The 62,088-nt window shown below is 39.6% G+C and overlaps 9 protein-coding genes across 18 annotated transcripts in view; 6 read left to right on the plus strand and 3 right to left on the minus strand.

Annotated features, from left to right (window-relative positions):
* The window catches only part of LOC111976857 (1-phosphatidylinositol 3-phosphate 5-kinase), a 28,553-nt gene extending 27,501 nt beyond the window's left edge, over window positions 1-1,052 (minus strand). For 3 of the 6 annotated variants that reach the window (XM_024006022.2, XM_024006008.2, XM_024006014.2), the window contains exon 1: window positions 683-1,052. The gene's annotated coding sequence lies outside the window, so the exon portion shown is untranslated. The remainder of the gene's footprint in view (window positions 1-682) is intronic. The other 3 variants (XM_024006040.2, XM_024006033.2, XM_024006027.2) reach the window with 1 other exon arrangement.
* Window positions 1,053-10,350: 9,298 nt separating this feature from the next.
* sgo2 (shugoshin 2) lies at window positions 10,351-16,404 on the plus strand. The gene is made up of 9 exons (XM_024006085.2): window positions 10,351-10,541; window positions 10,876-11,009; window positions 11,158-11,333; window positions 12,055-12,132; window positions 13,014-13,087; window positions 13,197-13,363; window positions 13,483-15,813; window positions 15,891-16,005; window positions 16,159-16,404. Exons 2-9 carry the CDS (start codon window positions 10,883-10,885, stop codon window positions 16,295-16,297), a joined length of 3,207 nt encoding a protein of 1,068 aa, XP_023861853.1. The 5' UTR covers window positions 10,351-10,541; window positions 10,876-10,882; the 3' UTR covers window positions 16,298-16,404.
* Window positions 16,405-16,500: 96 nt separating this feature from the next.
* LOC111976928 (uncharacterized protein C2orf80) lies at window positions 16,501-21,992 on the plus strand. Of its 2 annotated transcripts, XM_070447900.1 has the most exons (8): window positions 16,501-17,820; window positions 17,945-18,026; window positions 18,179-18,261; window positions 18,478-18,568; window positions 19,151-19,228; window positions 19,573-19,660; window positions 19,852-19,961; window positions 21,569-21,992. In XM_070447900.1, exons 1-8 carry the CDS (start codon window positions 17,780-17,782, stop codon window positions 21,620-21,622), a joined length of 627 nt encoding a protein of 208 aa, XP_070304001.1. In that variant the 5' UTR covers window positions 16,501-17,779; the 3' UTR covers window positions 21,623-21,992. The 2 variants fall into 2 exon arrangements, with proteins under 2 accessions (XP_070304001.1, XP_023861866.1); XM_024006098.2 differs by having other exon boundaries at window positions 16,501-18,026.
* Window positions 21,993-24,348: 2,356 nt separating this feature from the next.
* LOC111976938 (uncharacterized) lies at window positions 24,349-29,357 on the plus strand. Its single transcript, XM_024006120.2, has 6 exons — window positions 24,349-24,430; window positions 25,807-26,049; window positions 26,454-26,727; window positions 28,193-28,245; window positions 28,431-28,673; window positions 29,010-29,357. Exons 1-6 carry the CDS (start codon window positions 24,422-24,424, stop codon window positions 29,280-29,282), a joined length of 1,095 nt encoding a protein of 364 aa, XP_023861888.2. The 5' UTR covers window positions 24,349-24,421; the 3' UTR covers window positions 29,283-29,357.
* Window positions 29,358-31,864: 2,507 nt separating this feature from the next.
* Window positions 31,865-33,788, plus strand: LOC111976959 (gamma-crystallin M2). Its single transcript, XM_024006157.2, has 3 exons — window positions 31,865-31,946; window positions 32,166-32,408; window positions 32,948-33,788. The coding sequence occupies exons 1-3, from the start codon at window positions 31,938-31,940 to the stop codon at window positions 33,218-33,220; spliced, it is 525 nt and encodes a 174-aa protein (XP_023861925.1). The 5' UTR covers window positions 31,865-31,937; the 3' UTR covers window positions 33,221-33,788.
* A 352-nt stretch (window positions 33,789-34,140) lies between these two features.
* LOC111976952 (gamma-crystallin M2-like) lies at window positions 34,141-35,842 on the plus strand. Its single transcript, XM_024006146.2, has 3 exons — window positions 34,141-34,671; window positions 34,894-35,136; window positions 35,477-35,842. The coding sequence occupies exons 1-3, from the start codon at window positions 34,657-34,659 to the stop codon at window positions 35,750-35,752; spliced, it is 534 nt and encodes a 177-aa protein (XP_023861914.1). The 5' UTR covers window positions 34,141-34,656; the 3' UTR covers window positions 35,753-35,842.
* Window positions 35,843-38,061: 2,219 nt separating this feature from the next.
* LOC111972236 (gamma-crystallin M1) lies at window positions 38,062-47,629 on the plus strand. 3 transcript variants are annotated; one of them, XM_023999178.2, is made up of 6 exons: window positions 38,792-38,815; window positions 38,957-39,199; window positions 39,470-39,738; window positions 43,469-43,501; window positions 46,933-47,164; window positions 47,282-47,629. In XM_023999178.2, exons 1-6 carry the CDS (start codon window positions 38,807-38,809, stop codon window positions 47,579-47,581), a joined length of 1,086 nt encoding a protein of 361 aa, XP_023854946.2. In that variant the 5' UTR covers window positions 38,792-38,806; the 3' UTR covers window positions 47,582-47,629. The 3 variants fall into 3 exon arrangements, with proteins under 3 accessions (XP_023854955.1, XP_023854946.2, XP_023861939.1); XM_023999187.2 differs by lacking the exons at window positions 38,792-38,815; window positions 43,469-43,501; window positions 46,933-47,164; window positions 47,282-47,629 and adding an exon at window positions 38,062-38,156 and having other exon boundaries at window positions 39,470-39,804; XM_024006171.2 differs by lacking the exons at window positions 38,792-38,815; window positions 38,957-39,199; window positions 39,470-39,738; window positions 43,469-43,501 and adding an exon at window positions 46,559-46,665 and having other exon boundaries at window positions 46,913-47,164.
* A 3,391-nt stretch (window positions 47,630-51,020) lies between these two features.
* Window positions 51,021-52,661, minus strand: crygmxl1 (crystallin, gamma MX, like 1). 2 transcript variants are annotated; one of them, XM_023999204.2, is made up of 4 exons: window positions 52,554-52,661; window positions 51,945-52,015; window positions 51,514-51,756; window positions 51,021-51,368 (listed from the first exon to the last, which is right to left on the minus strand). In XM_023999204.2, exons 2-4 carry the CDS (start codon window positions 51,951-51,953, stop codon window positions 51,090-51,092), a joined length of 531 nt encoding a protein of 176 aa, XP_023854972.1. In that variant the 5' UTR covers window positions 51,954-52,015; window positions 52,554-52,661; the 3' UTR covers window positions 51,021-51,089. The 2 variants fall into 2 exon arrangements, with proteins under 2 accessions (XP_023854972.1, XP_070304147.1); XM_070448046.1 differs by having other exon boundaries at window positions 51,945-52,014; window positions 52,548-52,660.
* A 2,004-nt stretch (window positions 52,662-54,665) lies between these two features.
* LOC111972262 (gamma-crystallin M3-like) lies at window positions 54,666-55,564 on the minus strand. The gene is made up of 3 exons (XM_023999218.1): window positions 55,494-55,564; window positions 55,129-55,368; window positions 54,666-55,007 (listed from the first exon to the last, which is right to left on the minus strand). The coding sequence occupies exons 1-3, from the start codon at window positions 55,506-55,508 to the stop codon at window positions 54,717-54,719; spliced, it is 546 nt and encodes a 181-aa protein (XP_023854986.1). The 5' UTR covers window positions 55,509-55,564; the 3' UTR covers window positions 54,666-54,716.
* Between the last annotated feature and the right edge of the window lie 6,524 nt (window positions 55,565-62,088).

Raw genomic sequence — 62,088 nt, forward strand, 5'->3', positions numbered from 1 at the left:
AAGTTTATAAAATGTAAATAAGGCTAAACTTAAGCTACTGTTTGATAAAAACAAATGGGACTGACTCGTGCTGTTTTTCTTCAAACGAAGATAAAACGTTGCTCTTGACAGCAGTAGTTACCACCGGTGGAGGGATGGATCAGAGGAAAATGACAACCTCACCAGCAATAATTTCCACCCCGTCATGTGACCATAGGCCTGATGGTGGCAGCTGAGTTAACCAGCATCAACAGCCTTGAATGCCCACGGCCTCACCTTCAGCTAAAGAGGCAACTAGGTGAATGTGTGTAAACTACATAGCCATACTGTTGGTGTATAATACTACAAACGGACTAATGTTAGCTTGCATCAAAGCAGCAGTAACAACACATAGGGTTAATTATAACAAATATTTGGTAACACAGCTAGCTTGCTATCACCGCCAAGCCGTGCAAGAATACAAACATAAATTAACCCAACTAATCACTGCAAAGCAGTATCGTGCAGATAAAAATCATTGATCTCAATAGCTGTCACATACTAACTACAGTTGCAGACTCTGTGTCCGCTACTGTGTCCGGCGAGTCAGTGAGCTAACGTTAGCTAGCAGTTAACGTTAGCAGGCCCACTGTAGTTAGCTAAATGAAGGAAGAGTGAAGTGAACACTCATATAATCGAATTTCCACTAAATAACACAAATTACCTGTGTGCTGGTCTCCTTGGACATCCCTGTATGAATAAATTACATTAGGTAAATTCCTGTGAAGTCGAGTAGCCGCCCTATCTTGAGATATGTATTTCCAGCAGTCAGACTGCTCCTGAGCAAGACAGAACAAGTCGTGATCACAACAGTTCGATCAACTGTTGTGATCGCATTAGTGGAAACCAAGAGTGTTCTCAGGGCAGACCTGGTTGTAGCTAGATACAGTATGTTGTGTGTTTTTGCATTTTATCTAACCGTACCCATTTTCCTAAACTTGATCGAATTATCATAGCCTGCCACTAAAAGTAACTTCTGCTAGTCAAAACCGGCAGACCCGCCCTGAGAACAGTMTTGGTTTCCACTACAGCGTTGTGATTACGAAACAAGGCAGCGCCCATCTATTACCTATTTAATCGATTGACATGACACGTTCCCTGCACATCCAACATCCATTACACACACACCATAGCATGTTTTACTTAGTTTCTTGTGAACAGACACTTTCAGAGAACAACAATTGCCATGTAATTTAGCTATAAGTGAAAACTTTAGTATACCTGAGTTGTGTTACTTGTGGACGTTTTTGTCCCCATTTATTGTAAAGATAAAAATATCATGAATATATCTGTCCTTAGTGCCCTGTGCACTAATATGTATCAATAAATGACTGCTTAACTCCACAATTACTTTATTCAGAGTATTGCTTGAGGTATGCCAAATATAACCTACCTGAGCCTGGTTATTCTGCTGTTTTGGGCCAGTAGCTATGAGCGCACAGAGTCCATCCCTGCTTTACTTTGAAGAGATCATGAACTGTGAACAACCTATTTTCTGGTCAACCCATCTACTATTCCATCAATCATTGCAGTTTTGCTTATGCGACTGTCATGTGATATCAGTTTATAGTAATCCATGAATGCCTCTAAAGGAAATTAATAATTTAACCGTTAATGGTTCAAACTGCTTTCAGCTACTGACTGTTGCGTGGTTTGAACTTGTTTATATTAAATCAAATTTCACTTGTCACATGCTTCGTAAACAACAGGTGTAGACTGACAGTGAAATGCTTATTTACGGGTCCTTTTCCAACAACGCAGAGTTAAAGATAAAAAATAAAATAAAACAGAAATAGTGACATGAGGAATAAATACACAGTGAAAAAACAAACAACAATAAAAGTAAAAATAACATGGCTATATACAGGGAGTAGCCATGGCCATAACTACATATGAGGACACCTGTAATGTTTTATAATTTGGTGAAGAAAAAAAAAATATATATACACTATATATACAAAAGTATGTGGACACCCCTTCAAATTAGTTGATTCGGCTATTTCAGCCACATCCGTTGCTGACAGGTGTATAAGATCGAACACAGCAATGCAATCTCCATAGACAAACATTGGCAGTAGAATGGCCTTACTGAAGAGCTCAGTGACCTTCAACGTAGCACCATCATAGGATGCCACCATTCCAACAAGTCAGTTTGCAAATTTCTGCCCTGCTACAGCTGACCTAGTCAACTCTAAGCTCTGTCATTGTGAAGTGGAAACTTCTAGGATCAACAACGGCTCAGCCACACAAGCTCACAGAATGGGACAGCCGAGTGCTGAAGCGCATAGCACTTAAAAACCGTCTGTCCTCAGTTGCAACACTCACTACCAAGTTTCAAACTGCCTCTGGAAGCAACGTCAGCACAAKAACTGTTTGTCGGGAGCTTAATGAAATGGGTTTCCATGGCCGAGCAGCTGCACACAAGCCTAAGATCACCATGCGCAATGCCAAGCTTTGGTTGGACTSGTGGGAAGCTCGTCACCATTGGACTCTGGAGCAGTGGAAATGCGTTCTCTGGAGTGACGAGTCATGCTTCACCATCTGGCAGTCCGACGGACGAATCTGGGTTTGGCAGATGCCAGGAGAACTCTACCTCCCGCAATGCATAGTACCAACTGTAAAGTCTGGTGGAGGAGGAATAATGGTCTGGGGCTGTTTTTCCATGGTTCAGGCTAGACCCCTTAGTTCCATTGAAGGGAAATATTAACGCTACAGCATACAATGACATTCGAGACAATTCTGTGCTTCCAACTTTGTGGCAACTATACTACATGACCAAAAGTATGTGGACAACTGCTTGTCGAACATCTCATTCCAAAATCATCATCAACATTAATATGGAGTTGGTCCACCATTTGCTGCTATAACAGCCTCCACTCTTCTGGCAAGGCTGTCCATTGGAATATTGCTGCGGGGACTTGCTTCCATTCAGCCACAAAGACATTAGTGATGTTGGGTGATTAGGCCTGGCTCGCAGTCGGTGTTCCAATTCATCCCAAAGGTGTTCGATGGGGTTGAGGCTCTGTGCAGGCCAGTCAAGTTCTTCCACACCGATCTCGCCAAACCATTTCTGTATGGACCTCGCTTTGTGCACGGGAGCATTGTCATACTGAAACAGGAAAGGGCCTTCCCCAAACTGTTGCCACAAAGTTGGAAGCACAGAATCGTCTAGAATGKCATCGCGCCTGCAATAGCATTAAGAACCATGAAAAACAGCCCAAGACTATTATACCTCCTCCACCAAACTTTACAGTTGGCACTATGCATTCGGGCAGGTAGCATTCTCCTGGCATCCGCCAAACCCTGATTTGTCCATTGGACTGCCAGATGGTGAAGCGTGATTCATCACTCCAGAGAATGCGTTTCCACTGCTCCAGAGTCCAATTGTGGGGTGCTTTACACCACTCCAGCCGACACTTGGCATTGTACATGGTGATCTTAGGCTTGTGTGCAGCTGCTCGGCCATGGAAACCCATTTCATGGAGTTCCCGACAAACAGTTCTTGTACTGCCGTTGCTTCCAGAGGCCGTTTGGAACTTGGTTGTGAGTGTTGCAACCGAAGACAGACAACTTTTACGTGCTGTGTGCTTCATCACTAGGCAGTCCTGTTCTGTGAGCTTGTGTGGCCTACCTCTTCACAGCTGAGCTGTTGTTTCTCTTAAATGTTTCCACTTCACAATAACAGCACTTACAGTTGACCATGCAGCTCTAGCAGGGAAGAAATTTGACGAACTGACTTGTTGGAAATGTGGCATCCTATCAAGGTGCCACATTGAAAGTCACTGGGCACTTCAGTCAGGCCATTCTACTGCCAATGTTTGTCTATGGAGATAGCATGGCGGTTTGCTCGATTTTATAGACCTATCAGCAAAAGGGTGTGGCTGAAATAGCCGAATCCACTAATTTGAAGGGGTGTCCATATACTTTTGTATACACTTTTGTATTTCTACATATAGTGTATATGTAGTACACAATAAAGACAATCAATTACGTGTCAATATCTAAATATTGCTCCCAGCATTGATCAAAGCTCAGAACGTTTATATTATTGATCTGACTGAGTTCTAATCGCGCCTGCCTCTTCGCGAACGAGTGGAATTATGAACAGTGGCTTGTTCACAGTGTTGCCAACTCATTTTCAGGGTAAATTGCTAGAGGCAGGTTGATTTGTTTCTAAAAGTTGCTAAATGACGTTGTCATGTCATTGCGTGATAACATAAAACTGCGTCATTACGTAGAATACACAATAACGTTACTCAAATTGACTGGCCAACTCGGCAAAAAATATGATTTGACATTTGTTCAGGTACATACTCCCACTATTTTCTGTAAATTTTGATTGAGACATGTTGATTGTGTAAACGCTGCGTGTAACACATCCGGTGTCAGGATAAATAAAATGCAAGGTCTGCTAACTTTCTTTAATTATGTTTAATTACCGCAAACAATGAATGGCAAATGCAATTTTCGTATATACGGGTTCGCTGTTTCACCGCGCAGGATGAACAGAGAACTGTGGAATGTACTCAAATAGTAGTTTTTATACTATGACAATTTTATTCTCAACGTGTCCAGTTGGCCTATCACAGTAGAGGCTGGACGTGGTTTAGACTTTGCCCCCCTTTGCTGGCCCTTTGTCCCCATCTGGTTGCTGGGTAGATTAGCTCCGTCTTGGGTCTGTCGATTCTACACTAAAACAGTTCCTAATATGGTATTGTCCAGTATTCTAAACTCTTGGTTGGTCTAGAGAGCTGCACCCCTCCCCTCTCCAGACTGTCCACAGCTTTTATGGCCTGTGTTGGTCATTCCTTACACCTACACACACTATACAGAGGGGGTTGTGCGTGCATGTGTGTAACAAAACAATATTCCTCTTCTATCAATATGCTAACAGGCTATTATGCATAAACATAAATCCTAACAATTGATGTTGTAATTTCTGTTCAAGATCAAACATTCGTCTGAAAAGTTGCTAAATCTAGCAACAAAATTGCTAAATTGGCATCACTGCTTGTTCACTCTCAAACTCTCGCCACACTGGCGTAGGCAGCGATGCCAATTTAGCAATTTAGTTGCTAGATTTAGCAACTTTTCAGACTACCCTGGCAACTTTTTTTTTCAAACAGCACATAGCAACAAATTTAGCTACTTTAAAACATTTATTTTGAACTTTTAGCAACTTTTGAAAAGTGACTCAAACGCTAAAATGCACGCATTTTCCCTCTAAATGACACAAAAACGATTTTTTTGTACTCAGTCACAACACACGTGCCTGGCTGCAAAAGTGCATTGTGACGTCACCAGCAGGCACTCAACTTGTGCACAGCCAGCATAAATCATTGTTGGCTGACTGCAGCAGCAGTAGTAAGCGTTCGACGAGCCAAACCCAATGAATATAGTTGGTCACGAATGTTTGATCTTGAACAAAACTTACAACATCAATCAACATGTCTCAATCAAAAATTTACAGAAGAGTGGGAGTCTGTACCTGAACAAATGTCAAATCATATTTTTTGCCAAGATGGCCAGTCAATTTGAGTAACGTTATTRWGTATTCTACGTAATGACATGTCAACGTCATTTAGCAACAAATCAACTTGCCTCTATAAAACATTTTTTATTCAAGTATTTTATGATCAGTTTTCATATGCACTTAAAATAGTAGGTACCCTTTTATTTAAATTATTATTTTATATTTATTTCTCAGAATAGTTCCTGATTACGCTAAAGAGGGTTTTTAGTCTCTCTTACTACAAGAACCCTTGGTTTGGTCTTGAACATAATTTTCAGTTGAGTTGAATTTCAAAGCCGGATAACGTCTAGCTCAAAGTTTATGGAATAAGATATTTTCACTTTAAATTGACTTAAATGGTGCAGATCTCGGTACCTTATCGTTTACGTTCACTGCTCCTATGTCTTCGACTCATCCTACTACAGTTTATACTTGTATATAATCTTTATTGTTTTGTCTTTGTCTTTAGTTTCTCTTAATGCTAGGGGGTTACGAAACAATGTGAAGCGCAAGGCCTTATTTTTATTTGCTAAACAATTACGAACAGATTTTTGCTTTCTTCAAGAGTCTCACTCAATTTCGACTGATGCCAACTTCTGGAGGTCACAGTGKGGCAACGATATTTGGCTTTCCCATGGATCTGAACGCTCCGCTGGCGTCACTACAATGAAAAATACCTTTGGTGGTAATATTCTACACTTGGAATGGGACCCCTCGGGTCACTTTATTTGTCTTGTGCTCAGTTACAATGACATTACGCTCATTACTGTAAACTTCTACGGGTACAACACCAAACATGAGAATGATGAATTGCTTGAATCTATAGAGAAACATATACTTCATTGGTTAAATTGGCTAAATTTCCCAATTCGTTATTATTGATAGGAGGGGACATTAACATTACAATAGATAATTCAACTGATAGATGGCCCCCAGGTAGACCAACCAATCAGAATTTGGGTTTAATACTTTTTATGGAAAAGTTTGATCTTATTGATATATGGAGAGAGAGGTATCCGGCCGACAGATCATTCACTTGGAGTAACAAAACAGGTTCCAGACAATCCAGAATAGATTTTTGGCTTATATCCAAATGTATTGAAAGTGAGTGTGTTACTACAAATATCTGTACTACTCCCCTCACAGACCATAGGGCCATTTACATTGATATCAAAATATTTACCTCTGATACTAACCTTGGYAGAGCATCTTACTGGAAGCTAAATAGCTCATTATTAAATAATGATATAGTTACATTTGAGGTTAAAGATCTGCTCTCACACTTTTGGGAAAGGGCTTGTGAAGAAAAATCTTATTGCAAGAACTGGGAGCTCTTTAAATTTGAGGTGTCCAAATACCTTAGAAAATATGGTAGTAATCTTGCTAAGACCAGAAGAGCTGAGGAGGAAAAGGTGATCATTAAGATAACTTCCCTTTCTCAGAGGTCCCCAGCCGGCCTCTCGGTGGGAGGAGAAGATGGAACTAATTGAGTTACAAAATAAACTGGATAATATATATAGATTAAAAGCAGAAGGAGCCTTTATTAGATCTAGGAAAAAATGGATTGAGGAGGGAGAACAGAATTCATCCTATTTCTTTAGACTTGAGAAATKTCACTCTAAAAATAACACTATCCATAAATTAAACATTGATGGTGTTATTACAGATGACCAAAAAAGAATCTCTAAATACTGTAGCAATTTTTACAGAAAATTGTATAGCTCTACGTACTGTCAGGAATCCACAGATATGTTTTTTAACTCACTGAATAATGTTCACTCTATCAGTGATATAGAATCTAAACAGTGAGATGAACCCATCAAAGTKGAAGGGATTATAGAGTCTATCAAACATCTAAAGAACAATAAATCACCAGGTGTTGATGGAATTACATCAGAATTTTACTAATTATTTTCTGAACAAGTAGCTCCCTTCCTATTTGAAGTCTTTTTAGAGAGTATTAAAAACAATGTTCTCCCTCCTACAATGAGTCAGGGGTTAATAACACTGATACCCAAGCCTAAAAAAGAAGTGCTGCTCATCGATAAGTGGCGTCCAATTTGTCTTCTTAATAATGACTATAAGATATTAGCCTTACTACTAGCAAAAAGAATTAAAGAAGTCCTGGATGCAATCATTGATGAAACACAGTCTGGCTTCATGAGGAACAGACATATATCTAACAATGTCAGACTATTATTAGACATACTTGACTACTCAGACCTAATAACTGAGGATAGCTTCATATTATTTTTAGATTTTTATAAGGCATTTGACACAGTAGAGCATCAGTTTCTCTTCCACTCCCTTGAGAGACTTGGCTTTGGGGATTTTTTTCTGTAAGGCTATTAAGACTCTCTATGCAAATGGTAACAGCTCTATCAAATTGAAATATGGCACCTCAACTAGATTTGAGTTAAAGAGAGGAATTAGGCAAGGTTGTCCTATCTCCCCGTATCTGTTTTTATTAATCACCCAACTTCTTACAAATTCTTTAAAAAAATTGTTCTGTACAAGGTATTTCCATAGCTGGTAAAGAAATTATTATAAGCCAGCTGGCTGATGATACTACACTTTTTCTGAAAGACGCTAACCAAATTCCCATATCGATCAATGTGATACAATCCTTTTCCAAAGCGTCTGGTCTATACCTTAACATTAATAAATGTGAACTCATAGCTGTCAAAGATTGTGTGACACCTTCATATTATGGTATTCCAGTAAAAGAAGAACTTACATATTTAGGCATAACCATTACAAAGGATCAGAAGTCTGGAGGCTTACAAAATTTTAACCCTCTTATTAAAAATACCCAGAAAAAGCTAAATCAATGGCTACAAAGGTAGAGTCCTAATAACCAAGGCCGAAGGTATCTCTAGACTAACATATGGCGCTCTATCTTTATATCTTGACAGTAAAATAAGCAAGGAGATAGACCAGATGCTTTTCAACTTTCTTTGGAGAAACCATACCCATTACATTAGGAAAACTGTTGTCATGAACACTTATGAGAATGGTGGACTGAATTTTCTGGACTTTACTACTTTAAATAATACTTTTAAGATCAATTGGATAAAACAATTCCTAAGAAGACCCACTTCTATCTGGAATTTTATTCCTCATCATGTCTTCTCTACTTTTGGTGGCCTTATCTTCATGTTGTTGTGCAATTATAATATTGACAAAATTCCAGTGAAACTTTCTGCTTTTTATCGGCAGGTTTTCTTGTCATGGTCCTTAATTTCTAAACATAATTTTTCTCCACACAGATATTATATATGGAATAATCGGGATATATTGTATAAAAATACTTCTTTGTTTTTAGAATATTGGTTCCGAAATAATATCCTATTGGTGAGYCAACTGGTAAATGCAGAGGGTCTTTTACTCAGTTATAACGAATTCTTATCACTTTACAAGGTCCCTGTAACACCTAAAGATTTTGCAATTGTTTTAGATGCCATTCCCTCAGGTGTTGCTCTGTTATTCAGGAACGTGTCAAGACCTGACCCTCAGAGCCTACCTTCTATTGACCCTGTTGACTCATCAGTAGGAAAGATTTGTTTCTCTTTTGGCCCATTCAACAACAGAGCGATACGAACCTTGTTTCAGCAGGATGTTGTATCTATACCTTATGTCATGCCTTATTGGAATGGATTTATTGMTAATATCTGTTGGAAAAAAGTTTGGATGTTGCCACACACATACCTACTTGTTAACAAAATTAAGGAGGTTTCCTTTAAAATTATTCATAAATATTATCCTGCCAACCACTATATGAAGAAGTTTAAGGAAAACATCAACTCAAATTGCTCCTTTTGTAATGACCACCCAGAAACAGTGTTGCATCTTTTTTGGCATTGTATTCATGTAAGAAAACTGTGGCAAGACATCAGTAGATTTATAATTGAACACATTTATGAAGATTTTAACCTATTGTGGAGAGATGTACTGCTTGGATTCTTTACATACTATAGAAATAAGCTGAAACATTTTTATGTAATTCATTTCATTATTCTTTTGGCTAAAATTTCATATACACAAATGTAAATTTACAAACAAAAAGAAATTGAACTGTATTTTAAGACAGTTAAATACTCTACTAACAAAAAAGCTGTTAGAATTATAAGTGTATGTATGTCCCTTAAGGTCCTTGTGTAATTTTAATGTGATATTGTACCCCCTAGCTCGATTGTCCATTATATATAATCTATATATACTTGTGTTCCCTTATGTACTTTCTGTATTGATTTGTTGTTAATAAAAAAAATTTATTAAAAAATAAACAAATGTATTGGCCATTGCGAATCTTTGAAGTCATCGGTCGGCCATATTGGCACTCCCAACTAGCAGGAGTCCTCCATAAGAATTAATGGAATTCTACAGTATTTCAATCAAATGTTTCAAGGACAAAATGACATGTATTTAAGTATTTTTTTGTTGTTGTATTGGGGACAGTAACATTAGTACTCTCTAAATAATAATACTTTAAGGAAAATGTTTTAATATATCTTTTCCTTTTTATTTTTATGTTTAGCTCACATAATATAATTTAAATGTGTGCATTAAAGTGTCTGTAATAGAATAAACGTGTAAAAACGAATGTAGACATGAATAATTGCATTTCTATAACTTCCAAAACATTTATACTTGAGGAGATGGCTGCGCTGTGGCTTCAATACAGCGCCCTCTTAGTCATCCAAGGTTTATAGACATGATTGGTCTGTTGTCCAGGGTTTATAGACATGATTGGTCTAGACCCAGACAGGGCTAGAATTTAGAATGAGCGATCTCAACTGTGATTAGCTCGTTGTAGTCCAAAGAGCACGCCTATTTTTTACTTGAAACAGCGGCGCTGGTTGGTTGCTAGAATGTTTATGTTTAAGCTGAGCCACCGGTAATCTAGCTAGCATGTAAATACAACTAGGTAACGTTTTCACCGGCTATAGTAACGTTTCAAATACATAGCTATAGCAATTCGTCAATTTTAAATAAGAAGACATAACGCCCGGTAAGTAACGTTAGCAAGTTAACGTAATCTAGCTATGCTAACTGTCTAACATGAATTTCTTCATTTTGGCTAGCAAGTTAGCTAACGTAGCTAACGTAAACTAGGTMAATTGTAGTTAACGATTATGATAACAGATGAAATGTCAATAAGTATCATTGCTATAGCTAGCTAGATTACGTTAGTTCTGCCAGCAGGCTATAGCTATTTTTAGTAGAGAAACTGTGCAGTTGTAATTTGCATATTCATTTTGATAGTTTGGAGGCGCATGCACATTCTTTACTGGTAGATTGATTGTCGACCAAAGGCTGATCAACTGTCCTTTTTATGCTTCCAGGATCAGGATGAACATGTCAGCTGAGGGAAGGACCCTCCTCTCAACTATGTTACCAGGGAARAAATCTATGCCCTCGAAGGCTGCTAAACATAACTCACTAGCAGTGGCATCGAAGATAAAGACCAAGATTCTCAGTAAGTAGCGTACAGCATCCATCACTAAATTGATGTAAGAGGTGGATTAGCTTTTCATTTGTAATAGTCTATTGTTGGTTAATGACAGATAACTTGGTAAGTCATACTGCATTATAATATGTTTATTTCAAATTTCTGTATTTTCTAGACACATCCTCGTTCTTCAAGGTCTCCCTGAAGACTAACAACAAGGCTCTGGCTCTGGCCTTGGTGGCTCAGAGGGAGAGAAGCAGACAGCTTGAAGTGGAAGCTGTGCGCCTACGGAAACAAGTGGAGTCTCTGACTTTTGACCTGGCTATTCGCAGATTCAAGCACAAACAACTGGTGGGTTAGAGAGGGACTGAGTCCATCTCTTTGAATAAGACATAGTGGGATCTAAATGTGTCTCCTTACCGGGACACTTATTTAGAGGTGTTCTTCGTAACAATATTGATCTATTTTCTCACAGACTTCAGTGTTAGTTTGACATACTAGCTTTAAGCACCAGCTGTCAGAGCAGCTCACAGATTACTGCACCTGTACATAGCCCATCTATAATTTAGCCCAAACAACTACCTCTCCCCCTACTGTATTTATTTCTTTATTTTGCTCCTTTGCACCCCATTATTTCTATCTTTATTTTGCACATTCTTCCAATGCAAATCTACCATTCCAGTGTTTTACTTGCTATATTGTATTTACTTCGCCACCATGGCCTTTTTTTGTCTTTACCTCCCTTATCGCACCTCATTTGCTCACATTGTATATACTTATTTTTTTCTACTGTATTATTGACTGTATGTTTGTTTTACTCCATGTGTAACTCTGTGTTGTTGTACGTGTCGAACTGCTTTGCTTTATCTTGGCCAGGTCGCAATTGTAAATGAGAACTTGTTCTCAACTTGCCTACCTGGTTAAATAAAGGTGAAATTTAAAAAATAAAAGCATGGTAGTAGTTGACAGGTAATAATGAGAAAAATCGTTTATTCAACTTCTATAGCACTATTCATTACATAAATAAATCTCGTGCTGTAAAGAAACAACTAAAAACAATATCCTTTTACAGATTATAATCTTGAAAGACTTTCAACGCAACACTTTGGATAACTTGGAAAGGGCTGTGGACCTCTTCTCTGATGAAAATGTAAGTCCTCTTCCAGTATGTCCTCTGATTCTATGGTATCAGGTAAGTATAAGTAGCCTATGTTACAGTTTACTATGCTAAACAGGGCTCTATGCATTGCAACCATTTTACTCGCATATGCACCTAAAAGTAGATGTGTGCGACCTGAAAAAGTCGAGTATGAGCACATGTGCAAGTTGTGATTTATAGCGAAATAAATTGCTACGTAGCTATTTTCAAAACTATTTCTGCCATTTTGTCTCATAACTGGTAGCTAATCATACAGGAAGGACTCTACATAGTTATTTATCTCACCTTGTGCAACAGTATCTGCTCATACAGTAATATCTACCTCAGTGGTCTGGGGAGCAGCAACAGTGCCTGGGACCCTGTGGCACTGAGTGTGGTGCTGAAGGATTCATTTTTAGAAGTGCACAGGCATGAAGTTGGTTGAGTTTACCCAAAAGTCTATTAAAGTGTGACTTTCTTCTTGTGTTTCTTTGCTATTTACATCGTTTTGTTCACATGCTAGCTTGTTTTTCAAAGTTCGTTTGAGCTTTCTCAACTGTTAGGGAAGGGACGTTGGAGAATCTAATTTTGAATGGGAGTCCCACCATTACCACGGTAACGGCTCCTGCCCCGTAAAGGGGCAGCTGAAGGTTTTTGTCTCACAAGTGAGTCAAATATTTGAGGGTACATTGTACTTGATTGAGCATGGAACGCCCCAAAAACCTTTTATTCATGAACTTTTAGTTATTTCTTATGATAACACATATCTTATTATTCAAATACTTTCACTGTGCTCCTACTTTTTGTTGTTGTACTTTTTATTTAGGAGCATGTGCTCTTTGTAAAAAATGTCAGCGTAGAGCCCTGCTAAATTGTTTTTCTTTCTGACAAAGGATGCCCCTGAAGTATCTGAAGACCATAATAAGCCACCCCYCGATAAAAAAGAGGAACATGATCAGATGGAGAGGTAATAATGAGACTCCTATTCATGTTTGCTGTTACAGCAATACAGTTACTGTCTTATTGTCAATTATTTCTGTTCACACATTTCCCCCCCATATTTATTTTCATTCTAGGGTTGCGGTTCAGATACCTCTTATCATAGCAGAGCAGTCCAGGGATTTGGTGTCCCCTTCAAAACAGACCAGCACGAGCCAACAGGTTGTAGTAAATGACAGAAGAACCACGTCCACAAAATCTTTTGGGACCCAAAGTAGGTCATCAGAGTCCAATGCCAGTAAAGGTAAGGGGGCTGGAGCATGGAGAATTCAGAACTACCCCACATTTTGGAATGCATGACCTTTCAGCATTAGGTTGATTATTGAAGTTTTTCAGTAACTCACATTTATTCTTAACTTACAGACAGCATTAATAAGATGGAGCAACAGGTGGACAATACTTTGAAATCGACCCAAAAGAGAACATCCCGACAATCCAGTAGCCTAAAAGATGAGGTGGAAAAGTGGTCAAAGATTTATTTTGACACTGGACTTGACCCTATCCCAGCAGTCTTGCCTTCTGTTGTCTCCACAACTAATATTCTACAGCCCTTTGGTACTGATAAAGTTGTGCACCATCCAAACAGCTTAAAGATGGAGACCACATTGGCGCTTGCAATAAAGACCACTGTCGGGGAAGCAGAGAAGACCACCATCAATGACACAGAGATGGAGATAACTATTGGGGACAGCGCTGCTGAAATCGTTACAGTGGAGACCAAGCCCAAGAAAGCTGGTGGACCGAAGAAACTGAAGGTGCCAAAGACAAAAATCCCTTGTCCATTAGTGAAGGTTGGAAATAAGAACAGTGGGCCAACACGTGTTGTTGAGAATCTAGAGGTGAAGAGCTCTGCTGTAAACGTGGAGCTGCCGACAGCGATACAAAAGGTGTTTTACGCAACACCACTACACACAGACAACCCTACAGCGGATGGTGTGGATGTAGAACACAGAGAAGAGGACTTCATAGAGAACTCAGCCAGTGAGATAGAATCCCTTGTTGCCTGCAGAAAGACTTATGTCACCTCTCGCATCACCAAACACAAAAAACCTACCCGAGAATCCCATAAAACAACACAAGATTTTCCAAAACCGTTTGACCCAAGAACAACTTTTGGAGTGCTTCTCCAATCCAAATCCCATCGAAGTGTATCACCTGACCCATTTGAAGATGACTTTTTCGATGACCCTGAAGCTCAGAAGTCTGTATTTAAACTAGCCGGGTCAAACCCATTGGTCATAGATGCCACAGAGGACAAAGTCACTAAAACTAAAGGTCACAAGACTTTTGTGATTTCTAATTTTGTGATTTCTAATGAGCCTACATCTAGAAAGAGCCAGAAGAAATCCAAAGAACGCAGGAAGACTAAAGCACAGCCTGTCATGGTGGACCATGAATTACATATTGAAGCAGAAAAGGATCGATTCCTTCTGCCTCAATCTCTCATTGAAGAGGAGTCTCATTCTCCTGAAGGGTGCACAGCCTATGTAGACATGGATGCCACCCTGCATGAATACAGGGAATCACACAGCTCTTCCAGTGCTTCCAGACCTCGGTCCACTACACGGAGCAGTAAGAGACCCACCAGAGTGAAAGGCAGAGGGACGTTTGTGGTCTCGGTGAACAGGGACAGCTCCTTGGTGAACAGTACAATATTAGATGATGCTTGGGCTGAAAAGCTGGCGTGCAGTCCTACTACAGGGTATGACTCTGTTGCAGAAGAAGAGAAAGAAACGGAGCATCTGACTGGTCCTCACCCAGATCACTGTCTAGCTGCTGGGCGCAAGACTACAGACTCTGGGATTGAAGAAACTCATGCCTCCTCTAAACGTCCATGGCTTGCTACCGAGGAACCTGCAAGGAATTCAGAGGGCCAAGAAAGCTTATGTGTTGAGGAAGAAATGCCCCCATGGGACATCGGTGACCCCATTTCAGTTGCTGCAGAGCAAAAGCCCAAGAAAGCCAGGAGAGTAGAGACTGCAAAATCAAGGATGAAGACTGATTCACAGAAGGGTTACTGTCTTGCCCCTGTGAAGGAAAGGAAAAAAAAGACTAAAAGTAGCAGCACTAAAGGATTGGTGCCTGGGGGTGCAGGTTATATTTTGTCTAGTGAGACTCTGGATAGCCAGAGTAGTATAGGTGTACGCACTGCAGCACAAAATGCAGAAGTACAGCCTGTGGCGGATCCAACATTTTTGCACGTCATCACACACTCTGCCACCGCTGAGGAGAGCTGTGAAACTCATGAACGTTTGTCTTCACTTGAGGTCCTGAGTCCAGACTTCAAAGTCAGCAGCTTCAAGCCCCGGTCCAACCATGGCCCTAAACCGAGATGTAGAGCCACTTTTGTCATACCCAATAGTTTTAGCGATTCCACCAGAAACAGGAAGCACCACATTGTTCCTGACTCCTTGTCCCAGGATGATGGTGACACAAACAGCAGGACATCTAATGTGTCATTATCAACTGTTGAGACCAACACAGAAGTTCCTGACAGTGGTGAGGGAGTACGTCAGAGCCTGAGGGAGCTGCTCATGGACCAGAGGCCTCCATGGGAGTCCTCCGTGGATGTCAGCTGTTCAAATGGAACTGGATTTGACACTCCAGCCTCAAGCCCTAAAAGGGTTGCTTCTTCTGCTCACAAGGTTGCTGTATATAAAGAGTCGGCTGAGGTTATGGCTGAAAGATCTCCAGGTACGAAGGATTTTATTGTTGACTTTATTTGTGTGAGATGTAGGTATTCTAATGGTTGTTTTATGTTTTACCAACAGTAGCAGAAAGAGCCCTGAAGCCACTAACCAACACCAACTGGACGGATGATGAAGACACAGGACGGGCCAGGCGACGGGGAGCTGCCGTTAGCTACAAGTTGCCACCCATCAACTGGTGAGGACTGCTCTGGAAATGATACTAAAGCTTACCTTTAGTAGTATGATATCAGTAGCTTGCACAGTGATCAGGTTGGTTTTACTAGTGGTCAGGTGGGTTCTACCAGGCTATGATACCAGCCCTTGATTATTCAACTGTTTCTTTTAACAGCAAAATGAGACGTGGAGATAAGTTCTCAGACACCAAGTACCTGAGTTCTCCCATTTTTAAAGCGAAGAAGAAGAAAAGACGACAACAGAAGAACACACATAAACCTGACAGTTTGGAGAACATACATTCAGTTAATTGACTTTATTCTGTGACATCTAATTTCATTCTTACACGTATTTCCAATGCTTTTATTGTTTTTCCCTTTGTTTTAATATAAGTTTACAAATAAAATGTCAATACATTTTAGGTTGAAAATCTTTTTGTTAATTTTGCACCCAATTTATTAGTCATGAAGGAATAAATAATTGAATAAGCCTGTAAGAAATACCACATTTTTTGTTTTGTGACAGTAACAGATATGTAATACAGCCATACATTATCTGGATGGTGCAGTCAGTCACCTAAGGGTAAGTTGAACACCCTTACGCAATAGCTAGTTGCCTCTAATGGTTATTTAAAGTTGTTGCAATATGATTAGACGGAGCATGTTACAAAACAACTTTAATTATACCCTTTGGGGCAACTAGCTATTGCGTAAGGGTGTTCAACATCTAGCTAATCTATGGCTGGATCACATCATGGTTAAGTGCCGACCAACGCACCTCCTTATGTTTCTAAAATAATCTGGACCTGTATTGTTTGAGTGATTGACTGGAGGCCCTGTGTGAATTATTCAGAGTAGGCTGTTCACTTAGGAGGCTGTGGTTGTCTTTCTGCTCCCCTCGGTCTCTACTGTACACAGCCTTTCCACAAGCAGGTGTCCCCTGAAACGGCTACCGTTTGCAGTGTGTCTTTTTGGTTGGTTTATTTACATGAAACACATTTGTGATTTCGTGCTACGCTGACATTTGGAGTAGTACTGCAGTTTTTGGGTGTAACTATTGCTGATAATTCTGCATCGTGTGGTAAGTACAGATTGCTTTACACCATGAATGTGTGTCTCTGTATTAAAAATATGACCAACTGTAATGTTATATGGATTTAGATTGCCAATTTGATCATGTAACTCAGATTTGAATAAGCACCCATTTTACCAGGCACATGCTACATAAAATGTTATGTAAATCAACAGTGACATATTTAGGTCAACATCTCATTTTGGAGACTAGTTGTRGGAAAAGGTTGTGAGGCCAAATCTTTGTCAGACAAAGTCTAGGCCTACTTCTAATCACCTTGCTTTAGGCTGCACAATAATCGTCAGTGATTAAGGGTTTAGTAAAAACATTTGTGTTCTGCTGGATGTGAGTTTAATGGCTTGTATCACATTTCCTGGACCCTGTGTAAGGCCAGAGAGTTGCCAGGTTCAAGACTACCCTGCAGTCTGCACTATGTCTTATATATGATCCCCAGCTTGTATATGATCCCCAGCTGAGGTCCGCAGTGGATACGCAAACAGACATGCAGTATCATAGTATATTTCTTTCAATCTCCATCCTTTATCTACAATGTAACTTCCCTTCCCCCTATTTCTTACCCTGGTCCAATATCTGTTTGTKCTGCCATGCCAACTCCTAGGGTCATTGTCAAGTACTTTGACGTTATATTTGCAAACCTAGTTTTGTGTAGGCTACAGGACCACCAAGGAGTTATCCCTCTGCATGAGTAGTGCTATCTCAGAGAAATGGAGACAAGGCGACTGAGAAGAGACATTGAAACCCTTCTGTGAGTTGCTTTCTGTGGATGATAAAATTATAGATTTAGAGGAATGGTGTGTGGGAAGAGGACATTTTGATGAAATGCCATTCTATTTCTTCAGGCGCTTGAAAGGGTTTTGTGTTYTGAACAGGGGAGATTACATTGGTCAGAAACTGAGAGAGAATGGCTTTGACCCCAAGGGGAAAGGATCCACTAGCATGCTGGATGACCTGGTAGGAATCTCAACACACATTGTTCTGGAGTGCACCATCCTCCACCAGGGGTTAATGTGGGATGTTATATACAGTTAAACGGTTGACTGTTTTTATGATTATTTCAACATTTATACAAACCCTGTACTTAATGTGTCTGTACTTCCATCCAGGCCCATTATGACTTGGCCATAAGTGTTGCCCTTTGGTGGCTAGAGAAAGAGGAGCGACATGATGTGATGGACAGAGACATCGTGTAAGTACATTGAAACATTGACTTCCAAACACAATACCACTTGATTGTGTCCTCCCGAGTAACCTTATCTGCGACATGAAGACCTCTGCTAACTTCCTTATCTAATGCATTGGCTTTAGCTCTAAGCCAGGTTACTGGAAATCCCTTTATGACAACTGATGGTATAAAAAGGATTTTTATAAATAAAATTGGATTGATTGACTTTGTACCCTGTAGTGGAGTGGGCAGCCCAGGTTATAATGACCAGTACCCCAACCACCTGGAGAGAGAAGCCATGATCCTTTCTTCCTTCGCTGGGATGATCCTGGTGAGTAGTCTGGGTATTTAGGCATACAGTATGCCAGGGGTTGTGAGTCTAGCACGGCTCAGTCTGTAGTCTTACTGACCCTTAGTAACCCTTGTAATCTAGAAGCGTTTGGCAGAGTTGGGAGTCTACTACCACGGCTCAGTCCAAAGTGTCAATGACCCTTAAGATAACCTCCCTTGTTACTACACAATKAATCACCAGTCTCCAAAGCCATGCTCCTCTGTTGCTAAACTTTTACTTAAGATACGTTATAAAGGTTTTGTATAATTTCCACCAGTAGTTTTGAAAGTAGTRCTCACGAGCCAAAACGGGTCTCCGAAAATTGTGTACTACGTCATCTATTTCGTATGATCCAGTATGTTACGCTTGCAATTCGTACAATATGTTACAAATTTGTTGAGCTTAAGTTCCCGTTTAATCTCTAAATCAGCTGATACAGTATATTTCAAGCTGGGTAGCATTGCCTAGTTCATGATCTTTCCCTGGGTTGACCATGTGGTCCTTTTATGATTATTGTGATTTGTGTTATTAACTATATTCCCCTCTGCTCTAACCTCTGTTCTGTTGTCCTCTCTGCTCCAGAATAGCTTGCCTGTAAAAGACATTCTTGCCCTCTACACCACCAAACCATCTGCCGCTTATCCCCACCAGCACTCCAAGGTAGACTGAGTTTAGAATACTGCACATTTCTCTATCCCCAGTGTTAGTATAGCCTAATCCTACAGCCTAGACTTGTCTGTGTGGGAAGGCAGTATTATGGGATATCATATATAACATACACTGAGTGTACAAAACATTAAAAACACCTCAGTGAATACTAAGTAAGTAGGCCATCAGCCTTAGTGTAGTGTTATCTGGTCTATAATGATCATTTGCAGTGGTATAATGCAGTGCTGCTCTGTATACATATTCTGTAGGCCTATATGTACCACTGCATTATAAGACATTCATTAGAAGGTCTTAAAACAAAAATAGAAAAATGTATCTGATGACTGTCTCTACAGAGCGCCATTGTTCATCCCTTCACCTTGTCCTATCACCCGTTTGCCATGCTGGGCTCATTCAAGGCCGTGGACCACTCCAGAAAGCACAGTATGTCAGTGTGTGTGTATGTTTATCCTACACTACCATTCGTTAAACGCATCAACTATGCCAGTCTCCCYCTACCTTGCTCACATGTGACTTGCCTTTCCTCACTTGTGTTTACGGTAGTCTATAGAACAAGTTATGTAAGAACCCTGACCAGTATTGGCTCGACCTTCTCTCTGATTATTTTCCTTCAGCCCAGAATTTGAAGCGATGGCTGTCTGTGCAGGGTAAACGAGGTGCTGCCCCTGATGGACCGAGGGCCTTGGTGCAGTCCTCCTCATCCACATCTAACTCCTTCCTCTGTGTGAGTGGCAATCATAGACATACACTCCCCTATGTATTTGGACAGTGAAGCTACATTTTTTTATTTGGTTCTTCATACATATCTGTTTTAATGTTTAGAAATGTATGCACTTTATGTATCTAGTCCCCACATTTGAAGGTGTCATAAGTATTTGGACACATTAACTTATAGTRTATTACATTCAGTCAAAAGTTTAGTTTTTTGGTCACATATTCCGAGCAGGGTCATTTCACGAAGAGTACTTTTTGTCTCCCTTTGATATTTTAAATAGAAATTGTGCACCAATATTGAATTTTAAAAGCCTGTTAAATKAAATGGAGTGGCTTTTAATATCGACTACATGGAAAATCCAATAAATCATGCTAACCTCTCACCATTACCAATAACAGGGAAGTTTGTTCTTGGGGTATGATATTTATGCATCTGTAACTTTCTCACTCATCATTATTCATGATTCATTCATGATTATTCGTAATCATGGTAGCATCCACATTAATGTAGAAGTGTTCAGAAACATATTCTATTGTTATTTATCAACTGAGTGGTTTGAGCCCTAAATGCTCATTGGCTGACAGCCATGGTATATTTAAGCAATAAGGCACGAGGGGGTGTGGTATATGGCCAATGCACCACGGCTAAGGGCTGTACTTATGCATGACGCATCGCAGAGTGCCTGGACACAGCCCTTAGCCGTGGTATATTGGCCATATACCAAAAACCCCTGAGGTGCCTTATTGCTATTATAAACTGGTAACCAACGTAATTTGACCAGTAAAAATAAATGTTTTGTCTTACAAATGGTTTACAGTCTGATATACCACGTCTGTCAGCCAATCAGCATTCAGGGCTCTAACCACCCAGTTTATAACAGACCGAATACCACGGGTATGACACAACCTTTAATTTTACTCCTCTAATTACGTTGGTAACCAGTTTATAATAGCAATAAGGCACCTCGGGGGTTTGTTGCATTGTGCCTAAGAACAGCCCTTAGCCGTGGTATATTGGCCATATACCACACCCCCTCGTGCCTTATTGCTTAATTATAATAAAAGTGACTCCAAAATGACACAATACATAATTTACCATTCATTTCTATTGAGCACAACAAAATCCAAAACACAACCAAAACAAACTGCAAATGCATCCAACAAGTTTGTACTGTAGTCACAAGCTTGATGTAGTCATTGTGTGCTAGGAATATGGGACCAAATACTAAACTTTTGACTAAATGTAATACACTATAAGTGAATTTGTCCAAATACTTATGACACCTTTAAATGTGGGGACTAGATACACAAAGTGCTTTCATTTCTAAACGGTAAAACAGTATGAAACTACTGTCGCCTCATATGAAACATTTGATCTCAAATCCAAAATGCTGGAGTATAGAGMCAAATTAAAAGTTTTAGCTTCACTTTCCAAATAAATATGTAGGGGAGTGTAGACTTTACATTTAAAGTAGTTGCGAATTTGATCATTATTTCAACAAACATCCCAACCTTGTTATAAAGTTGAAAAATACTGTTGGAATGGACTCTACTGCGTTCTTGTGTTTTTACCTAGACCTCCTCTTTTACTGTTCATGTTTTTTGTCCCCTACACAGGACAGTGGTGAGTCCTTGAAGGAACAAACAGAGCATTATGAAGTATCACAATAATCTCTACAGGATTAAGGAAAGTCCTCTCCTCTTCTGTGTTACTACACCATTATTATATTGTTATTACATGGTTATTACAGGGTTATTCCTGTGTTATTACACTGTGGGTGAAATTTGTGATGTCCCTGTTATGAGCCTGCTACTACTGGGCCTTCACATTCAAGGAACCCTGGCCAATAGTAAGTATCAATCCTCCAGTGTGTTATCATATCACTAGGGGTTTCGTCTATATTTGGTTGTAGCTCAGACCATGTCCATCTATAAGGAATACAAATGTTTGACTACATCATATACATTACTGTACACACTTTACTGTACAATAAACCATCCACTGTCTGTAACAAAGTTGCCTAGTTAAATAAAGGTTAAATWAAAAAAATACATATGTATATCAGTTATGTGACAATCAGGCATGTAGTGTTTAAGTGCTAATTATGGGGGGAATTCTGACCCGAGTTAAGCACGCCTAAATGGAACGTAATTCCCTTTWTCTGCATATTTTTTTCTCTATGCATATTCTGACCTTGAGAATAGCATGCCAATCACCCGCTATTCTTTTGGGGTGGAGATCAAAGAAAGGAAGTTGTCAACATATACACTGTATTCTGACTTTGACTTAATTCCCTCATAATTCCAATTCCTTTACACGTGAGCAATCTGTCGGTTCCAAGTGGAACAACATCTACTTTTTCCGATAGAAATAACATAATTATCCATGCACGATAATTTACACTTTGATAAGAGCTATTGATAAAAGCTAGGTAAATTAGTAAACCGTTTGGATAAGAGGATTGTAAATAACAATTGTTTTAGATCTACTATATTTTACTTTGTGATCGCTGGAGACATGTGAAACCAGTCATATGGCCTTATAATTTGCAGGGATGACATTTGGAGACGCAATCAAATGACAGTATATCGCCAAACCTATCGAGTTGATTTATGATTTGTAGAATGTTTTAATTATATGCCCGGACTTTAAACTGTATTTTTTAAACAATTTATATAATGTAAAATATTAGCCACTATCTGGTAGCCACCGTCAGTAATACCCACATACATTTATACCTGTCACCTTAGTGTTTTCCTTACATTTTGCATCATTCCATTACATCTTTGGTTTACCTTTCTTCTGTCGTGTTTATGTGGTTGTTCCTGTGGATCGCTAGGAATAGTGGATCATATTAGGCTAACGTATTACAAGTTGTGCAATAATTCGGGACATGTAGCCTTATGGAACGCAGATCATAAGTAGCAGTTTAAACCTTGTGCCTGGAGCACGATTCACGACGACTGGACSGTTGTCATCACAGTTCCATGATTAGTGAGGATCATTAGGGTAGATTTTTAGACTACTATATAGACTACTGTTCAACACCAATTGTACACTTTTCTCACCTTTTCAATATTTAATGGCTTGAACAATTGAATATGGTCACTTTCAGGATGAATCAAACCACTATACATTTAGTGCGTGAAGGCTCTCCAAAGCAGTTTTTATTATTATTCATAAATACTTTCCTACCCTAAATACTATGCAAGATCATAATATTTTTTTAATCTACCAGTTGGTGATGAAAAGGAGACTAATATTTACATGGCTTTCTTTAATTGATCCCTAATATTCAGATATTCTAGTGAGTCTGTCGAGAGAATTCTAATTAAAGGTACGCCAGTAGATAAATCTACTGAAAACCCTATTGAATGAAATCGCCACGAGAAAATCTGTTGTCCAGCAGTTGGGAGGGTTTTCAGCAGTTGAATAAAATTAATGCTGCGTTCATATCATGTCGGAAACTGACATTTCTGACTTGCTAACCTAGTTGGAAGAGTTGGATCTCGAGTTTCCCACTTGGGAGGTACCAGAATCAACCAATGGGAAGCTCTACGCAAATAACTAATGTTAATTTTAACTGTGATGTCCCGAGTTTCCGACATGACGTGAACAAGCCATTATTCAGTGCGTGTAGGTGAATCACGCCTGCAAAGCCCATTAAGCACCTGCATAAGGTAAGTCTGAATACCATCTACTAAGAAGCGCCTAAGAAAGGTGTACATTTTCCTAATTCTGAATCGGGCCCCATGTGAATATGGAAGTATGGGATGGTGGAACAGGAGCCGGGATGTGGACATTAAATTAGGGTTAGGCTTGAAATTATGGCTAGGGTTAGAGTTAAGCTGAGGTGTGATCATTATGCTTGTAATAGGCGTTATGGATAAGAGTTTGAGTTTATGGCATTGGCGAGAATTAAGGTTGAGATGTGGTGTGGCCTTGAAGCTAGGGTAAGGGTTGAGGACGAGGTTAGGATGGAGCCGGTTTGTGGAAATGAAATTAGGGTTGAGCCGGAGGTAGGTTGAGATCCCCCACTTTAACCCCTGACTACATGAACCCATATCTCACCCTCTCTGTCACCAGATCATTAGACAGACACTTGGTTGCTTTGCCTTTGTGATGACTTTGAACATTCTGTGTGGTAAACATTAATCCTGTTTTGGCGGATCAGTGGATAAATGTTTACAGTCTGATTGGACATAGAGAAAAAAAAGTGAGTGTCAGATCTGGTCAGTAATGTGCCCGCTAGGACTTTTAGCACTGATGAATCAGGGCTTTTAAATCTACTGTATGCCCAGGATCAAGACTTTTGGCAGCGCAGCCAGGCCACCAAATCCCTGGTCATTAAAATAACAAATAAAGTGGGATCAGCCTATCTGTCGATTGAGGTTTATATAGTGGTCCCTGGGCCTGGTGAGCCAGACCATCACTCCTGTAGAGAACGGGCTCCAGGGAGATTTACCAGGATGAGTAAGGTAAGACCTTGGGAGGAGGGGACACTTTCACTATCTGTCTCTATATTGCATTGTAAGATAGTGGGCCGAACCAGTGTAGACTTCCTCCCAGTCCTCTGCTAACCGATTGCAACTTAACCCACAGCCTAAACATGCATCATAGCAGAACTACATTAGGTCAAAGTAAGGCGTCATGCCCATAGGGGGCACGTGCACCCTCAGATTTGTCCTGCTAAAAACAATTAGGCCTGCACTTTATTTGTTTGCTAGTTCTTTCTCTGTAATAGGCTACTACTAGCCACATAGCAATTGTATCAAGTTGGCTTTAGCTTGCCCAGATAGGTTCCCAACCTCACAACTAGCTACCCCTGAAATCATTTCAGGCTATCAATCAAGTTAGAGTAGCTAGGTTGATTAACTATCTTAGCTGGTATGCCTGCTGGCAAGGTTGGTATACTTTAGAAAAGCAACCAATAACTAAATGTACTAAATAATACTCACATTACTTTCAATYTYTTACCCAGATTTGAGCAGAGAGGAATATTTAGTTTCTTTAAACAAAATAACCACCAGTCAGGACGATGCAGACAGCTCAAGAGGTATGCTTAGATATGCATAAAAATAGACGTGATATATATATATATTTTTATCTTTTTTACATATAATGAATCATTCATTCAAAATTCTCAGGATTTACGGCATGGCGCCCCTGGGTCTAACTGTCTCTGAACAGGACAGTAAGGCCACACATTTATTGTCATTACCTAGACTTTGATTACATGAGGAAACATTGGCATTGTGTTGAAATTGGTGATGTTGATTAGACAGTTTAAATGACACAAATAATATGCATGCATTTAACAACATATGACAGTTGAGTCCATTGTGGGGTTCAGGACCATGAAGTATATAAACCCTGGATTGCTGATTCTACATATTGGCCAATGAGAGGGTTTGAAGCCACCTGTTGACCATATTGGCACTCCCCAGGAGAGCAGTCCACCATAGGAATGAATGGAATTCCACAGTATTTCAATTAAATGTTTCAAGGACAAAATTACACGTATTTAAGTATTTTTTGTTGTAGTGTGGACAGTAACATTAGTAATCTAAAAAATATATACTTTTATTTTTATGTTTAGCTCACATAATATAATTTAAAAGTATGCATTAAGGTGTCTGTAATGGAATAATTGTGGCAAAAACAAATGTAGACAATAAATGCATTCTATAGCTTCCATAGATTTTTTACAATGGTGGGGGAGTGCCAAGATGGAGGCACTGTGGCTTCAACACAGCGTCCCCTATCAGTCATCTAGTGAATATATAAACAATTGGTTCAGGTGTATACTACGGTCTTAAGTTGTGTGCTCTCCTGCCTCCCATTTTGACTACAGATAACTTTCTACGAGGACAGCAACTTCCAGGGGCGCTCTTATGAGTGCGATGCAGACTGCGCTGACATGCACCCCCATTTCAGCCGCTGYAACTCCATCAAGGTAGATAGCGGCTGCTGGGTGCTGTACGAGCGTCCCAACTACACAGGCTATCAGTACGTGCTGACCAGAGGGGAGTACCCAGAGTACCAGCACTGGATGGGATACAATGACAGCATCCGCTCCTGCCGTACCTTCTCCTATGTGAGCAACCTAATTGTCTTTGAGGTGTTGCCGTGTTACCTGGATACCCTGCCAGGCTGCTACTCCATTCAGGAATWCTTCAGACATCAATCAAACGATGACAAAGTTTTGAATGTAGAATATTTTACCTATGGAGTGAATGGGTTTACCTTCTGATTGATGTGCGGTTATGAATGTTCAAATCCATTCTGAGGGCAGGTTGATAATGCAACACATTTGGGTTTCTTCTTTACAAAAAAACAGCAAATTCCTAGGTTCTGTGATGAGAACCTGATTGAGTGGGTGAATCTCCTTGGTAGGACATGACGGTTATTATATTGAATGACATGGAGCAACACAGTATCACAATACAGCAAGAATCTAGAATGTCCTGAACACCCTGATTCCTATCTCCCTTCCTGCAGACTAGCGGAGGCCCATACCGCATGCGCATCTATGAACGCCCCAACTTCCAGGGCCAGACGATGGAGTTCGCTGAGGACTGTGAGTCTGTCCAGGAACGCTTCCGCAGCCGTGACGTCTACTCCTGTAATGTTCTGGAGGGCTACTGGACCCTCTACGAACACCCCAACTACCGCGGCCGCCAGTACTTCATGAGGCCTGGAGAGTACAGGAAGTTTAGTGACTGGGGCGCCACATGCGCCACCACTGGCTCCTTCCGTAGGATCACCGAGTTTTAGATAAGAACACCTTCTCTGCCTCCCTAAACGCAGCTCGTCTCTAGGTGGCACTGGCTTGTCAATAGAAGAGTATGCCTATTCTAACACACAGGACTGTGTCGAAATATTTTATGAATTTGAAATAGATCTTTGGTCATTAATAAGTTACAAAGGTAACTCTGAATGAGTCTGAATAAATTAATCTATTGTGAATGTTTCTTGTGATACTTTTTTCAATAGGCTACCTAAACAGTTTGGGTGAAGTTGAAACCAATTCACTGCAACACATACTGTAAATGCAGTTTGGTGATAGGCCAGTAGTAAGGGAACCAGTTTGATATGGACGCAGTTTATATGGAAATCGTGTACTTACAGCGTTGGGGGAGTGCCAAGATGGAGGCACTGTGGCTTCAACACAGCGCCCCTATTTGTGATCTAGTGTATATTTGAATCATTGGTTCAGGAGTATGCTATAGCCTTAAGTTGTGTGCTCTCTCTCAGATCAAAGTAAGAGGAAAACAATTGATTTGCTAATGGCATATACAAAATATGCAAATCTGACATGTACAATAGAATAAAGCCCATTCTGATATCAAGTCTGCATACTCCTCTGAAGACAGTGACATAGCACTCTCCCGCACAGCTTTAGAGAGAAGGGTGGATGGATGGATGGATGGCGGGCGGGCGAGGTCTGGGTGCTATTGGCTGCCTCTTTCCTATAGATGTGTTCACCCAGGTTTCTATGCCATAGATAGTGCCACACAGGGCAACACAGGATTACACTGTTAAAAACATACCACGTTGGCAAAGCTCCCAATTGGAAAAATGGGCCACACACAAAAGCATGGAATTTCGTGTGAGTTTTTATTGTTTTGAAAGGATCTTACTATGTATATGTAACACATATCATAGCAACACGTGTTTGATATCTTCCTGTAAAGAGAGCTGTATACTCATCATATACAGTAAATGGCTATCAGATCTATCAATCAACATACCATCCAACTAAACATGCACAATCACAGATCAAATAGTTTTATAAGATCGTTATGAAGTATTTTGACTATACCAACAAAGTATAGCTATAATACATATCAACACTTAGTCCATCAACCTCAAGTGATTGAAATGCATACATTTGTGATGATTTGAGTACACAATATCAAATTAAATATGACGGCAAATTACTTAATTTCATTAAATTGCTTGCTAACTTGAGTCTGGTTTAGCAATTGTGATACTTTCTCTGACTGGCATCAGCTCATTGATCTTTCCAGTGCCTGCCTGTCAATGATGTGTGTGGCTTTTTCTGGACGCTAGGATGTGAACACAGCCATCACCATGGTTGGACAAGAGTAGCAAAACTCCTGTATGTTGTGTTTGTGCTGACATGCTGGCATGACTGATTTGAATAACAACACATGCAGTGTTACCTTTCCTCCTAGTGGAATGTATATAAAGATAACTACCTCATTGGCCACCAGCACAGCAAGCAGAACGAGCAGCTCACCAACCAGACGCAAATATGATGGGAAAGGTTTGTATTTTAGGCCATTTTACATTTGCAGAAACTAAATATACAAGCACACATATGTTGTTATTTAGACTCATTTCATCATACAGTATATCTGTAGGCTGCCCATATCACATCTTTACTTTGTTGTTTTTCCATAGATTTTCTTATTAACGCTACTTCAAAAATTATCCTTGTTCTTCCATCAGATCATCTTCTACGAGGACAAGAACTTTGGTGGCCGTCACCATGAGTGCATGAGTGACTGCGCTGATCTTCACTCCATGTTCAACCGCTGCCAATCCATCAGGGTGGTGAGCGGTATGTTCATGATCTACGAGCGCCCCAACTTCATGGGACACCAGCATTTCCTGAGGAAGGGAGAGTACTCCGACTACATGCGCATGATGGGAATGAACGAGTGTGTCAAGTCCTGCCGCATGATCCCCATGGTAAGGGAACTGTCCCATACCATTATTTCTCAAACATATATGATCTACTTACTGTATCACTGTGTATTTGAGAGTACTTACACATAATCTAGGTTTTGATCATAGTATATCACCAAACCATCTATGGGGGGTGTATCATGTTATCCTTAGTGGTTAATCATCAAACAATTACATAATCAATCTTCAATTCCTTAAATCAGTTAGATTGCTAGCCTTTCTGTGAGCATCTAAATAGTCGTTTTTGTATTGACGTGTTAATTAACAATAAAGAAAAGTTATATTTAGAACACAGATGATCATGGAATATAACCCTGTTTTCTTTTCTGTCCCCTCCAGCACCGTGGTAACTTCAGGATGAGGCTGTACGACCGCTCTGACATGGGAGGCCAGATGATGGAGCTGGATGACGACTGCCCCAACTGTATGGACCGTTTCCGTATGTCCGACTTCAACTCCTGCAACGTGATGGACGGCCACTGGCTAATGTACGACCAGGCCAACTATAGAGGACGCCACTACTACCTGAGGCCCGGCCAGTACCGTAGATACAACGACTGGGGAGGCATGAGCTCCAAGATCGGCTCAATCAGGCGCATTATGGACCTCTAAAGAAGGAAGGGTCCTTGTAAAATGTCTACTTTATGCCTTGTTTCACACACTGAATAAAATGGTGTCAGTGCTCAAGTGTTTTCAGTTTTGTTCTTGCTCTCTGAGCATTGCAGGCCTGCTCTCCAGTGTGGATGTTAGCAGCAGGGGTGGCACCACGATACCCGACATCCTCGCTCTGCTTAGAGGGATCAATAAAGCTATTGCAGTATTGGTATTGATCAAACAGGAGTCAAAGCGTGATCTCTATTATACTGTACTTGATCATTCATGCTCTACCCTCATTACTGTTTAGTGTTAACCAAGCAAACAAGTTTCAGTGCTCAAAGCGGTCTAAAGGCCAGTGATTTATGAGAAAATTATACTCTGAGATGGCTTAAAAACACAAAGGCCATTCAAGTGAAAAGTTTATCCTCCTTAATGGAATTACCATACTATACTCGATATTGTGCATTTATGGCTGCTGCGCAGAGTTACACATCCACAGGTAAATGCATTCAAAAAGCCCTTTCTAATGTAACAAGGTACTATGTGGCTATCTCTACTGGGCCTCATAGACGTCAGGACCTCCCTGCTTCCACTGGAGACCAAGGGTGCAGATATGTGAAGCCTATAGAGCTAAATATTTGAAGGGCCAGAACTATCTTGTCTATCTCATATGTCTGATTACATACTACCTAGTAGCGAGTTGTGTTGTCATGCTACTGGAGAACATATTATGTTGGAGAATAGTACGTATAAGAACAATTTCTTACAAATAACTGAATCGAACAAAGAAATCAGAGGTATATATAGATAGTAAGGATCGGGTGAAGGATTTGATTGGAAGCATACTATCCTATATAACTGAAACAATCATTTAAATACTTTTCAAATAACATACGAATGTCACTCACATCAAGTTTATATTTTGAGACATGCATTTGTAAACATACATCACTTGTATTTCAATTTCAACATCATTCTTTAGTCTTCATATTTAATGTATAAAATATTTAATAATTACATTTAATTTAAGAAAATACAACATTAAATAATATGTTTTAAGTGCCAAGCTACATAGACAGACAATTTGCGATTTTTGTAACTGCATTTAAAATAGGATCTCCCACTGTAGTCCTATTTCTATACTGAGGGTGGCAAAATAATACCAAGTACAGATAATAACATACATACAAATACATTATTTTTTTTTGATTACCTATACTGAAAAAACCTATACTGTAACGGTTTCTCTCCTCCGTGTAGGGATCGGACCAAAACGCAGCGGTTGAATACATAATGAATTTATTAAACAAGACGAACACTGACACGAAATACACTTGAATAACTACAAAACAACGTAGACAGACCTGAACATGAGAACTTACAATAAAACACGAAGAACGCACGAACAGGAACAGACTAACCAAACGAACGAAAACGAAACAGTCCCGTGTGGTGCAACAGACACAGACACAGGAACAATCACCCACAAACAAACAGTGAGAACAGCCTACCTTAATATGGTTCTCAATCAGAGGAAACGTCAAACACCTGCCTCTAATTGAGAACCATATCAGGCAACACATTTAACCCAACATAGAAACACATAACATAGAATGCCCACCCCAACTCACGCCCTGACCAACTAAACACATACAAAAACAAGGAAAACAGGTCAGGAACGTGACATATACTGTCATATACTATATACTGAAATAACCTATACTGTCATATACTATATACTGAAAAAAATCTATACTGTCATATACTATATACTGAAAAAATCTATTCTGTCATATACTATATACTGAAAAAAATCTAAACTGTCAAATACTATATCCTGAAAAAAATCTATACTGTCATATACTATATACTGAAAAAAATATGTGTGATAGATTCCACCCATCCCAAATAGTTCAGTTCAAGCCATTCATGAAAGTATAGTTATGTAGAGTGGAGACATTGGAAAGCACATCACATTTCAATTGGAAGAAAAGCAGAAACATAAAAAAAGGTGAAAAAGACAAAACAGACAAATCTTTCCTTGTGTGAATCCCACTTATTGTATTATTGTCTCGTTATATCATGGTAAGATGTATGGGATATTTACTATAGGATTAACCTCTCTAGTCTATCATTAAAACATTTTGACAAAGAGGTGTCTATACCCCGGGTTTACTTAGTGTAATGGTTGTGATTACAAAATGTGTATTCATGAAATATTCACWAAAATGCATTGATTAACATAATATATTTAATAGAGAAATGTATATTTCATAAAGAGTGAATAACTTAAAATAATTATAACTAATGGCTGGCACGAAATCTAAAAGAAAGAAACACTGCAGGAGCTACGATTACCAAACCAACCAATGGATACCTTGTCATGCATTGCCATATTTGAGTACATACAAAATAAAGCTACATGATCTCTTGGTTATAGCCAAATGCTACCATAACCTGTCCATTTGGGAAAACGTGTTCCCAACCTTTTCTCCTCCCCTTTGACCTCTTCAGGACGACACAATGGCACTATGTGCAAAAGACCACTGGGTATTACAATATGAATGGCACATGCAGAGTCTGCAATTCATGTTCACTATATATGTGACAGGTGGAGTCTTCAAAGGGCTGGGCAGACCACACCGACAAGGCACAACAAGCCCAGCTACCATGGGGAAGGTAAACCTTCGAAACAGCTATGAGGGAATAGTAAAAAGGGTGTTGATGGCAATATCAATATCAATCAGGCATTCCCATTGAATTCATGTGGGTGTTTTTGTGTTCTGGTATTCTTGTACCACCATTGATTAGAATCGAAAGGATTAAGCTTATCCTTGATCAATTAATCTTTGTATTAATCCTTGATCAATCTTCACATGATATAAACTTTATGCCCAGATCATCTTCTACGAAGACAAGGACTATGGTGGCCGTCACTTTGAATGCAATGGTGACTGCACAGACATGCTCGGCCTTCTCAGCCGGTGTAACTCCATCAAGGTGACATGTGGATGCTTCATGATCTATGAGAAGCCCAACTACACTGGCCACCAGTACTACCTGTGTCGAGGAGAGTATCCTGACTACAATCGTTGGATGGGCACAAATGACAACATCAACTCATGCCACATCCTCTCCTCGGTGAGCTCTCTGTTTGTATGACTGCCATTACAAAAATTAAGTTAATAAATGTGTATTCATAAACAGTTTATCAAAAGTTCATGAATATACAGTATATTGCTCCAGTTAACCGTTTCCTGAAATAAAAGCAAAACATTTATTTGTATTCTATGTTTATTTCACTTTCACATAGTACAAATAGTACATTCGCTATTAAAGTATGTTCAGATGTATATATAGTGGAATCTATATATATTTCACTCTCAAAAAGTAAACTTGGAGCATTCTAATTTGGGGCATAAATTATGCAAATGATAAAATGTGGAATTCTACATAAACATGCTCCTGAGATATCATTGCTAAATTCTTGAAGGGTTTTAATCTTGTGATTAAAAGTCACGTAATACATTTGTAACAAGTTGGTGCAGGTGTGTGTGTGTGTAGGGGTGGGCGTGTGTAACCATAATGATTTGTAATGCTCCTCTGATTATCAGATAAAGATAGAAGTTCTAAGATGGCACAATTATAATGTTTTTTTCACCTTCTCAAATCAATAACAGGTGCCTGGATCCTACAACATGCGTCTCTTTGAGAGAATAGAGTATGGTGGCCAGATAATGGATCTGATGGATGACTGTCCCAGCGTCATGGATCGTTTCCACATCAATGACATTTTCTCTTGCAATGTGAAAGGAGGAAACTGGCTGTTCTACGAGCACCCAAACTACAGGGGAAGGATGTACCTTATAAAGCCTGGGTATTACAGGAGATTCAGCGAATGGGGCGGCAGGAGTGCCAGAGTGGGTTCTATTCGACGAATCATGGACTACTAAACATACCCTCCTATCAATGAATTGGACGTTGTGGCTAGCATCTCTGCAGATAGCTAGGACTCATGGTGGGACAATAACTCAATCACTCAACTCAAGAGATTGTATACCCCACCCTCGCTGCACGTTAATGGATAATCTAATTTCCTGTTATTGGTATAAAACACAAACATAAAAGTATAGAGAAGGTGAAAATGAAATCAGAGAAGATGTCGAACAAACCTCAACGACATGATGGGATAAAGAAGTTCCAAGGAGAGACAACTGATTACAAAGCCTATGGGCAAAAATTATACTTTTAAATTGGAATATCTTCTGACAAAAACAAAGAGGACCACACTTCACAATTTTAAAATACTGTATTGTTATGGCATGTTCAGCTGATCAGGTTCTTCATTTTATATTTTCACTTTGATGTAATATTGACACTTGTATATGATGGACCAATACTTATCAATGATGATCACTGACTATATCATTTGATCACATTCAGTCTGCAAATGGTAGCAAGTCTCTGGCTCTGTTCTTGACCAATGACTCAGTGTTACAATAAACAAATGGAAACATGGAACTCTGATATTCTAGTAATTAACTGTTCAATAATCCCACCACAATTACCAGATGGCATATCACACAATAAAATATCTGCCAGATATGAGTTTATTATAGAGATGCATATTCTGATCGCTCTATTGATTGGCTATTTATCTTACTGATATATTTGTCAGGGACCATGCAAAACAATTGGTTCACCAGATTTGAGCTACCTAGCTTATTTTCATTTGCAGCCCCTATGCATTGTAACCTTGACTTTATGAAACAGTGAATTATAAAGCAAAGGTGTCCATGCATGGCTTCTCAATATCAAGGACAGGTAAGACCATGTTGGTAAAGGTAGATCTATGTCTTATGTGGGCCTTGTTCATCGCTCTGATTAGATGCAGTATACAACACATATGCTACTGTAAATTGATAATTACCATGTATTTATTTGACAAAGATTGAATTATATGAATAAACTAGGCTAAGTGGATTCTTAAAAAGTTCAAAGAAATACTACTAGTTTTTCATTTCATGGCCGTGTATTGGCACTCTAACATGTAGCTGGCTACCACTGTATAATGAATATGGTGTTGATAGGTTTTGCTGATGCTGTGCAGTGTACTGTATCAGTCTGGTATACAGTAGTGTTTTCTGAGAATTGTGATGAACATGGGGGAGAGAACAATAACTGGTTACGCACGCCCATCTATACATAAACAGATTTCTTTCACACACCTCCACCATTGACACACTATGACTGAGGGATATATTTGAATGACAATACTTTGTGCTGTGCAATCACACAGCTGCCCTGTGTGTGGGATTTAAAAAAATAAAAGACAGTGCTGGATTGAGGGACATTGAGCATTGAGCCGTCACCCCCATCCACCGCCAACATGACTATGGGAAAGGTAAGGAAGAAGGCCATGGTTTTACAACTTTTCAGGTTTGTATGCATTAAAACGGAACAGTTTCACAGTAATATTTTATAGTATTTAATAAATGTTACATGTACAGTTTTTATAAATACATAAAATAATCCTACTAGTTTAGTAGACAGATCTCATGCAGTTCAGCAACAGTAGGCCTGTAGATCTAGGGATAATGATGTTCTGTGATGTGGTTGGTTGCAGATCATCTTTTACGAAGACAGGAACTTCCAGGGTCCCTCTCATGAGTGCAGCAGCGACTGTGCCGACCTGCACTCCTACTTCAACCGCTGCAACTCCATCAAAGTTGAGAGCGGATGTTTCATGGTCTACGAGCGCCCCAACTACATGGGAAACCAGTACTTTGTGAGGAGGGGCGAGTACCCAGATAACCAGCGAATGATTGGCATCAATGACTGCATCAGGTCCTGCCGTATGATCCCCATGGTGAGTGAGGTTCGAAATACAAGTAATGCAAATACAAGTAAAACAAATATAAGTAAAACAAATACAAGTAAAACAAATACAAGTAGCACAAATACAAGTAATATATGTAATACATCTAGAGCCAACATGTTGTACGGTGGGTTGAAGGAAAGGAACAGTTTATCAATGAATTATGCAAATATATGGCATACATTTTGTTTTATAGCAGAGCCAAAGTCATAACCAGATACATTTGAATTCTGTAATTGTATTTAACTATGTAATAACTATGCGGTAACTATGTAATAACTATGCAGTTACTGTCTAATAACTATGTAACACCTGTTTGATCCCGTTACAGCACCGTGGCCAGTACAGAATGAGAATGTACGATCGTCCTGACATGGGCGGCCAGATGAACGAGCTGAGCGACGACTGCCCCAACGTCCAGGACCGTTTCCGTATGTCCGACGTCAACTCCTGCAACGTGATGGACGGCCACTGGCTGATGTACGACCAGCCCAACTACAAGGGAAGGCAGTACTATGTGAGGCCCGGCGAGTACAGGAGGTTCAACGACTGGGGAGGATTGAGCCCCAAGATCGGCTCCCTCAGAAGGATCACCGACTTCAACTGAACTAGAGCTCCAATTTGAACTATCAACTGTCACTCTAGTCCACAATAAACTTTGATTCGTAATAAAAAAAACTCAGTTTTATGTCTTCCACTTCTCTTTGAGAAGGTTATTGGTATCTTCTCAGAACTCAACCCCATTGCTAGAAACCCTCACTGATAATTCATGCAAAGTTTGTTGATTTCAATAAACCTCTTCATGCAGTCCAAATACGCTTCTTGATACAGCATTTGAGATATATTATTTATCTTGTTCTACAGTAGGCTGTAGATATCTAAACCCTACACAAATCAGTACAGCACCACAGCCATGAATGTTCCTTGTTACATATCAAAACACCTAATCATTACTAGAATATATTTTTTTCATATCAAAAAGTAGAGATTAATCACCAAACCCCACATTATACGTGAGAAAATACATTTTGTTACAGCTATCGCTCTTACTTTGGCCTCGTGTGTTTTGGCCTGTTAAGCAGATAAAGCATGAATCCGCTCTCTCGCTGTTTGGTGCCCCATAATGGATTAGCCAGCTGTACATGTATTGTGGCTGAATTTATCCATACCATGATCCTAACTGTATACAATAGTGCTGACTGGGGAACGTAGTGAATTTGAGGCATCCCATCAATAATGATGAGTGCCCCTGTAAATCCTACATTCATATAGTTGCATTGATATTGGCCTCCTGGAATTGAAACTTTAACTGTGCCTAAATCATATACAATTATTATTACGGATCATAAAAATGTATTGATGAACATCATGTAAATATGTTTACTAATTGTACAAAACATAATTCAAATACCTGTTAATCACTTCCTTTGCTTTCTCTGTACCTGCTACAGTTAAACGAGAAGAATAAGATTTTTACAAGGTCGTCTTGATCTTATTTATATGTCATATTTCATTATATATGAATGCAGCTTGTTTACAAGAACGCACCTATCAAATAATAGAAATATACAAATATATAACAAAATTGATAATAAAGTTATAACAAAACCAAGGAAAGGAAAACAATAAGGATACTGGATCATTCTCTGGTTAGATGCTGAGTTTAATGAGCTATGTACTATAACCAACAATATTTCTAAAATACAATTATTTCAATATTTCTAAGGGCAATATTTGTTAAGCTGCATTTTGTCTTGGTCAGTGTGTGTTAAACGCCTTGAGAATTCCTTAACATGCCTATAAACCTAACTGACTCTCTGCTCCACTTACCACAGTCTTCGTAGTGGTATCACATCATGTCACAACTTGACACACTTTACTTTACCCCCCTCAACATAAAGTCATCTTGTGTTTAACAGCCAAGTAATAAAGCAATAAGATGTGGGGTAAGACAAGACAGATTCTGATAACAGATAACATTCACAATGTTCATGTAAAAGTTCCAAGAGTAAAGTCATGAAGTCATTTACAGGTCACATGATCATCTATGTTCAACAGGCACCACTAATGTCCTGGGATGCTTCATGAAGTGAGATGGAAAAGTTACTACTTCGTTGTTCAGTGCATGAACCCAGTCTCTGAATGATACAGCAGTTCTGTATGGGCACATGAACTATCTATAGACAACAACAAAGCATGGCCAATAACTAGACACTCTTCTAGTCTCTGGGGGTTGTGAGGTACAACTGGACCCTTCGTAGTGGGCAAAACAGGTTGAAATGACATTACAACTAGATTACAACTAGTCCAATGGCTGCATTTCAACCAGCTTTGGCCACTGGGTTTACACTAAAGCCAGTCATTTGTTATACCCTATTTCACATCCCCATTCACATTACAAGACAGTTCTTATATATAGTTGTGAAGTACAAGCCTCTAACATTCACCAATTTCATGGTAGAACCTTCAGGCCTTCTATGGAACAACAATGAGCATTTATGGACGATTCAATGTTTTTGACTATTAAATGTGTTTTGACGTTTTGATCTGGATGTCACAAGTACTTTGTGATTAAGGTGTTTCTTAAACGTATTGTGACGAAAATGTGGCTTTTCAGTTAGTTTTCCATCAGCCTGCCAAAATAATAAGTAGTTTTATACATCGCCTGTCATAAAAAACAAACTACATTATATCAACTTTTGCTTCCCGGCTTCATTACTTGGCTGTTATTGACATAAGCCTACAGCAAAGCCAACTACCGTTGACTAGAGACCTATGTAATGTTCATGAAATTACATTTTGCTTTCCAGCACAGTGTCATTGTTTACTTTTATGCTTAAATTGAAACACAGAGGTGATTGGTATTTCTGGGGATAAAGGAATGACACAAACAAATGGCTTGTTTACTGTATAAATGCAAGCTGCAATTAGTCAAGGATGGTCATGGGAAGAGCGTAGCTAAGCAGGGCCAGTAAGAAAGAGGTTTTGGACTGTCCTTGCCAGTGGATATGGTAAGTTATGTTATGGTATGAAAACATTTGCTAGAATGTGGAAAAAATGGGTTAAAACTCACTTTTGAATTGTTTTAAATACAGGGAGAAGAGGTGTACTAGTCATAGTAAAGGTGGTGGTAGTGTTTGGTAATAATGTAGTTATAGTAATATTCTGTTCCTAATCATTTTGGGGTTGTGATTAATGTACAGTAAGTAGCCCATGACACATTGAATATTCACAGATTATGAACTGTAAATAGTCTGTGTGTTACACGCAGGATGCAATCTTTCTAAATGTACTCATTTGCATAAAATGGGTTGCAAATGCAGATAAGAAGAGAGAGTGAATGGCTACCTCTTTGGGCAACATATTTAATGCTAAAGGGCTGTTCCATATTGTTCTGAACCTATTGTCCATTGGATGTGTGGATACCATACTAGTCTTTTCTTTTGTCTATGCATGTCAAAGCACCAAACCAGTAATTATTTATCCTTTTTCCCCAAATACAAATCCATATTTCTCACCCAATGTTGTGCTACAACAAAAAGGTACACATGTGCCAGTACCCTGAATTATAACTATGTGAGCATTTGAATAACAATACTTTGTTTGTCAAGAGGTAGTATAAAAAGCTCTGAAAACATGTGGAATCTCTCCAACGGAGACCATGGGCAAGGTAGGGCTTTCCCCTGTGCTAATGAACTGTAAACTCTGACCGTTTTACTCTCTTCTCTGCTCTATAATGTGTTCAGTATATTTTCCCACCCCCCATAGCAGCCCAAAGTGAAACTTATCATTGGATTTTCTTGATTTGCAGATTACATTTTACGAGGACAGGAACTTCCAAGGTCGTAGTTATGAGTGCAGCAATGACTGCACAGACCTGCATTCCTACTTCAGCCGCTGTAACTCCATCAGGGTGGAGAGTGGCTGTTTTATGATCTATGAGCGCCCCAACTACATGGGTCACCAGTATTACATGAGAAGGGGAGAATATCCTGATTATCAGCGTTGGATGGGCTTCAGTAGCTGTATCCGATCATGCCGTATGATTCCAATGGTAAGTTCTGACCGGATATGTGAAAGCTTTACTGAAGCAACGAAAGGAACCTGAAGATTACTTTCAAAACAAGAGAGTTGGAGCAAGAATAAGAACATCATTTATCAGTATCAATTTATCTCTGTTTATGCTTTAGATTTATGAACTTCCTGGAATTATCCAGGAAATGTTTTTTAATATTTAACGGTGTCTTGCCATTATAATGTCCATCTACTCTCTGTTCGGTATCCACTGGTTGCCATTTTGATTGTTCTGCTTGTTTTTCCACAGTACCGGGGTTCATATAGGATGCGAATCTACGAGAAGGCCGACTTCAGCGGTCACATGATGGAGTTCATGGATGACTGTCCCTGTGTGTCTGATCGTTTCCACCACCGCCACGTCTACTCCTGTAATATCATGAACGGCTTCTGGATCTTCTACGAGTATCCCAACTACCGGGGCCGACAGTACTTCCTAAGAGCCGGAGAGTACAGAAGATACCGTGAATGGTGCGCCACCTGCGCCATTGTAGGCTCCTTTAGACGGGTCACTGACTTTTAGCCATCCTGCTCAAGCACTTGCTGTAAATACATGCTTAATTATTAAAATGGTTACATTTTTAACCCCTTTGTGTATGAATGATCTTTGACTTGTTTGAATATAAATTATTTAAATAACTAATATTCATTAAATGTTCACTGTGTTTTTGTAGTTTCTCATAAGTTAGTATAAAATGACATTACCATATTCAATAATTATTCAATCAAAGTCAGGTCATTACTTGTGCAAACAATGATCAAATACCACCTAATTCTCTCTACAGACTTGACCAATTAGAGTGTTTTCAGACTACTAGACTTTTGGACACTAAAATCAAATGGCCTTAGCTACCATAAGTGGCTATCTACGGAGGCAGGCAGGACAACATCATGTTTAGAATGAAACACCATTAAGAAGAAAATAAGCATAACTCAGAACATATTGAATCTAGAACACCACAGCATTAAGAAAATATTAAGAAATAAGTATTTCATTACTCATTACAAGTAGTACAATTCCTAAGCAATAATTTGTAAAGCATTTAAACATATTTAGAAACATTTATAATGGCTTCTTCATGTATATATACATTCAAATACAGACTTCCAGTACAGTATAAAATGAATAATGCATTTCACATACAAATAAGCCCACACTTCTGCGAAAATATAGAGAATAATCTTGAACAACAGTAAATATTTGATGTCCTGCAAAAGATTTTGTGACACAGTTATGTATAAAAAGGCCTAACAAAAAATAAAAACCATCATTATCATTAACATGAGTTGAGTTATTACTTGATATCAGTTGAGTAATCACTTCAATCAGAACTAAATAATATCATATGAATCCTCAACCATTATTGATCCTGTCACTGGTGGACTAAAATGTTTGATGCATCGTAAAAGTGTTTGCCAAATGTTAGAACATTTATATGAGGTAATTGTAAGATAAATAACTTTTATTCTGGTCTCAACAAAATTAGAAATCGGTATTATATAACTTTAGTAATCAGTATTGAATGAATTATTGGATTAAATACAAATACACATGTGCATAGCCACATATATAGGTGATTCTCCAGAAGTGGTGCAAATTGCAGCCCCCCCCCCCCCCCCCAAAGTCTGGCATCATGATATATTCTAATGCCATTAAAATAATGTAGAATGCCTTAATGTCACCATGTGACGGGATTGCACCTGCTCTACTGTACTGTACCCTACTGTGTATTCTGCTGTACTGTGCTCTACTGTACTGTACTGTACCCTACTCTACTGTATATGCATATGTATATATATTAAAAGTCTGTAAATATTATTTTTGTTGTCTCTTGGTGTCTTTCCTATATATAACTCTTATTTTATTTTGTATTTATTTAATGTCATGTTATGTTATTCTTGTCTATTATAGTTCAGTACTTTTGTCATGTATTTGTATGTTTTATGTGGACTCCAGAAAGAGTGCTGCATGTGCAGTAGCTAATGGGGATCCTAATAAATTAATAAACCAATAAACTACAGTACTCTACTGTACAGTACTGTACTGTGCTCTACTGTACTCTATTGTACTGTACCCTACTCTACTCTATTGTACTCTGCTTTTGTGTACTCTACTGTACTGTGCTCTACTATACTGTACTATACCCTACTCTACTGAACTCCACTGTGCTGTGCTCTACTATACTATACTGTACTGTACCTGAGTTTATTCTACTTGAGTTTCTTACAATTGAGGAAAGGGCCCATGGACTCTTGATCTAGAACACTCACGACTACATCAATTCAGTCTTTAAATTGTCATGGTCTCAACTCACTGGGTCTTGCTTATAGGGACCAATGTCCGGGTATAAATCTTGGTCTTGGCTGGATATTACCATTGTCTTTGGTTGACAAACGATAGGCAACCCAATTTGAAGCAGACAGTCTTTGGTCATTGGCTGGTAGCCTAGCGGTTAAGAGAGTTGGGCCAGAAACTGAAACGTTGCTGGTTCAAATCCCCGAGCCGATTAGGTGCTAAATCTTTCGATGTGCCCTTGAGCAAGGCACTTTACCCTAACTGCTTCTGTAAATTGCTCTGGATAAGAGTGTCTGCTAAATTACTAAAATGTAAATATTTAATCACTCCCAACCCATAGGAATTCTCACCCAGTTGATTACTTTTAAATAGTGGAAGCCCTCTATGGTAATGTCTATACTAAGACTATCTATCTAGAGTCCTTCATTTATCTCTATGACTGACATGACACAGAAACACATGCTATTTTGCCAAATAAAGATAGGTAAAGTGATCATTTAAACATCTAACAACATAATTGATAAGATGCATAAGTAATTCAATCAATCAACAAGTTTCAGATTCATACAGTCAACACTGAACATTTTACAGAGAACAATATAGATGATATTTCTCTATATTCAATTTAAAGGTTTTGAAAATCTAAATGATCACCCTGTGCACAGTTCTCCCTTTTTTGCAACTTTTCCCACTGTTTCGGTAGTAAACATGTGAGTGGGGTGGATTAGGAATTCAGGAAAATATTTCAAATTTGAAAAACAAACAAAGTGTGTAAATAGTATATACACTGACTATACAAAACTTCAAGAACACCTACTCTTTCCATGACATAGAATAACCAGGTGGATCCAGGTAAAAGCTATGATCCCTTATTGATGTCACTTGTTAAATCCACTTCAATCAGTGTTGACATGGATTGAGACATGGATTGTGTGTGAGCCATTCAGAGGTTGAATGGGCAATACAAAAGATTTATAGTAGGTGCCTTTGAACGGGGTATGGTAGTAGATTCCAGGCGCACCGGTTTCTGGTAAGAACTGCATCTCTGCTTGGTTTTTCACGTTCAACAGTTTCAATTTTTTAATCAAGAATGGTCCACCACCCAAAGAACATCCAACCAACTTGACACAACTGTGGGAAGCATTGGAGTCAACATGGGCCAGCATCCCTGTGAGGGTGGTGTGTAACTCAATATTTGGAAGGTGTGGAGTACGATTGAAATTGCGTCATCTGTGGATCTGTTGGGGCGGTATGCAAATTAGAATGTGTCTAGGGTTTCCGGCATGATTGTGTTGATGTGAGCCATGACCAGCCTTTTCAAGCATTTCATGGCTAGCGACGTGAGTGCGACAGGGCGGTAATCATTTAGGCAGGTTACCTTCGCTTTCTTAGGCACAAGGACTATGATATCTGTTTGAAACATTTAGGTATTACAAACTCGGTCAGGAAAAGGTTGAAAATATCAGTGAAGACACTTGCCAGTTTTTCCGCACATGCTTTGAGTACACGACCTGGTAATCTGTCTGGCCCTGCAGCTTTGTGAATGTTGACCTGTTTAAATATCTTGCTCACATCAGCTAAGGAGAGCAGAATCACACAGTCGTCCGGAACAGCTGGTGCTCTCATGCATGCTTCAGTGTTGCTACCCTTTAAGTGAGCATAAAAGGCATTTAGCTCGTCTGGTAGGCTCGCATCACTGGGCAGCTTGCGTCTGGGTTTCCCTTTGTAGTCCGTAATATTTTTCAAGCCCTGCCACATCCGACGAGCGTCAGAGCTGGTGTAGTAGCATTCAATATTAGTTCTGTATTGACGCTTTGCCTGTTTGAGGGTTCGTCTGAGGGCATAGCGGGATTTCTTATAAGCGTCAGGATAAGTGTCCCGCTCCTTGAAAGCGGCAGCTCTAGCCTTTAGCTCGGTGCGGATGTTGCCTGTAATCCATGGCTTCTGGTTGGGAAATGTACGTACGGTCACTGTGGGGACGATGTTGTCGATGCACTTATTGATTAAGCTGGTTACTGAGGTGGAATACTCCTCAATGCCATTGGATGAATCCCGGAACATATTCCAGTCGGTGCTAGCAAAACAGTCCTGTAGCGTAGCATCCGCGTCATCTGACCACTTCCGTATTGAGCGAGTCACTGGTACTTTCTGCTATAGTTTTTGCTTGTAAGCAGGAATCAGGAGGATATAATTATGGTCTGATTTGCCAAATGAAGGGCGAGGGAGAGCTTTGCATGCGTCTCTGTGTGTGGAGTAAAGGTGGTCTAGAAGTTTTTTTCCTCTGGTTGCAGATGTGACATGCTGGTAGAAATTAGGTAAATTGGATTTGAGTTTCCCTGCATTAAAGGCCACTTCTGGATGAGCATTTTCTTGTTTTCTTATGGCCTTATACAGCTCGTTGAGTGCATTCTTTGTGCAAGCATTGGTTTGTGGTGGTAAATAGACGACTACGAATAATATAGATGAGAACTCTCTCCGTAGATAGTGTGGTCTACAGCTTATCATGAGGTATTCTACCTCAGGGGAGCAATACCTCGAGACTTCTTTAATATTAGACATCGCGCTCCAGCAGTTATTGACAAATAGACACACACTCCGGCCCCTCGTCTTACCAGATGTAGTTGCTCTGTCCTGCCGATGCACAGAGATGCCAGCCGTGTCGTCGTTCAGCCATGTCTCGGTGAAACATAAGATATTACAGCTTTTAATGTCCCGTTGGTAGGATAGTTTTAATTGTAGATCGTCCAGTTTATTTTCAAATGATTGCACGTTGGCCAATAATACGCAGGGAAGTGGTGGTTTACCTACTCGTCTGGCAAATTCTTACAAGTCACCCTGCCCTCCTCCCCCTTTTCTTTCATCTTTTCTTCACGCTGATTATGGGGGATTTAGGCCTTGTCTTGACAATGCAGTACATCCTTCACATCGGACTCATTAAAGAAAACATCTTTGTCCAGTCCGAGGTGAGTAATCGCTGTTCTGATGTCCAGAAGCTTTTTTCGGTCATAAGAGACGGAAGCAGCAACATTATGTACACATGTTTTCATCAAATTGACGGTTTTAAGTCTGTGCATGATGACGTAGTGAATATAAAAATTACTTTTGTGGTTAAATTCCTATGAGCTGAATAAAAAATATGAGTTTAATGGGTTTCCATCACAGGAGGTTGGTGACACCTTAATTGGGGAGGACGGGCTCGTGGTAAAGGCTGGAGCGGTATAAGTGAAATGGTATCAATATGGTTTCCATGTGTTTGATGCCATTCCATTCACTCCGTTCCAGCCATTTTTATGAGCCGTCCTCGCCTCAGCAGTATCCACTGGTTTCCATCGCATTTTCAACTCTACTGATGATTTTGTCAGAAGAAATGTTGTGTTGTATAGCGAATGTGCCCACTGTAGTCTTGGCATGTGCACTTTAGCCAACAGCTGGCAGATACAGTGAGGGTATAGCCTACATGACGAGAGTGAGATAATTTGTATTTGTCAAATGGCACCAGAATAAGAACCTTGATATTTATTGGAAAGCACCAAGCTCATCACTGTGCACTTTCACCACCCTGTGAAGTTTGTCATAACTTATTTCATCTGTAGCCTAATAAACTGCATGCTTTCCTGAGTCATAGCAGGAGGACCACACAACATATCACTGCGTGACACCAAGTTTACTTCGATACGATGGTTATTATATCAATATTTCCGCATGAAGGCGTTTCCACCTCTATTTCTTGCATGATACATTTTACCAACCCAAAAATATCCCACCTTGTCTAGCTTATTTTGTTTTGTCAACATTTGGAAAGTTTACCCAAAAATTTGCTGTTTACATCAGGCCTGTCGTGACAGTTTTTATCCAACATGTACTTTACTGCCATAAAAAAGGCTGGATGGAAACCTGGTTAGTGAAAACTCCAAATTTAACAGAACAATCATACATTCACATGCAAGCCTCACATAAACGCCAGCCCCATTCAGACCCAATTACATTTTTGGACTGAAGGAAATACATGCACTTGTGACTTGAAGGTGTAACTGTTGTCATTGTAAATCAATGATCACCCATCAAAACCAATTCATATCTTAATTTCATTAAACTAAAATTCTTCAATTTATTTATCTGTACATGATAGGTGAGAATTATCTGTTAATTGAATGATTAGAATATGTCGTTATGGTATTTTAAACACAGACTGTCTGAGCTTGGTGCCGACCTGACTAGAGATTTGGGAGAGAACAGGGAGTAGGTCTCAAGGACAAGGTCACTAATCTCTGGCGGCTGGGTAGCAGGACATGTGTATGCGTCTGTTTGTGTGTATGTGTGTGCGTATGGTTGTGTGAATGTGTGGGCGTGAGAAGTCAGTATAAAATGTATTGTTTTGTATTCTTGACTTTAGAACGTTCCCGTGAATAAACCTTTTTGACTATTTTAGCTGGGCCTCTGTCTGTTTCATTCGACAAGGATCTTACAAATTCTGGTTTGCAGACTGAGTAATATAACTAAAATGGGTTATGTACCTGGAGAACATAATTCTCTTATCAGTACACTATCCAGTGGATAAACTCAAACGATCAATGACAAATGCAATTTACAGACAGGTTAAACAACCTTTTTCTTTACTAAGGGACGGAACAGCTTTGAATAAGATTCTATAGTTGTATATTAAAATATTATTATTTCAAGTACATAAAATCACAATAAAAGTGCTTTTCAAACATGACCAGTATGCTCTATCTAGATTGAGGACATCATAAACTCACTTCTTCTTTCACTATAACTGTAATATTGGTCTCTGTGTGTTCAACAGAGATGTGTTCTGAAAATCGACCTCATCTCAGTTCTCTACTGTACWTCCTCGATTACTGGACCATACTGTATGCAAAGAACATTCTTACTGATAAGCGTACACAAAAGTGATGCTTATAATGAAACAGACAACACAGGTCATCACTGCCAGAAATGTATGGATGAAAACCATTGTTACACTTCATAGGCCCTGATCAGCGAAAGCGTCATACTGCTCAATCATCAGCTTTGGACAATTTGAATAACAACACATCATGGCCCCCTGGTTTTTGTATAAAATGACTGCAGAATGATGGTAGAAGCACAAGCTGATCCACTGTCAACCACCAACCACCAACATGGGCAAGGTAATCTGATCTGACTCACAGTAGCTACATGTAGGCTACAGTTTTACAAAAGTGAAATGTACATCCTATATTCTGTAAATATAATAGTTCAGTAACATTATTTAGTTATCTGTTATAAGAATCAGTTCTTATGGGAATTCAGTAATTCAACATTACCCAGAGTCTAAAAATGCAATTAGCCTATATGCTTGATGATTTTTTTGCCTTTTCAGGAATTGTTATACAGTTTGTCTCTCTTTTCCTATAGATTATCTTCTACGAGGAGAGGAACTTCCAGGGCCGCAACTATGAGTGCATGAGCGACTGCCCTGACATGTCCCCCTACATGTCCCGCTGCCAGTCCTGCAGGGTTGAGAGCGGCTGCTTCATGGTGTATGAGCGCAACAACTTCATGGGCCAGCAGTTCTTCATGAGGAGGGGAGAGTACCCTGACATGCAGCGCATGATGAGCATGGGCATGATGTTCGACAACATCCGGTCCTGCAGAATGATCCCCATGGTAAGACACCTTATCTCATAGATGATACCTTATAGTGTAATTGCCTATTTGAAGATATACAACATTCAAAGTACATAAGTGTCCTAAAATAATGTTGTTCTTTTTATTGCATTTCAGCACAGAGGATCCTTCAAGATGAGGATCTACGAGAGGGAGAACTTCGGAGGTCAGATGATGGAGCTGATGGACGACTGTGACTCCATCATGGATCGTTTCCGCATGTCTGACTGCCAGTCCTGCAACGTGATGGACGGCCACTGGCTGATGTACGAGCAGCCCCACTTCAGAGGAAGGATGATGTACATGAGGCCTGGAGAGTACAGGAACTTCAGGGAGATGAGCATGGGAATGGGAGGCATGAGCCAGGGATCCATGAGATTCATGAGCATGAAGCGTATCAATGATATGTGCAATTAAATGTCTTTAATTGTTCATGGGAATAAAATAATTGAAGATCTTTCATAACTCAATTGTCTTTCTGATTTTCATACCAGTATTCATCTTAAAGCAAAATAAATTGCACGCAATATTTAAAATATCACTGAAGCTTTGTAAATATTCCCACAATGATTACATGGGCATGGACATGTACATGTACAGTATAAGTATCTAGTAGGGTACACATGGTACAACATCTTCAAGCAAACCTTTTAAATTGTGCAAGCTGCCTCCAAGTTTCAGTTCATACCTGAATGCTTTTGTAAAGTTTATTAGTTATTTACTGTAGTTCATAGATCGTTTTTCAAATCAGTAAGAAATAGTTATAATAGAATGTTTGAAATGATGTGCTTGTCATTTAACTGGTTGCCTGAGCTTACATGGCTGCACTAGTATCCATTTCAGTAGTAATCAATAACATTACAATCATATATAAACTCACTATTTTGCAAGCACCAATATAACAATCACATAATTTCAAACATTTTGTTATAACAGTTTAGCTATTTATCTGATCTATAAACTAATAATTAACATTAACATAGATCCCTTTACCTTAATATACATTTTATTGGAACAACTGGAAAATTATTTAATGAACTACATTCCATATAATTATATATTTAAATACACTGCTCAAAAAAATAAAGGGAACACTTAAACAACACAATGTAACTCCAAGTCAATTACACTTCTGTGAAATCAAACTGTCCACTTAGGAAGCAACACTGATTGACAATAAATTTCACATTCTTTTGTGCAAATGGAATAGACAAAAGGTGGAAATTATAGGCAATTAGCACAGCACCCCCAATAAAGGAATGGTTCTGCAGGTGGTGACCACAGACCACTTTTCAGTTCCTATGCTTCCTGGCTGATGTTTTGGTCACTTTTGAATGCTGGCGGTGCTTTCACTCTAGTGGTAGCATGAGACGGAGTCTACAACCCACACAAGTGGCTCAGGTAGTGCAGTTCATCCAGGATGGCAAATCAATGCGAGCTGTGGCAAAAAGGTTTGCTGTGTCTGTCAGCGTAGTGTCCAGAGCATGCACATTTGTGGCCTGCTGGAGGTCATTTTGCAGGGCTCTGGCAGTGCACCTCCTTGCACAAAGGCGGAGGTAGCGGTCCTGCTGCTGGGTTGTTGCCCTCCTACGGCCTCCTCCACGTCTCCTGATGTACTGGCCTGTCTCCTGGTAGCGCCTCCATGCTCTGGACACTAYGCTGACAGACACAGCAAACCTTTTTGCCACAGCTCGCATTGATGTGCCATCCTGGATGAACTGCACTACCTGAGCCACTTGTGTGGGTTGTAGACTCCGTCTCATGCTACCACTAGAGTGARAGCACCGCCAGCATTCAAAAGGGACCAAAACATCAGCCAGGAAGCATAGGAACGAGAAGTGGTCTGTGGTCACCACCTGCAGAACCATTCCTTTATTGGGGGTGCTGTGCTAATTGCCTATAATTTCCACCTTTTGTCTATTCCATTTGCACAACAGCATGTGAAATTTATTGTCAATCAGTGTTGCTTCCTAAGTGGACAGTTTGATTTCACAGAAGTGTGATTGACTTGGAGTTACATTGTGTTGTTTAAGTGTTCCCTTTATTTTTTTGAGCAGTGTATATATAAATACATTTTGAATATGTTAAAGCCTCGTGTTATGGACAGGGAATGTAGAGGAGACAGTGAGTAAGAGAGGGGAATGACCAAGATGGGGTTCGTAACCCCGTTGCCAGTGGGTATTGTGGTCCTGAGTCTGCAGCTCTACCACTAGACCAGACTCTGGGCTGATCCATACAATTCTAAATGGAGGAAAATATTCCTATAAGGATGACCTAATTTGCATATTTCCCAGAGTGCTTATTTCACACATCACATGGGAAGATGATGTTATAATGTCTCATCAGGAGGCCCACAACTGTGGATGTAGATGGTCTTCATATCAAACAAATAGCATACCATATTTATGGACTATGTTACCAAGGGATAGTGTACATAAAGGTCCAAATCCTAACCTCAGGTCCATGTGCTAAACTCAAACTTTTTTGTAAATCATGCTTGGAGGTCAAATTAACATTATGCAACTCAATTACCAAAGCACTGTGGGCCCATATTAAATATGGAAAATGTTGATGTATGTAAGCTGTTAGTCAGACTCCACAAAAGTGAAACCGAAACTCAACTCTATGGTTAAATTAAGGCATTAATTAGGAATGGTTAAGGTAAGTTTTAAGGTTTGGGATAGGGTTAAAACAGAAAATAACTGGGATAAAAATGAGTGCCTAGCACTGGGACTTAACCTATGATCCTTGGAGACGTAGCTCACGGTTTAAGCTCTTCTTCTAACTCCATCCACAACACCCTAGCAAGCAAAGAACCTACTAGATCATAATAGGCGCACATGTTTCCCCTAGTGGACTGTATAAAATTGCAATGGAAATAATCGTAATCTGGAGCCTGCAGTTATGAACCCGGGATTGATATTCCATATGAGAATGGCCTGAGGTTCTGTTAGGATTTCAGCCAAAGAAAATAGCAGGGGTCCAAGCACTGAACCTTGAAGAACACCAAATTCAACTTTGATTTGTTATCTATCTGCACAAATACATATCCGTTTGATTAGTAAACTATACAGTAAACCAGTTGAGAACATATCCTCAAATGCCAAACAAGTTTTCAAGTCTGTTTAGGATAATAAAAAGTGTTGGGCTGCTGATTGGCAAAAAAAAACTAATGTGAGATTAAGGTGTATTTATGTTTAATTTCAAAATGGGCATAGAGGGAGGTTGAAGACAAATAAGGGAAATGTGCTCAGAACTCTTCTAGTTTTATGTGTGTGTGACCGACTGGGTACCATTCACTTCTAGTTTTATGTGTGTGTGACCGACTGGGTACCATTCACTTCTAGTTTTATGTGTGGTTCATGATGATGAAGAACCAAATTTGAAGAGCAACATTCTAAAAAAAGAGCTAATATTATGTAGAGCAAGGTATAAAGTGTGGTATCTAAATGTTTTATACAGTATACAGAAACTACAGTAATTCAGTTTAGTTAATTGTTTTAACTGTTATGCTGTGCAGAATTGTGCTTGATTTTCATTGAATGAGTAGGTATTCTCTCTGTCACTCATATTGAGGTATTGAGAGTTGCTGGTGAGTGTTGTGATTTTATGGTTTTACTTTAGTAGTAAAGTATTTTAGGTGTGTGAAGTAAGCATTCTTACGTCTTCAGATAATGGCTTGAAAAACATTTAAAAAATGATTGGATGATGACAATGACCAGTAGTTTTCTCTCTACAGTATGAAACATAAAACTATTAGATGTCTCAATTCACAAATTTGCTGAAACTTTGCAAGGTGTAAAGAGTACAGTATGTTTTCATACTTATTGAGTGAACACTAGAGAAGACAATAAGATGGCGGTTGGACCTAACTTTTATTAATTTCAATGTTAGGCTCATTTTCATGTTGACAATGTATTGCCTCTCAGTTTGGGTGAGCAACAACACGTCTGATGGAGCCAATCCTGGAATTGATGGCTCCCCAGTCACTGTATCTCCTGTACTCGCCAGGCATCAGGAGATACTGCCTGCCTCTGTAGTTGGGATGCTCATAGAAGAGCCAATACCCCTCCATAACATTGCAAGAGTGGATATCATTGTAATGGAATCGATCGTAGAGGGAGGGGCAGTCATCGGCAAACTCCAGCATCTGACCGCCAAAGTCAGAGCGCTCGTAGATTCTCATCTTGTGAGCGCCCTGATTCTGAGAACAAGGAGGAGAAGATGGGTACGTTCATTTAGCCACTTTACTATTAAGTTTCAAGTTTCATGTTTATTTGCCATGTGTATTACTACCTACATCAATGATGGGTTAACTTGTATACCAGGAAAGAGGAATATGGGCTCACTTGAGGGATCATGCGGCAGGATTTCACGCAATCATTAAAGCCCATCCAGCGCTGGTAGTCGGGATACTCGCCCCTTCTCAGGAAGTACTGGTAGCCCATGTAGTTTGGGCGCTCATAGACCATCCAGCTACCGCTCTCCACTTGGATGGAGTTACAGCGGCTGAAATGGGTGTGCAGGTCGGCATATTCGGTGTTGCACTCATAGGAGCGACCCTGGAAGTTCTTGTCCTCGTAGAAGATTATCTAAAAATACGAATGGAAGTAAACATGCATACAATGGAAAGAACATTGAGTTTTGTGCCATGCAAAGGATCAAACAACTGAGTGTCTATCTCGCAGCCAGGTGTTCATTGTTCTTTGTTCTGTCAGACAAACAATGAGCAAGAAGGTGTGACAGGACAAAAGATGTGCAGCGAAACAACATGCCTTACCTTTCCCATTGTGTTAGCTAAATGTGATCACACTGCAACACTGACTAAGCGAGCCATGGTCCTTTTATATCCTATAGGAATAGAGACATTGTTATGTTAATCAATTGACTTTAGATGTCAGCCTTTTTGAAAATACAGCATGGCTGCCAAATTACAAAAGATAGTTGTTTTTCTTTGTCAGCAGGTTGAATTGCTTTTTTGTTACGTACACAAAGGCTTCAATGGTGCTAATTAACTTATCATGTACTCTGCACATGTTTATCAGTGGAAAACCAAAATCTGATAGCTAAAAGAACGGATGACAGAATATTCAACCCAAAACTGATGACAGAATACCCAAATTCAAAACGTATTTATCAAGCATTTATTTGATCTTTAAAAGTAAGCTCTCATATATACACATTCATTGATTGTTATGAATCACCTTCACTGTGGTGAATATTAAATATGATCGGATGCGCACAAATATTACCATTATTGTTTGACATATACTACTTTCTACATTGCTACCCTACTTATAAATATAATTCATGAACATTTCAAACACACAGCAAACTATAATAAAAGTATGATGGATAATAAGAAAATGTGGGATTTGACTCCCCTTGCCTGGTGGTTTCAGTACTGTTTCTGTGGTCAGGTTTTGGAATATGTCCAGCCAAACTTGTGCTCGTGCCACCTGTGGTCTCAGTTGACCCACAGCCAAGTGAGTGGCTGCTGGTTTGGACAACAACTCAGGTCATGTGATTGACTGTATTGCGTTTTACAATATACCACCCAGTGGCCAACAGGAGAGTGACCTGGAATATTTACAGTGGGACTCATTTTGACTTTAATGAATGGCTGCTTCCCAGTTCTGCAGCCATTTCCATAAGTGCCTAATGCTACCTGAATGGCATGACTGTGAATTGGAACAGGCCAAACTATTAAAAGGTACTGTGTACCAACATGCTCACCAGTAATGTATTCAAATAGCAAACTGCTTCCACAACACCTTGCTCTTCCTCTCTGTAACAACTCTGCTAGTTGATAGACAATCACAACTTTGTATGAACTTACTTTTATTTATTTATTTTTTTGTCATTTAGCAGACGCTCTTATCCAGAGCGACTTACAGTAGAGTGCATACATTTTACTACATTTTTATATACTGAGACAAGGATATCCCTACCGGCCAAGAGCAGACGCTCTTATCCAGAGCGACTTACAGTAGAGTGCATACATTTTATTACATTTTTACATACTGAGACAAGGATATCCCTACCGGCCAAGAGCAGACGCTCTTATCCAGAGCGACTTACAGTAGAGTGCATACATTTTATTACATTTTTACATACTGAGACAAGGATATCCCTACCGGCCAAGAGCAGACGCTCTTATCCAGAGCGACTTACAGTAGAGTGCATACATTTTTATTACATTTTTTTTTAATTTATTTTTTTTTACTTTGAGGTTAAACATACAAAAAAATGTTTTACTTTGAGGTTAAACATACAATTTGAGAGATTGCAGTTCCATTATTTTTGTTAATCAAACATTAATGTATATAACTACATAAATAAACCAAATGAGGCTATTGTTTTCAAGGTAAGGAAACATAGTGACGACTACAGCTGCAGATCCTAGGCCAAATACCCCAGGTTATTTGTCAATGTCAAATCTTCTGACAGTTGACAGCCTTATTCTAGCTAGATAACCAAGTTTATTGCTATTTTTAGGAAACATGTTTCTGTACAGGTTGCTATATGAGCTTCCTAATGAACAATATTAAAATGCTTCATGACATAGTACTGTATATAAAGAATCTGTTTGTTATTCATTAAATCTAATTAGTATATTTAGTGTTATTTAGTATTAGTCAACACTTTGTTTAATTAATAGAATGTATACACATCTACATTATGATATATACATTGTATTTTTATAAATAAATATGATATACATTTCTAATATAAAATAATATTTTAGTATAAAATGTAAATACAAAATATTATCGAAATCATAATGTGGGCCTCCGAGTCTTTGGATGAGTCTGACATCTATAAGGATTGGTTAAATGGTTAAACTAATAAACCTCCCACTGTACATGATTGAGATACAGTTATTTGACTGAATCACTTTTCTTGGGCCTTCATCTGTACCCATAATCCAGAACTCTGCTATTATACTGTGGAGGTGCTGCCCTCTCCTGGGTTTGCTGTGACTTGTGGATGGCAGTATTTGTGGAGCATACATTGTACAGCCTTGGAGATGTATTACAGAAAGTTGCCACTTCAATAAAAAATAATAATGTACTGTTTCTTAGCTGTTTAAACATTCCAAAGAGGAATTCCCAACAAATATCCACAATTCCTGTTTTTCCTTTACGGTATGAATAATAAGAGCAGATGCAGCTGAAGCATGAGCTGTATACTGATGCTGATACAAAGTATTTTCTACAAATTGTTGACTTACTACTAGAATAGACAGTACTTACTAACATTTAATTCAACATTAACCTTATGTAATGATCAGTGGTTTTAATAGATTCTAATTCCATTAACTCCACATCAAGTTTTGAAATGGTATGCATCGTAACAACCTCATCACCTGGGGAGGACATGTCCTGGTGTACTGCTCCCGTTGCACTGGGAAAACGAACCATATGAAAATGCAGATTTATGTTCTGATTGCACCTTTACCTCGAACCAAGGACTCAAATGAAAATTAAAGAGACTTCAATTTAAAAGGTAAGTGATTTTATTTATACTCAAATTTTAGACATTGGTGCGTTTAATAACAAGAATCCATGATACGCCTCATGCTGTTGAACCTCATGGGGTTGGAGCCCATGTGCATGCTCAACTCTCTCATGTTCCTGTACTCTCCAGGTCTCATGTACATCTGCCTGCCTCTGTAGTGGGGCTGCTCATACATCAGCCAGTGGCCGTCCATCACATTGCAGGACTGCATGTCGTTCATGCGGAAACGATCGGTCATGGACTCACAGTCGTCGCTCAGCTCGTGCATCTGACCTCCGAAGTTCTCCTTCTCGTACATCCTCATCCTAAAGTTTCCTCTGTGCTGTAAACGGATATGGGAAAAGTGTTTTACCAAATTGTGCGAAATATACGTTCACATTTCTTTTGCTGGAGCTGTCCGTATGGCCTATGGGAGTCAAAATGAACAGGTGAATTAAATTTACCATGGGGATGTTACGGCAAGACCTGATGCAATCGTTCATGCCCATACGCTGGTAGTCACCATACTCTCCCCTTCTCACAAAGTACTGGTTTCCCATGAAGTTGGAATGATCATAGACCATGAAGCAGCCGCTCTCAACTYTGCAGGAGTTGCACCTGCTCAGGTAGGAGGTCAGCTCAGGGCAGTCGCTGGAGGTCTCATAGGAACGACCCTGGAAGTTCCTGTCCTCGTAGAAGATTATCTAAAAACACAAAACAAAACCATAATTTACAAAAACAAATTGTAGTTCTAACAGTACAATTGATTGATTGTTATAAACAAATTAGAAAAAGCTTAAAAGTCAAATTCCGCCAAAGCTCCCCACACCTTTCCCATAGACATGGTTGCGGTTACTGTATTGGTCTCAGGATTGTACAATTTTTTGTATGTTCCCCTATCGCTTTTATACTTGAGCCGACAGCCAAAGAATATGTGGCTCCATTGTTCAAACCCCTGACAGAGCAATATGGCACAGAGGCCCACCCTGTACAGTTCAATTCAAAGTGGCCATTAAAGGGTCATTATTTGCGGCTGTGTGCATTTGTGAGGAAAGCCCATCTCTTTATTGTTTCTGTTGCCTTCAGTATGAAGGCGAATTCTTCATATCGAGACTTTTCAGAGATATCAACAAACCTAACTGATATTTGTTCATGGTTATTACGATTTAAATCTTAATATTTAAAAAAGCACAAAAAAATAGTAGCATCATGATTCAAACATTAGTCTATTAGAAAAAGATAACACATTACTGATTTTTTAAATTCATATTAACTGGTCTTGCCCAATGTTAATACATGTGGATTAATTTCTTTTTTATCCTAATGTTATAAAATGGTTGTTGATATTTTCTATCCTCCAACAAAACTTCTGCATAAAATGTATCAATTGACACATTGTATAACTGGAATCCAAAACATTATAGTTACGGTTTGTATAGTGGTTAATACCCTCTAAGGAAAAAAGGTTTCCAAAAGTGTTTGGCTGTCCCCATAAAAGCTCAGTTTTTGGTTCCAGGTAGAACCCATGTTTTTCTGTGGAAAGGGTTCTACATGGAACCCATAAGGGTTCTACCTAGAACCAAAATAGTTTTATATGGAAACAAAAAGGGTTCTTCAAAGGCTTTTCCTATGGGGACAGCTGAAGAACCATTTTAGGTTCTTGATAGGACCTTTGTTTCTAAGAGTGTATGTTCCCACTGAAATTTACCTGGTATTTATTTGGAAATAATTCGGTACCAATGGACACTTTCTTCTACTTACCTCAAATAACTCAATAGTTGGTAACTGCCTAGCACCTAATAATGCTCAGCGATGATTGTAATAATAGGCCTTGGCCTGTTCCGACAATATTAACAGACCTTGGAACAGTCATGCCGTTTGGTTTGCATTATGCACCGGATTTGGTCTGTTCCCAATTCACAGTCATGCCTTTTGGGTTGCATTATGCACCGGATTTGGTCTGTTCCAATTCACAGTCNTTTGGGTTGCATTATGCACCGGATTTGGTCTGTTCCAATTCACAGTCATGCCGTTTGGGTTGCATTATGCACCGGATTTGGTCTGTTCCAATTCACAGTCATGCCATTTGGGTTGCATTATGCACCGGATTTGGTCTGTTCCAATTCACAGTCATGCCTTTTGGGTTGCATTATGCACCGGATTTGGTCTGTTCCCAATTCACAGTCATGCCGTTGGTGTCATTATTGCACCGGATTTGGTCTGTTTCCAATTCACAGGCATGCCGTTTGGTTTGCATTATGCACCGGATTTGGTCTGTTCCCAATTCACAGTCATGCCGTTTGGGTTGTATTATGCACCGGATTTGGTCTGTTCCCAATTCACAGTCATGCCGTTTGGTTGTATGATGCACCGGATTTGGTCTGTTCCCAATTCACAGTCATGCCGTTTGGGTTGTATTATGCACCGGATTTGGTCTGTTCCCAATTCACAGTCATGCCGTTTGGGTTGTATTATGCACCGGATTTGGTCTGTTCCAATTCACAGTCATGCCATTTGGGTTGCATTACGCACCGGATTTGGTCTGTTCCCAATTCACAGTCATGCCATTTGGGTTGTATTATGCACCGGATTTGGTCTGTTCCAATTCACAGTCATGCCTTTTGGGTTGCATTACCCTCCAGCGATGACTTGTTTCAAGGTTCACCTTCCAACAGGACAACGACCTGAAGCACACAGCCAAGACAACGCAGGAGTGGCTTCGGGACAAGTCTCTGAATGTCCTTGAGTGGTCCAGCCAGAGCCCGGACTTGAACCCGATCGAACACCTCTGGAGAGACCTGAAAATAGCTGTGCAGCAACACTCCCCATCCAACCTGACAGAGTTTGAGAGGATATGCAGAGAAGAATGTGAGAAACTCCCCAAATACAGATGTGCCAAGCTTGTAGCGTCATACCCAAGAAGACTCAATGCTGTAATCGCTGCCAAACGTGCTTCAACAAAGTACTGAGTAAAGTGTCTGAATACTTACATACATTTTATATTTCACATTTTGTTTCTTCATAAATTASCAAAAATTTATAAAAACCTGCTTTTGCTTTGTCAATATGGGGTATTGTGTGTAGATTGATGATGGGGGACAAAAACCAATTTAATCAATTTTAGAATAAGGCTGTAACATAAAAAAATGTGGGGAAAAAGTCAAGGGGTCTGAATACTTTCTGAAGGCACTGTATCTTAGAAAATTACTATCTCACAATGGTTTTGTAAACATGCAGTTGTGTGCGTTAGATACAGGAAAACAGGACAAATTACACCCACAAAAAAGGTGTGAAGTGTTAGAAAGATTCAGGTTCATGCATTCAGATGAGTTTTAAATATAAAAAACCTTTATTGTTTGAGCCTTCAGCAAAACAAATTCATTAATTCATTTATAAAAAAAGAAAAACTTGCAAGGGGAAAAGAGGATACCCTCCATTATTTTTGTTGTTGTAGATTTGTAGATACTCTAAGGCATGCTAACCTTTAATCACACATTCATTTTGCCATTAAACACAATTATATAGTTACTCTGTTATTTAATCAGTGCAATAAATATGCAATTTCTCAGGAACATTAAGATACATTGATGTCATATGTCAAATTGTGTTCAGTGTGTTCTGTCCCTACAGGATCATGTTTTGGGTCAGACTCTGCGTCATGGTTCACTCCAGACCTGACTGCCCTTGACCAGCACAAAAACTTCCTGTGCACTAGCATTGCATAGTCCCAGCGATATGCAACTTTTCAGGGAAGTCAGGAACCAATACACGCAGCCAGTTAGGAAAGCAAAGGCTAGCTTATTCAAACAGAAATTTGCATCCTGTAACTCTAACTCCAAAACGTTTTGGGACACTGTAAAGTCCATGGAGAATAAGAGCACTTCCTCCCAGCTGCCCACTGCACTGAGGCTAGGAAACACTGTCACCACCGATAAATTTGCATTATGCACCGGATTTGGTCTGTTCCAAATTCACAGTCATGCCGTTTGGGTTGCATTATGCACCGGATTTGGTCTGTTCCAATTCACAGTCATGCCATTTGGGTTGCATTATGCACCGGATTTGGTCTGTTTCCAATTCACAGTCATTGCCGTTTGGTTGCATTATGCACCGGATTTGGTCTGTTCCAATTCACAGTCATGCCGTTTGGTTGCATTATGCACCGGATTTTGGTCTGTTCCAATTCACAGTCATGCGCGTTTGGGTTGTCATTATGCACCGGATTTGGTCTGTTCCAATTCACCGTCATGCCGTTTGGGTTGTATTATGCACCGGATTTGGTCTGTTCCCAATTCACAGTCATGCCGTTTGGGTTGTATTATTGCACCGGATTTGGTCTGTTCCCAATTCCACAGTCATGCCGTTTGGGTTGTATTATTGCACCCGGATTTGGTCTGTTCCATTCACAGTCATGCCATTTGGGTGCATTACGCACCGGATTTGGTCTGTTCCCAATTCACAGTCATGCCATTTGGGTTGTATTATGCACCGGATTTGGTCTGTTCCAATTCACAGTCATTGCCTTTTGGGTTGCATTACCCTCCAGCGATGACTTGTTTCAAGGTTCACCTTCCAACCAGGACAACGACCTGAAGCACACAGCCAAGACAACGCAGGAGTGGCTTCGGGACAAGTCTCTGAATGCTTGAGTGGTCCAGCCGAGCCCGGACTTGAACCCGATCGAACACCTCTGGAGAGACCTGAAAATAGCTGTGCAGCAACACTCCCCATCCAACCTGACAGAGTTTGAGGGATATGCAGAGAAAGAATGTGAGAAACTCCCAAATACAGATGTGCCAAGCTTGTAGCGTCATACCCAAGAAGACTCAATGCTTGTAATCGCTGCCAAACGTTTCAACAAAGTACTGAGTAAAGTGTCTGAATACTTACATACATTTTATATTTCACATTTTGTTTCTTCATAAATTAGCAAAAAATTTATAAAACCTGCTTTTGCTTTGTCAATATGGGGTATTGTGTGTAGATTGATGATGGGGGACAAAAACCAATTTAATCAATTTTAGAATAAGGCTGTAACATAAAAAAATGGGGGAAAAAGTCAAGGGGTCTGAATACTTTCTGAAGGCACTGTATCTTTAGAAAATTACTATCTCACAATGGTTTTGTAAACATGCAGTTGTGTGTGCGTTAGATACAGGAAAACAGGACAAATTACACCCACAAAAAAGGTGTGAAGTGTTAGAAAGATTCAGGTTCATGCATTCAGATGAGTTTTTAAATATAAAAACCTTTATTGTTTGAGCCTCAGCAACAAATTCATTAATTCATTTATAAAAAAAGAAAAACTTGCAAGGGGAAAAGAGGATACCCTCCATTATTTTTGTTGTTGTAGATTTGTAGATACTCTAAGGCATGCTAACCTTTAATCACACATTCATTTTGCCATTAAACACAATTATATTAGTTCTCTGTATTTAATCAGTGCAATAATATGCAATTCTCAGGAACATTAAGATACATTGATGTCATATGTCAAATTGTGTTCAGTGTGTTCTGTCCCTACAGGATCATGTTTTGGGTCAGACTCTGCGTCATGGTTCACTCCAGACCTGACTGCCCTTGACCAGCACAAAAATTCCTTGCACTAGCATTGCATAGTCCCAGCGATATGCAACTTTTCAGGGAAGTCAGGAACCAATACACGCAGCCAGTTAGGAAAGCAAAGGCTAGCTTATTCAAACAGGAAATTTGCATCCTGGTAACTCTAACTCCAAAACGTTTGGGACACTGTAAAGTCCATGGAGAATAAGAGCACTTCCTCCCAGCTGCCCACTGCACTGAGGCTAGGAAACACTGTCACCACCGAAAATCCACGATAATCGAAAATTGCAATAAGCATTTCTCTACGGTGGCCATGCTTTCCTCCTGGCTACCCCAACCCTGGCCAACAGCTCTGCACCCCCCGCAGCACTTGCCCAAGCCTCCCCAGCTTCTCCTTCACCCAAATCCAGCAGCAGATGTTCTGAAAGAGCTGCAAAACCTGGACCCCTACAAATCAGCTGGGCTAGACAATCGGACCCTCTCTTTCTAAAATTATCCGCCGCCATTGTTGCAACCCCATTTACCAGTCTGTTCAACCTCTCTTTTGTATTGTCCGAGATCCCTAAAGATTTGAAATCTGCCGCGGTCATCCCCCTCTTCAAAGGGGGTGACACTCTAGAGCCAACTGTTACAGACCTAAATCCATCCTGCCCTGCCTTTCTAAAGTCTTCAAAAGCCAAGTTAATTAACAGATCACTGACCATTTTGTCCCACCGTACCTTCTCCTCTGTGCAATCCGGTTTCCAAGCTGGTCACGGGTGCACCTCAGCCACGCTCAATGTACTAAACGATATCATAACCACCATCGATAAAAGACAGTACTGAGCAGCCGTCTTCATCGACCTGGCCAAGGCTTTCAACTCTATCAATCACCGTATTCTTATCGGCAGACTCAACAGCTTTGGTTTCTCAAATGAATGCCTCGCCTGGTTCACCAACTACTTCTCAGATAGAGTTCAGTGTGTCAAATCGGAAGGCCTGTTGTCCGGACCTCTGGCAGTCTCTATGGGGGTACCACAGGGTTCATTTCTCGGGCCGACTCTTTTCTCTGTATACAGTTGAAGTCGGAAGTTTACATACAGTTAGGTTGGAGTCATTAAAACTAGTTTTCAACCCCTCCACAAATTACTTGTTAACAAACTATAGATTTGGCAAGTCGGTTTGGACATCTACTTTGTGCATGACACAAGTAATTTTCCAACAATTGTTTATAGACAGACTATTTCACTTATAACTCACTGTATCACAATTCCAGTGGATCAGAAGTTTACATACATTAAGTGACTGTGCCTTTAAACAGCTTGGAAAATTCCCGAAAATGATGTCATGGCTTTAGAAGCTTCTGATAGGCTAATTGACATCATATGAGTCAATTGGAGGTGTACTGAGGATGTATTTCAAGGCTTACTAACTCTTTGCCTCTTTGCTTGACATCATGGGAAAAACTAATGAAATCAACCAAGAACCTCAGAAAAAACATTGTAGACCTCCACCAGTTTGTTCATCCCTAGGAGCTATTCCCAAACACCTGAAGGTACCACACTCATCTGTACAAACAAATAGTACGCAAGTATTAAAAACAATGGGACCTCTCAGTCATCATACCGCTCAGGAAGAGACTCTTTCTGTCTCCTAGAGTTGAACGTTACTGGTGCGAAAAGTGCAAATCAATCCAGAACACAGCAAAGGACATTGTGAAGATTGCTGGAGGAACAGGTACAAAAGTATCTAATCCAGGAGTTAAAACGAGTCCTATATCGACTAACCTGAAAGGCGCTCAGCAAGGAAGAAGCCACTGCTCCAAAAACCGCCATAAAAAAGCAGACAACGGTTTCACTGCACATGGGACAAAGATCATTACT

The sequence above is a fragment of the Salvelinus sp. IW2-2015 genome, linkage group LG2 (assembly GCF_002910315.2).
Source record: "Salvelinus sp. IW2-2015 linkage group LG2, ASM291031v2, whole genome shotgun sequence".
NCBI classification, from domain to species: Eukaryota; Metazoa; Chordata; class Actinopteri; order Salmoniformes; family Salmonidae; genus Salvelinus; species Salvelinus sp. IW2-2015.

What these genes read in the sequence shown, in the direction of transcription:
- crygmxl1 (XM_023999204.2), bottom strand. An exon ending in CCTGCCGCATGATCCCTCAA is followed by an intron (nt 51,369 to 51,513) that starts GTGAGCCCATAT and finishes CCTTGTTCTCAG; the next exon opens with AATCAGGGCGCTCACAAGAT.
- LOC111976952 (XM_024006146.2), top strand. An exon ending in CCTGCCGTATGATCCCCATG is followed by an intron (nt 35,137 to 35,476) that starts GTGAGTGAGGTT and finishes ATCCCGTTACAG; the next exon opens with CACCGTGGCCAGTACAGAAT.
- LOC111976959 (XM_024006157.2), top strand. An exon ending in CATGCCACATCCTCTCCTCG is followed by an intron (nt 32,409 to 32,947) that starts GTGAGCTCTCTG and finishes AATCAATAACAG; the next exon opens with GTGCCTGGATCCTACAACAT.
- LOC111972236 (XM_023999178.2), top strand. An exon ending in GTCACTGTGGGGACGATGTT is followed by an intron (nt 43,502 to 46,932) that starts GTCGATGCACTT and finishes CTACGAGGAGAG; the next exon opens with GAACTTCCAGGGCCGCAACT. An exon ending in CCTGCAGAATGATCCCCATG is followed by an intron (nt 47,165 to 47,281) that starts GTAAGACACCTT and finishes ATTGCATTTCAG; the next exon opens with CACAGAGGATCCTTCAAGAT.